This window comes from Cupressus sempervirens, chromosome 2 (assembly GCF_028749045.1).
Source record: "Cupressus sempervirens isolate cs-2001-9-10 chromosome 2, ASM2874904v1, whole genome shotgun sequence".
Lineage (NCBI taxonomy): Eukaryota > Viridiplantae > Streptophyta > Pinopsida > Cupressales > Cupressaceae > Cupressus > Cupressus sempervirens.
In genome coordinates, this window is record NC_143119.1 from 391,478,496 (window position 1) to 391,550,584 (window position 72,089).

The 72,089-nt window shown below is 36.1% G+C and overlaps 1 protein-coding gene across 2 annotated transcripts; it reads right to left on the reverse strand.

Annotated features, from left to right (window-relative positions):
* Positions 1–8,461: 8,461 nt before the first annotated feature.
* LOC149572776 (protein DETOXIFICATION 16-like) lies at positions 8,462–22,714 on the reverse strand. Of its 2 annotated transcripts, none has more exons than XM_089813846.1 (9): positions 21,968–22,480; positions 19,804–20,348; positions 19,463–19,549; positions 19,279–19,335; positions 18,890–19,128; positions 18,648–18,766; positions 18,070–18,156; positions 17,491–17,556; positions 8,462–8,728 (listed from the first exon to the last, which is right to left on the reverse strand). In XM_089813846.1, the coding sequence occupies exons 1-9, from the start codon at positions 22,268–22,270 to the stop codon at positions 8,651–8,653; spliced, it is 1,581 nt and encodes a 526-aa protein (XP_089669972.1). In that variant the 5' UTR covers positions 22,271–22,480; the 3' UTR covers positions 8,462–8,650. The 2 variants fall into 2 exon arrangements, with proteins under 2 accessions (XP_089669972.1, XP_089669973.1); XM_089813847.1 differs by lacking the exon at positions 8,462–8,728 and adding an exon at positions 16,938–17,277 and having other exon boundaries at positions 21,968–22,714.
* Between the last annotated feature and the right edge of the window lie 49,375 nt (positions 22,715–72,089).

Here is a 72,089-nt window from a genome sequence, read left to right on the forward strand (position 1 = left end):
TTTCTTTAGCCTTTAAAGAAAATTGATAAGCTTCCTCCATGCTATACATCTTAATATAGTTGATATCATCTTAATTTGACATTCTCAAGTCATTTAGGTATCTAGCCACCTTTTCAAATTCATCATCCACATGTCCAGATCTGATATCTAGTTTGTAGAATTCATTAGTATATTCTTTCACATTCATATCTTTTTGCCTCAAATTTTACATCTTTCTTAGCAAACTAACTTGGTAGTTTGTAGGGAGAAACTTCTTCATCTTTCCAAGCATTTTCATCCATGTCTTGATCTTTTCCTTCCCTCTCTTATTTCTATCAACTTGCAAATGATCCCACCAAAGAGATGCATGACCTTTCAACTTTGTAACTACTATCTTAGCCTTCTTATTATGAGGAGTACCTTCTTACTAAAAAATACTCTTCTATTTCAGAGATCCAATCCAATACCACATTAGTCTCATGTTTTCCATCATAGCAAGCAACTTCAACAACAAGTCTACCATTTTCTCTTGACAAAACTCTCAGAAGCCTTTCTTTTCTTTTTTCAACTTCATGTTCAAGATTAGGGTTAGGTAATGCCTCTTCCTCATCACTAACATCTTTAGTATGTACTCCTCTTCTCTCAGTTGTCTCCATAGCTTCAAGTCTAGTTGTAATCTACCTCAACATATCCATTATAGCATTATCAACATTTCCTCTACCATGAACCATCTTGACAATGGTTCCTGCAAGATCGCAACCTTATGCAAGTTATAGGTTAGATCTCATATCTTCTACCCTACAACCAATCCAATAGGGTTCCCCATGATCTGATCCATAAGAAAGAAAGAACTTAGATACCACCTAATGGAGGGGCATGGTATATTCAAGCAGAAACACTCAAACTTAAACATACAACAAGCCCTCCTCAGAGTTACACATGGAAGAAATATAAATATCACATGAAACAATGGAAACAAGATCTATGTAAACCTAGGCAATTGGAAGCCACACTAATGTAATAATTAAAAGAAGTTTGTCAACATGCTCCGCTATGAGGCCTTCCAGGTTCCGGCCTATATAATGAATTTATGAAGTTGGAATCAAATTCGCATCCTAGCTTGTTTCTTCATATATCATATCATCCCTTGCCTACCTCTCCAACCTCTAACCAAGCTTCTTATATAGCCAGCTAAACCACAAGTTGGTTAGTCAAGCATTTAATTACATTATAAGTCCAACCTAGGAAGAGTAAACTAAAACTAACTCTAAATGAAACATAAAGTGTTGCACACACAAAAGAGGATTCCCACATGTCCGAGGAGTTAGCTCCTAACTTCACAAGACATCACGTTAACATAAGAAACCATGCTAAAAGAAACAACACACCTCACAAGAAGGAAACACACCAAAAACAAAGACTGCAAAGAATGGTTGACAATTAGAGAAATACAAATGATCAAAGTTTGTGCTCTTAGGAGGAGGATCAAGGATAGGTCCTCATCATTGTGTTAACTGCACATAATATGAAACCAACAATAGCAATGACTACTTCATGAACAACAAACTAGTATAGAAAACAAGAAATATTTTTGGTTGATGCAATATTTCTCTAAGACCCAAGATGCTCCTACATTAATTCTATAGTGAAATGTACTTTATGATTTTTGTTGGTGACTTTACTAGGATGATGTGGGTAGTGTTCCTTAAAGAAAAGTGTTAAGCATTTGAAAAGTTTAAGTTGTTTAATAATAGAGTTGAAAATGAATCTGGAGTGAAGAATAAATGTTTAAGATTAGATAGAGGTGGAGAATTTACCTCGAATGAGTTTAGCACCTTTGTGAAATGAATGGCATTAAGAGACAACTATCAACACCTGAGACTCTAAAGCAAAATGGAATTGTTGAAAGAAGAAATAGACCTATAACAAAACCAATGAGAGTCATGATGTTTGAGAATGATGTATCAATTCTTTTTTGGAGATAAGCAGTCAATAGAGTGTCATACACAATGAACAAAGTGCAAATTAGAAAATGTACAAAAAAGACTCTTTGTATAATTATGGTTTGGACATGCATCCTTAGTGGATTATTTTAGAATTTTTGGAATTAAGTGTTGCATAAAGAGTGATGATGATATTAGCATGTTCCTTGGTTATTCATTGAAAAATGAAGCTTATATATGTTTTAATCAAAGAACTAAGACTATTTTTTAGTGTGAAAATGTAAAAGTGGATGAAAAGTTTGGAGTCAAAGAAAGAATGTTGGCTTATAATTCTAATGAAGAGGAAGCTAATCCTAAGCCTATTATAGAAAATGTTGAAACTTTCTTTGAGACTAACAATGATTTGCATAATGATGTTCAAGTTGTTGCATGGAGAGAAGAGCCAAGCTCTAAACCTAGAGAAGAAGTAAGACATGAGTCAGTAACACCTACACCTAACAAGAATTTGACAAAGAATCACCTTGCTAATCAGATTATTGGAACCAACGAAAAAGAAGTTATGAAAAGAAACAAAGTACATGAAGAATAGTGTTTGATATTATCAAGTTGAATCAAATAGTGCAGATGAGGCATGGGAGGATGATCATTGGATTCAAGCAATGAAGGAAGAACTAAATCAAATTGTAAAGAATGAGACATGAGAATTGGTTCCTAGACCTAAAGACAAGAATGGTATAGGAACTAAATGGGTTTTTAGAAACAAGAAGAATGAACAAGGTGAGGTTGTGAGAAATAAAGAAAGATTGGTATGTAAAAGATACTCATAGGAAGAAGGTATAGACTACGAAGATTTTTTTTTCCCTTGTAGCAAGAATTGAAGCAATAAGAATGTTCTTGGTTTACATAGCAAGTAAGAAGTTCAAAGTGTATCAGATGGATGTAAAGCCAACATTTCTAAATGGAGAACTTGAAGACGAAGTCTACATTGAGCAGCCTAAAAGATTTCCTTTGATAGAAGAAAATGATATGGTATGTAGATTGAAGAAAGCATTGTATGGACTAAAGCAAGCATCTAGAACCTGGTATGCGAGGTTGGAAAAACATTTGGAAAGTTTGAGATTTGCTAAAGGTATAGCAAGTAGTAATTTGCATTTGAAAGAAATTGAGAATGGATTGTTGATCATTGTGATAATTGTGGATGACATAATCTTTGGAGGTAACGATGAAGCAAGTAACAAATTTGTTGATGAAACGAAAAATGAATTTGAGATGAGTATGATTAGTGGGATGAAATATTTCTTAGGTCTACAGATTGTGAAGAATAGTGATGGCATTTCTTATCACAGACTAAGTATTTGAAAGATTTGGCTTAGAAAGTTGTAAGCCTATTGGTACACATATGATAACTTGTCACAAGTTATCTAGCAAAGATGAGACACCTACAGTTGAACAGAAAAAGTACAGATCCACGATTGGAGGTTTGCAATATCCGACCCATGTTAGACTAGATATAAAAAAATGCAATTGGTATAGTAGAAAGATTTCAAGCAAACCCTAAGGAATCACATTATGCAGTAGTAAAGAGAATATTCATATATTTGAAGGGTACACCTTATTTTGGATTGTGGCAGGACAGATCAAGTAACTTTACTTTGTATGCATATATTGATGTAAATTAGATAAGAAATATTGATGACAAAAAGAGTACAAGTGGTGGAGTGTTTTTCCTTGGAGGAAGATTGGTTTCTTGCCTAAGAAAGAAACAAGACTATATCTCATAGAGTATATAGCAATAGCAAACAATTGTAATCAGATCATGTGGATGAAACAAATGTTGAAGGACATTGGGATAGAGTTTTCAAAACTTGTTATCATACATGATAACACGAGTACAGTAAGTATGTCTAAGAATCATGTGTTACATTCTAAGACTAAGCACATGTCAATTAGGTATCATGTTTTGAGAGACAAGGTTGCAGAGAGGGAAATCAGAGTAGAGTATGTGAATACAAAAGAGAAGATTGCAAGCATTTTTACGAAGCCTTTGCCTAAGGATACATTTAAGTATTTGTGAGGTATGCTTGGGGTTATGCCCCTGCCTACTTCTAAGTAGATGATGCAAAGAGTGCATCAGTCCATTGGTACAGAGCACTGTTGTTCATATGGATTGAATGTCAATGTTCCCTATATGGGGGAATACATGTGATGAGCAAAGTCATTAAGGACTCTTGGTAGCTGGTATAGAACAATGTCTTAGGACACTTGAGCTGATTGAAGACTTTGAGAAGATGACTAACATAATAAAGCCTTTTGTCACTGATGTCAATGGTGGAGATGATCACATGAAAACCATCTTATGATATTATGGGGATATTTGTAATAATGGGGGAGAGATGTACTAAAGGAAGATGAGAGGCACATTGAGTTATATCAATAGGGAAGAAGTGTAAACAACTGATTCCCATCCATGTAAGAATGAGAAAGAACAGATGGAGATTTGTTCCTATGAGTTTCATATTTGATTAATGAAGAGGATTTAAAAAGAAGAGAGCAACAATAGTACCAGTGATTAATTTGATATTATTGGAACTTACATGTGTTTCATCTATGTTGCCATCAATGCCAAAGGGGGAGATTGTTAGTATGAATGTTGATGGTATTCCTTTGGTAGATTATCTTAAGCATTGCTAGAACGGACTAGGAGACTGTTAGCATGATTGACATGTGTTTTATGACTATGTTTGTCATTAATGACAACATAGTTTTGTTTCTTTAATGACTAGCAGAGTAGCATACAAAGAACGAGGTCGTACAACTGTGTATTGATGGTGAGGTCAAGCACAATTAAGGGTATGTTCTACATCCTATCCTAATGAAGTGGACAAGTTCCCATGTAGAGAGTCGAAGATATGCGAGAGTTATTCAAGAATTATAGAGGATAGTGTGCAGACAGAGTACCTAAGAAGTATTTTTTGATGATTGTATTGTATCTCTTAACAAGGATAGAATCATGATGAGCAAAGTTAGATAATGACAGTAGACAACCAAATGATGATGTCAGTTAGTGCACAAGGTTCGAGGTCATACATGAGAAGTTATATTTACTATGAGCTAACAATATTACGTAATTGTGATAAGATGTAATGAATTGTAATATCTTAATGAGTTCCCATTATAATTAATTGGGAAAGCCTCAAGATTGACTCAAAGAATTGTTTTGATGATATGGTATAAAGGAAGGTTATTTTCCTTGTGGTAAATGGATATACATGAGCAAGTGATTGTGTGATATGTGAAGTACTTAGTCAATGTAAGTAAGTGATCCACTGGATTATTGGCTGTGAAGTTAGTGATATGGTATTGAGATTAGAAGAGGTTTGGTCAAGTCAAGAGGATAGAGAAGGAGCTCAAGTTATTTCATTTCTATTATTATGTAAGGAATAATATAGAGATCAACTGGATAGTGTGTTCGGTGGTTTTTCCTTAAAGTTGTTTAGACAGTGGGTCCTTCTACCTTCCACAACTCCTAATAGGGTGGGAATCTCCTAACAAGGATTCAAAATCTCTTAAGAGGGACTGATATGTATTGAACGTATTTCACTGGCTCCTAACGAAGTCCTTCCTCTTACAAGAAACTTTTATATTAGAACATCATTTTGTGGGTACCATCGCCACTAAAATTTTCCCTCTGATCAAGGGTTTCTCTACTTAACATATATAGTGCTATTGTGTATGTGTATCTTGTTATGGGTGTTGGTTTTATTGTTCACATGGTTAAGGACTAATAAGGTTGATAAATGTTTTATAAGTTGGATAGCTGATTCACACCCACCCACCCTTCATCTCTTCCCTAAGCTTGAATTGAAAAGACTATGTCCTTTTATCCATTCTCTCTCTCTCTCTCTCTCTCTCTCTCTCTCTCTCTCTCTCTCTCTCTTCAAAAAATTGGTATCAGCAACATCAAACTTATAATAGATTTATAATTATTTTCGTATTGTGATATTGCTATCAAGATGTAACTGTGTAGTTTTTGAGTCAAACTCATTTACCCATGTATCATGAGTAGTGATTCACACGTGAATCCCTCTCTCGTGAGAATAAATGGAACACTCACCACTCATTGGATCTAGGTGATGCTCACAGAGGTGAAGCACTGGGACTTCTCAGAAGGTCACCCATCCCAGTACTACTCCAGCTCGAGCACGCTTAACTATGGATTTTCCTCCATGGTTAAACCCACTCTTCTTGCAACCTCATTTGCAAAACCTTCACCAAGTGTTGTGCCTTATGAACCATTCATTAGAAATCCCCTTAAGCTCATCAAATGATAAGTAGGAGATATTATCCACAATAAGTCAAATTATGATATTGCTATCAAGATTTAACTATGTAGTTTTTTAGTCAAACTCATTGACCCATGTGTCATGAGTAGTGATTCACAAATGAATCCATCTCTCATGAGAATTAATGGAACACTCAACACTCATTGGATCTAGGTGATGCTCACAGAGGTGAAGCATTGGGACTACCTAGGAGGTGACCCATCCCAGTACTACTTCAACTCGAGCATACTTAACTGCAAAGTTTCTTCCATGGTTAAACCCACTCTGCTTGCAACCCCATTATTTTCTGAATAGTTACAAAGAATTTCCTCGAATCAAGTGATACTTAATTCTTTTAATAATCTTTCAAACATAATATGAAATTAGTTAATCTTATTTTCTAAATAGTTACAAAGAATATCCCTAGCTCAAGTGATATTTAATTCTTTTAATGATCTTTCAAACATAATATGAAATCAGCATGCATGATGTTTTAGCAAATGTTAAAGAAGCCAATAGATTGGCATTCATATGTAAGGCAATTTCCTCTCACTCTACCCCGCTCCCACACATTGTTCTTTGACATCTACTTCATCTTCTTCTCTTACATTTTCTTCTAATCATGCTCTTGCTTCTCTCAATCAATGACTTATTTTCATCTTTTTCTTTTTCTTTTGCTCCTACTTATTCTTTTGTCTTTCTTTTCTCCTCCTACTCCTCTCATTTCCTCCTCCTCTTGCTCATGTTCTTGTAAAAGTATTATAAATTATAATATCATTATTTTATTTTACTTTTTCTTCAACTCCTACTTTTTCTTTGTTGCCTTTCCTCCTCCCCACTTCCTTCTTTTTCTCCTCCTTCCCCACCTCCTCCTTCTATATTGTCTTTCCTCCTCCTCCTCAGCATCCTCTTTCTCCTTCACTTCTTTTCTTTCTCTTTCTTCTCATTCTTCTTTCTTCTCCTCCTTTTTCTTCTCCCCCTGCCCTTCCTCCTCAATTCATTCACAATAGATTGGGAGGAGTAAATCAAGATTTTACGGCCATTTCCTATCTTTTATCCATGTTGATCCTATGAATTTATCCCACGACTCATGTATGTTTTGAAAGGTTTGAACGAATGAAATTGTTTGGCATGTATAAAAATTGTTCCATATTCGTTGCTAATTCTGGGTTTCGAGAAGGCTATTAGAGTATACGGATGTTTTTGTTTTGGATATGAATTGTGGAATGAAGAGTTTTGAAATGTATACATCTGCAAGAGTTAATGCATTTTGTCAAATAATATTTTGGATATAAATTGTGGAATGAAGAGTTTTAAAACATATACATCTTCAAGAGTTGATGTATTTTTTCATATAATTGCCATTCCTGTCAAGTTGTATTTATGCTAGGGTATTCCCATCTATGTTGTTTGGTGGATAGTCTACTATCATTTTTGCATTCAATCATGTTGACTATGATTCCACATCGTAGAAGTCTGTGAATGTCTCATGATATATTTTTTCAACAGTGTTTTTGCTATGCAACCTGGAAAAAATCCTACCTCTCTGCAATGCTTGAGATTTCATTGTCAGAATACCTAAGAGACTTCTTGTTCTTTGTTTCATTCCTCTTTTTTACCTGTGCATTGTCCTCAAAATCATGCCCATCAGTTTTACCATTCACAGATTTTACCAGTCAAAAAAATATACTCTGTTGTTTTTGTTGTGAGATCAAACCGTTTTGTAAACTCTTCTTCAGTGCATTAATGTAGGATTGGAGGATTTGCGAAGTTTTCTCCAAAATTCAAGTCTCTTGTGTTTATCACGGGGAAGTTTTGTGCTATTTTTGCTGGATATCTTCCCCATTTTCCAGTGAAGACTTGGCTAGTTTGTGGATCAAAATTCTAAATTACATTAATTTGGGAAAAGATTGTGAGATTTTCTGAGTCAAAATACTGGATTATATTTTATGATGTCTGAAACATCAAAAACATCATCACTGAATATTGTTATACCTGTTCTCAAAACTGCCAAACAGTCTGCCATGATCCAAGCTTTGTAATGAAAAGCATCATGTGCATTCATGGACTGTGAAAGTCTTATAAGTTTAATAAGTACTAATCTATATTCTTTCTTTATTTTCCATGTCTGAAAATTGAATTAGAAATGCTTGGGAAAATAAGATGGGCTTAGAACAATCCTCTTCTCAGCATAGCTGCAAAAAAAGTACACGATAATACTTTCAACAATACCATATGAATGGAGCTATCTATTAAGTTATATGGTTACAACAACCTAAGGCATAGCAAGGCATTGTCTACAGATCCAAATAATTGAAAACTGATGGCCCAATAACGTGCCTCTGCACCGTATGCTAATACCAGTAATTATATTTGGTTCATGGGATTGCATCATACTATACAATATTATCCCCCATTTCCCCCATCTGCTGCTGTCCCCATAGCTGCAGTCGTTGCTTGGCTTTCCTCTACGCTCCAAATGTTCTTATGGAATTCATCCATATTCAGAAAATGGAAATAAGTTAGACAAATTTATAGGTATTTAAAAGCAAAATTAACTCAAAAATCCAGTTCTTGTGGCATCCACAGAGGAAATAAAAAATGAAGACAGAAAATGAAATTGAAATTGAAAAATGGATTGAAATGGTGCGACAGTGAGACTACCTGAGAAATTCAGCTCTGATGGAATTGAAAGTCTATATGGAAATGAAAATAAGCTTGAGAAATTCGTTAAAATGGAAAAACAAGATTGCCTCAGAAATCAAGTCCACATGGCATCCACAAAGAAAATGTTACAAATTGAGGAGGCCACTTGTTGGCCATGGATCAGCAAAAGCAGCAGCTCCATTGCAGGTTAGAGAATAGATGGGTTGCTCCGGGAAAACTCATCGGCATTTTGACTGTGTTGGCAAGCAAAGCTCCTCTATTGGACCATTGACTGTAACGAGATGGTCAGATCGGGCTTCACCCGAGTAATAGCCTATCGGCTAGATTAAGTGCAAGTTCGCCTTTGCACACGTTAAAAATCAACTATATCTCTTAAATATTCCACCTTAAATTCATTCTCTTTAGAGAAGTGTTGGTTAATAGTTTGTCTTCCTTGGATTTGTTTTATACCTTGACTCTTAATATGCCCAGTGTGGTGGGAAACAAAACAGTTAACAACAGAATGGGTCAATGTAGCAATCTATCAAAAACCCCTGAATTCAAAGGTACAGCTCCCTTGTGGTGCAAAGATTTGCAAAGAATTTGTCTTTTAGTAGATCAACTAATTTTGGGGGTATGTTCTTAACCAGAGAGCAGAAGAGGTATAACCAGATTACCCAACACTCAAAGCAATCTAGGCCAATTTCAGAGTATGACTCACAGCCTCCACAGATATGAATGTATATCGAACACCTAAAATAAAATCTATTCTATCTTCTGAATGCAAGATATAACAATGCAAGACTATCTACCAATGCACGTTGCATAAGAGGAGAAAGTATGGCCAACTTGACAATACCCAGATTGCCCAAGTTACTGAAATTTGACAATACCCAAATTAATTCCTACTCAATCCCTTTCATTAACCAAATCTCGAACTTCTTACACGGCAATGAAATGCATATGAACTAACTTACACAGAACAGAGAAAATAAGATAATACTATAAATGAGGGAAGTAAAGCTTACAACCACTGAAAAGAAAGAAACAAAACCCAGTTTATTTGCAATCTCATAGCTTTCATTAACAGCACATTTCATTAAGTGCCATACAAGAATTAAATGAACATAAAGATCAAAATTTGGATGCAAAGTCTGGCACAGTAGTCCCAACTACAGGGGTTTGCCCATATAATAATTTTTTTGATCTTGTTTACTCTTCAAAAAGTTACATTTATAGGCTTTCTTAGTAATGGCCAGCTACATTTGATGATTACATTGCAAAGAATCTTTGATCAGGTGAATGCTAAAAATAGGATTGACTGAGTTATCATCCATTACAAAGTCTAAACCTATGAGGAGAATGCCAAATATGGCTACAATATCAGAAAAGAGAGAAGGGGGGAGTGGGGGGAGAGAACACTTGTCACATTGCAGAGAGGATATTTGTAACGCTTTTGACAAAGCATTAGTTCTTCTTTGGAGTTATGGATTTAGCTATGTAGGCCTTCATTGCTTTGGTTACATTCTTCAGCGCAATGACACTTGAGATAAGGATATTGTTAGCTCTAACCATTCAATAGTCATGTATTTCTGTCAATTCTTCCACTCTGGAAATCTTTGATTGGAGCTTCTCTGTTGCACACTTAAGGACGCAATCTACTGTTGTGAGTTCCTGAAGCTTTGCCACATGGAAGTGTGTTGAATTAGAAGTTTCTTCAATGAATGCAAGAAACTTAGTCTTCATGCACTCAATGTCCACCAGCTGGTGGTTATTGGTGACATAAGATTCAGTATGCAAAACCTTTAAATATTCAAATATTTTATCCATTTCCTTTTTCACTAAATCACAGACATTTCTATTCATTCTCAGACTTCACTGAACTCTCATATTTGAATCCCAAAGATTGCTTCCAATGAAGCAATGGCTCTTGGCAAAATTTAAGTATGCCATGATTCATAGCCACGTTGGTCTTCATGTCAATCACCTCTTGTAACAAAGCCAATTGCTCTATTAAGCTTTATGATTCTTTCTTCATTGAGTCCTACTGCTTTGACATAGCTTCTCTCAATCTATATGTGTCTAACAACAGATTTCCAAAGTTCTCAATGAGGGGAGGACCTTGGGCCTTGAGTTCATCTATCCAGGCACGACCAATTTGACCAAATTGCCTCTCTTGTTATAGCTTAAGCAATAAATTCTTGTTCTCCTCTACACTTGGATCAAATGTACTTGAAGGTGTACTTCCAAGTGCAGCTCTAATGTAATCCATCAATTCTCTATTTGAGGCCTTCAGTACCTCTTTCTTAGACCTTAACTCCTCTAGTTTATCTTATATCTTTGCATTAGTTGATTTCCAGATGTTGACCATAGAGTCATGCACTAGAATTCCCATGTCAATAGTTTTGATCTGAAAATCATTAGGAGTTAATTCTTGAAACTTTCCCTCCTTCTAGGGTCCTGCAATATCCACAAGCAAGTGTTCGGAAATTGAGTCTACTGCCAATGCTGCAATGGCCTTCTGCCTCTTTGCTTTCTTTGACACGGGTTGAGGCTGAGTTGCTTGCATGATGAGGTCTTTAGATGGAGTACTTTCCTCACATCTCCTCTTCTTTCTATCAATGTTCTCTTCCAACCAAGATTTAGTTGAAAGGACATTGAGTGCTAACTATAGGGCTATAGGATCAAAGAGCTTCCTCACCACTGGGTGTCACCTTGCTCTTGCTAGCAAATGGAAAGGTAATTGCTTTAGTAACTAAAAGGGTAGAGTTTTACCTTATTGAGATGTATCTTGCTCTTGTCCATCCAGAGGATTGTTTTCACCATCTAGGTTGATGACTAGTACAGAGAAGTCGTCCTTGACTACTGATTTCTCCTTCTCTTTAACTTTATATTTCTCTGCCTCTTCATCTCTGACCTTTCCGATATCTGGTAGAGATCCTCCTCCACAAGTTGGAGGGACTTGTATATTCCTTTCAGGAGGTTGATCTCCTCCTCCACCAATGGATTTTGCTGGTCTAGTTGTTGTATATTCTTTTCAAGAGGTTGATCTCCTCCTCCACCAATGGATTTTGCTGATCTAGTTGATATTGATGTGGCAATAGTGGTGGAAGTAGCGGTTGGTGATGACTGAGCAATTCTAGATGCTACTCCACTCGTAGAACTCGTTGCTCCAATTATCTTCTTCCTTGCTCTGGTCCATTCTACCCACTTGTTTGTCCTTTTGATGATGCCAACCATGAGAATTTCCATTGTATCAATGACAGGACCATCAAGTAGAATTGACACTATAAGAGTGTCTTTGATTTGTTCATAAGTAGAGGGTCTCATATAAGAACCATCATCTACAATATCACTAACATCAATTTTATCATTATATAACTTGATTTCATCAAGAGTTAGTCTAGACCAGTGCCTCTCTCTAGTCTGGTACTCATTATAACATCCAGCCCAAAAGTCTTCAATAACTGGAACATGCCTATAAGAATATCCTAGCTTTAGATGATCTTTGACAAAGCTAATAGGATCATATTGGGGCCTTATAACTTCATAGTCGATCAATTTAACCTTGTTCTTAAAGGCTTTCACCAAATTTCAGGCATCAAACCTAGAGGCACAAGAATAAGGTCCTACTACAATCGGGAAGGGGATGCTAGCTATCTTCTTTATATTGGAACATAAGGTATTCACATCTAGAATATGTCTGTGTAATTCAACAAGCACTACTTTATCTTCAGGATACCTGGAGAGTCTTTTCAGAAAACCATCGAATGCACCAATCCTCTGGTATAAGAATGATGGAAATTGAATAAAACAACATCTAAACTGGCTCATTACTGATATAGCTTCAAGTGAGAATCTTTGCTCAGGGCACCCTTGCAACTACCGGCATAGCCTCATTGTGAAGGTGTCATTCACCTTTACGTATTCTTCAAAGCTCTTTTCCAATTGTAGATGAGGATAGAATTCATATACCTTAGTGTTCTTTTCATAGTCTTCAATGCTGGGAAGACCAAGGCATAGATGGTGCATGGCTAAACCATATATTAGATATGATGACATGTAAAATTGCTTGAATGCTTTCACCGAATTTAGCCAGGAGGCTAGCTCTTCACATATGATTTGGGCCCAATCAACTTGTAGTTCATCAACACAGATGACCTAAACTACAGAGAAGCTCGATAAAATCCAAGATCTCCTCCCTACCTTTCAATCTTAGCATCAATGCCAAGATGTCCACGATTTCCCTTTTTTAAATTGGTTCCAAAAAGGGTTCTTGGCATTTTACTTTTTTAGGAATGAGGAATCTAGAACCAAGTTCTTTGCATGTCCTCTATTCTTAGAGTCTTCTTTTCATTGAACATTGATGCAAAAGAAGAAAAGCCAATGTCACAGTACTACTCCTTCACTGGAATTTTGAATGCAGACTGCATCAATTCTCTGTTCACCAAAAGCAAAATAGATTGGTCGGAGAATAAGATTTGCTTGGTTTCCGGGTAATACCTTTCAATGCATTCCTTCACTAATTCTGGTGCATGCACAGCCATGGGAAAACCAATGGCTTCAATTAAACCACTTTCTTTCAACTTTTGTGTGATTGGATGGAGATGCTAGGTTTTAATCTTTTGTGCAAATTACCAACGTCAAAAAACTTGAGAGAAGTATCAAAAAAGTTCTTTAGCTCACTCTCTAATCCAATCAAACGATCAAACCCAATAGCTCTAACTGCCATTAGTTTATAATTTCACACAGAGAAAGAAATTGTTTCAACGAAAAAGCCGTTACAGAATGAGGGACCTTGTTCGGCAAAAATCCGATCATATAGATTTAGAAATTGAATCGTTGGTGCCACACGAACGAAGTAACTCATAATTAACAACCATAACGGTCAGATTTGTAATAAATTAGGCAGATCAATGGCTATTTAAAACATATTCCACGCATAGGATAGCTCATAAATCCGACCATCATAAAATTCATTGTAATATCCTGTAGTAGTGAGATTATTTCCTTTCCAGATCCTTTTACTTAAGTTTACTGAGAACTACCCTCTTTACTTGAGAATCTAGAGCAAAGGCTTACGCTTTAATCCATTAACTGCGGGGAAAGAAACATTACTTTGTTTTTCCGTAGACTTACCTTTGCCTTTGATTTCCTTTTATTCAAGGGCACGATGTGTAACTACTCTTTATGTGCCTTGAGTACTTTACCTTTTTTTTTTCCGCACAAGGCTTTTTCTCTTGATTTCTCAACTTAGCTCGGAAAAGCCGTGAAAAGAATTCTCCACCTTGAGCACGTGAACACTTTATTTCCTTTGTATCGGGTTCTTCTTTGCAATTGACTCCATCAAAAGCATCCTTCTGGCATCTCCGCGGAATATCCTTATATTTAGCTTTAGAATTGTTTTAACTTCATTGTCCTCCGAAAAAGAAGCTTTGAATCTTTTCATTACTCTAGAAAAGAAGCTTTGAATGTTTTCATTAGATGGAAAAGCACCATTGAGACCTTCACTTTCCAAAGAGAGAAACACTTAAAAATATTTTCCTTTGCTTTGGCCACTTTTCCTTATATATCCTCGAGATGAATCAGTGACCATGGATTCATCATTTAGTAATGCATATCAAGGGCCCAGATTAACTTCTTTATAACACTGCGCCTAGGTCCAATAGACACGTTAAGTCTTCTAAATGAAGCACGAATTTTCTTGCTTTCTCCTTGTGGCTATTCATTTTTAAATCACAGCTTCTGATCTGAAATAGCATCAATGATCAAGATGTGATCTTAATCTTCAGAAACACGCTAGAAGATGTTCGCTTCGAAAGGATGAGTAACTGAAAACATGAAGTTTTGTTTCTCTGCACAAAAATTAACTCTAACTTCGGATCTTCAATCTGAGAGTTTCTTAGCTTTATATCTTTGCTTCTCTTGGTCTTTTCACCATGAATCGACTAGATATACACCTACGGATGCCATTGTTGCTCATTCTTCGGGATCTCAATTGATGAAGTTCGCTAGAGACAGAAAACAAGTAGAAAGGGTCAAAATCCAAGGAAAACACTTGCTTGAGGAAGGAACTGAACTGTAGAACCAAAGTAGGACTTTCTTCTCATCGTGAAACCGCTCAACCAATCAACCCTCCCAATCCTAGATAACCTAAGAACTTAATGCAGTGAAATGACAAGAATCCCGCATGGAAGCATAAGGGGGAAGTGGGACAGGCAAAACTTGGAAAGAACACAAAAGGGAAACCTTAGGATGTTTGATGATAAGAAAGCCACCTAGGAGCTATCTAGACAAGAAATTGAACATAATTACATTGAAAACTCTTCAAGCTAGAAGCTTAAAAGGGATAGAATAAAAATCTGGCAACAAGAACGATAGCACCCATTTAGATCATTTGTCCGCCTCCACATTGACTTCTCTATACACATGACCAATTTAAAAATCTACTAACATCCCCATATCCTCCTTAATAGAATTTACTAAAGATTGAAGATGCCAAGCATCCATGTCGCCCTTAGAAATAGCTTGCACAACTATCAGTCTCCTTCCAAATAGATTCGATGGAGACCCAACTCCTTCCCAACTCGAACTGCAAAGGGGGTTACTAATAACTCTGTAGAGTTGTTCCATCGATACAGTATTCTATTGGCACCAATAGAAAGTGTTTCCCCTAAATCATTTCTCACAATAACCTCCACTCTTGATAGACCCAAATTTGAATTAGCAACACAATCATATTTTATTTTAACCCAACCATTGTTAGGCTTTTGCCACTTTTTTTCCTCTTTGAGTTTCCTAAAATCTTGAACATCCTTGGGATGATCTACTGATTTAATTCTAAACCCTAGCCATCATGATTGAATTTGTCGATTCCACCTTGCAAAGGGAACTTAAGTTTAAGAACTGAACCTAATTTCACCTTCCCTTATATTTTACTATACAATCACAATCTAAACATTTCTTAGTAACATTTCATTATGCAATAATAATGAATCATATAATCTCTTGTCGAAAATGGAAGCCAGTTTAAAACAGCACACATTCTCCAACGAGAAAGAATGACTGAGCTTTCTATTGGTAATTTAGTATTCAAAAAAATCACAATTTGTTTCTCTACTACATGAGATCTATTACAAGTGGCAACTCTTTTACTTGGGATGGCAGTACACAATAAATTCCTTTACATAGGTAATATAGAGGTATTATTATATCTTTGGATTAAACGTACTTGAGTAAGGTTTGGATTGCCACATCCTTGTGTGTCCTAGAGAGTTGGACTATGAAAAATAAGTACTATGAGAAAGTGGCAGCACACGTACATATGTTTGGGAAATTTGTTCACGTAGAGAACATCCATGAAGGCTTAAGGGGGCAGTAATCATGTTCTAGTTCATAGACAATGGATGATCCGAAATTCTTTGCTGTAGACTTTCTCTTTATTTTAAATGTTTCAAGTCAAAATGTGTTTTATTTTCTTTTTTGTCTGTATTTATTTATCTATATAGTCTCTCTTCACCCAAAAGGTTCATTTGTCAATGAAAATCTGAAGACATAGGGATCCCTTCATTTGCATATGAATATGACATTTTAGTCTATATATATCTCTCAGCTTTTGCTTATGTGGTATGTCAATATATTTTCTTGTTTATCAAGCATGGGGAAGCCAAATCTAGAGTACTCTCCCAAATTCCTAAAGGGATTTGAAACTTCCCACTACATTGCACCCATTTTTATTTTACTTTGAACACACTCATCTTGAATGCATGCATAGTGCAACGGTGATTTATGTTGATTGCATCTTTCAGATTTATGTAGTAAGAGAGATCTATTATGTATGTATTTCTTTATTAAAATAACTTAATAATAGGAATCCAAATCATGGTAGTGACTTGAGTGTGACATCTTTTATGTGAACATTTATGCTGATTGAAGAAATCCAGAGCAATCTGCATGTTTCCAAAGGCATTGGTTTATGATGCAGATATATAACAAGATTGCCAATGTTCAAAGTTTCTCAAGGAAAATGATGATGAATAACAGCATATTAGAAAAGAATCACAGCAAATTATAAATAAAAATCCACATGAACATGGACTTGAATTCGATCAGAATTTGAATAGCAAACTGACAATAGTTTTCTTGTCAGCCAACAAAAGTGCTTGCTAGTCACTTGCAAGTTGCAAATGACCAGTCTCCAAAAATTGCACTGCATTTTCTAGCTCTATCATGAAAATAAAAGAAATTATGGAAAATGTCTCATGTACTAATGGCAAGTCATTAGACCTGGAGTACTTTGATCCATTTTCAAGCTCAAGGCAGCCAAAAAGCCAACCGTGTCTTCGAGAGTTTGATCAAGGTCGATAGTTCTTGTCAATGTTGTCATCCTGTTTGAGGACAAATATTCATGACAATAACTTAATGGTATTCTAGAGCAGTACAGCGACTTATATTCCAAGTATTTGATCAGCTTAGAAACATTAAAAGACTTTTCCTTAGATGTATTTTTCCGTGTCTTTTATCTCACAAATTTCATTCTTAATTTAATAGGAATTTCCCAAAATCAGCCTTATCTTCCAAGTAGAGTAGAAAGCGCATACCTTTATCATATCATCAGTAACTATGGGTAATGATGATGTATATACCCTGTCTCTTGCATTTTTTGCCTAGCCATAAGACAACCACTGCTCGTGTAAGTAAACAATATAGTAGCTTTATTACTACATCCATTGATAATATTCAAACAAGGCATTCATGTTCATGATGAAATCAATCTACTGTAAAGAGAAAGATAGTAGATTTAGCATCCAACAGAAAACTAATCTGTTTGACTTTGTCTAGATGCTATGTGCATGTGGACACAAACTTCCCATTAATGCACATAATGTGCATCAGATCAAAATGGCTAAATCATCTACAAAAATTTCAACCTCAAATGAATATTGAAATTAGTCTCATATAAATAAGATTTATCATAGGTTGCTATGTGCCACTGATATTCTTTCTTCTCTGTCATGCATAATTTTACATTCAAACAATACTAAGTCGATCCTATAAACCATCATTTCTTTGAATAACATTTGGATACAATTCATATCTTTTTTTTCTCATATCAAACAGTAGTGCTGAATTTTTAGGTCAAACTTTTTAAAATGGAGAGACTCATTGGAGCTACTTACTTGTTGTTCCCAGTCTGTACATGAAGTTACCAGGAATAGTAAAACTGTTTGAACAAAAATGCCACAGATAATTCCAAGCCAGAGTCCCTGAAATATCCATCAAAATTTGGCATTATATTGTATTGTTTCTTGTAAACATCGATTCTCTTCCATCTGTATTACTTTGGAAATTGTTATTGTTTTCTTATGTTCAATACAGCCAGGTCAAGCTTATGATAGAAAATAATTTGCATCTACATAACAGTTTGAATTCAGATGAAGCTAGTCTACAACTAAGTAGGGATGAAATCTAGACAATGAAAAATAATACAAGTTTAGTTTTATGCCTACAATCAATTAATTCCTAGAAATATTATTACCACTTCTAGCTTCATAGCGTGCCTTCACAACAAGGGAAATAATTTGTATTCTCACACCTCAGGGTTTTGTTTTCTGTATATGCTGAAATTCTTACTTTAAAAGATAAGCTGAACATAATTGTTTTAACCAAAGTTTTGTCTATGTCTAAAGCATTGGATACATAAATTTTAGTGCTTTGTGAGTAAATCAATGAGGAAAGGGTAACTGGGGTAACTGACCCTGCCACCGATATGCAGTACAAAGGCCAAAAGGATGGCTATAGGAATGCCGACCATGTAGTATGCACCAAGATTAACATAAGCACCCAATTTTTGCCAACCACATCCCCTTGCAACTCCTGAAAAAATATTTTTAAACAACCATTACTTCAATAGAAAGTGTTATTATGCTATCGTGACTTCAAGATGGACATGTTTGCAGCTCCGAATATGACTACAACGCATAAAAGGTAAATCTGAACCTGAAAGAGTGCCTTGGAGTCCATCCAAAATTGATGAGACTGCTAGCAGTGGGATCATGCTTGAAACATAATCAACAACCTCCTTTTCATTGCTGTAAGCATAACCCCAAACATTTCGTATAGAGAATAAAAGACTTGCTATCATGGCTGCCTCTGCGATTGACATAAAGAACACTACATAAACTGCTAAGCGAGCAGCATGTGAGCGTCCAGCTCCTAGTTCATTTGAAACTCGTGTACTACAATTCAAATGTTAGGAAATTTGTGGATAGAAAATAATTTGGATTAGAAGTCTAACAATATAATATCCTAACTTTTTAATACTTGAATGGGTTAAACTAATAACAGAAACAGCAGAATTTTACTAGTTAGCTGTAAAATGTACTAACCTTACAGCAGCACCAAAACCAAAGGGAATCATATATGCTAGAGAAGAAGTGTTAAGGCTGCAAAATATCAAAATCCAGACAAAAATGAAGTAGATGTTATAAAATGCCTCTGTTTAGATTCATTTATAATTGAGTTTCTGATATCAGACTTCATCATTAAAACTCTCACATTAAACATACATACCAGATCGAAAGAACAGATGTCTCAAGTTTTGGATTCGGCAACAGACCTGACAAGAGAATAAGCATTTCAAAGGACCAATACTCCAAGCTGTCAAAAGCCATAGAATTATAAACTGACCAAGTTAAGTTAACAAAAAAGTTCTGATCTAATCTGCCATGCATTATTAACAACATGCAGATAAGTTGAAGAATGACAAAAAAAAATAGAGCTAGTTGATTTGCTGAATTGTTCCTCACATGCTATGAAATTTGAATATCTGAGCATATTAACCACAAAAATGTGATGAAGTAGTACATAGATAGCTAGAACCAATCTTGCTGCTAAGAGATTAAGTAGTATACCAGATCATCAGTGAAGATGGAATAGCAAGCTTGAGAAAATCTTTAATATCATGCAAAGCCTCCCATGTAAAGGATGTCCATGTCCTCTTGCATGCAGGTGAAATTTTAATATACAGAAAAAGAAGTGCCACATTGAGCCAGTTAGAAATGCTACTTGCCAAGGCAGCCCCTTTGCTACCTAGTCCAGTTTTAAATACCAGGACCCAACAGAGGGGAACATGGAAACACAAAGTAATTGCAGAGCATAGCATCATGGGAAAGACAATGCTTTGTGACAGGAGGAATTTTACAAGGGGTTGAAGAGATGCATAAGCAAACAGGCTGGGAATCAACCATCTGGCAAATTTCCCCGCTTCGAAAGATATTGAAGGGTCCTGCCCAAATGCAATTAGAATATTGCCCATGTATGCCCACATCACAGCAATCGGTATGCTCACACCAAAAAGAGCAAAAGTTGCTCTCTGCACATGAATCCCAAGCTGATGGTATTGCTTTGCCCCATATGCCTGTCCACATAGTGTTTCCAATGCACTCCCCATTCCCATCTGTAAAAAATGAAGAGTAAAACAGATGATCTCTTATGCAACAATGCATTGGTAACTTCTAAACAAGCTTAAATTTACACTTTTTCAGAATAGATATGTTATAGTGGACTTAAAAACTCTACAATAGGAAGTAAACATTAATACCTGTAAAAATTATTCCTAGGGCAAATTCACTGCAGCAGATTTGCAGACCAAATCAAGTAACATACTATCAGTTTTCTGCAATTTGTTTTTTGAAAAGCTTATCTAGTAAAGAACAATTTGGGTATCGTTCATTTCACAGGGCACAAGAAAGAAATTTAGTTTATATTCTAGAATAATGAATTTCTCATTACAGCTTTATGTTACATCACGAAAGAATATTACTTGTTAGCATGAATGTTGATGGAATTTCTTTGGGGGAGTATCCTAAACGTTGGAGAGTTTATTAGCACGATTGACATGTTGAATTCATGATTGTGTTGTCATTGATGTCAACATAGTATTGTTTTTGTAAAGACTGGTAGAGTAGCAAATAGAGAACGAGGTCGTACAGATTGTGTATTGATGATGAGGTCAAGCGCAATTAAGGATATGTTCTACATTGCGTCTTGATGAAGTGAGCACGTGCATTTACAAAAAGTTGAAAACATGCAAGAGTTATTCAAGCATTACAGAAGGCAGTGTGCAAATAGAGTACCACTTATTAGTTTCTGATGTTTGGATTGTATCTCTTAACAAGGATAGGGATAGAATCGTGATGAGCGAAGTTAGACAATGGCAATAGACAATTTGATGATGATGTCAACGAGTGCACAAGGTCATAGGTTGCACATGTGAGAAGTCGTAAAGAGTCGATCGTGTTTTGTAATTGCAAAAAGATGTAAAGTATCTTAATGAGGTCCTATTATAATTAATTGGGAAAGCTCAAGGCTCAAGGAATTATTTTGAGGATATGGTATAGACTAAGTTATTTTCCTTGTCATGAAGTGTGAAATCTATTGTATGTGAGCAAGTGATATGTGAAGTTGGTAAATGCATGTAAGCGATCCAAGGGATTATTGGGTGCCGAAAAGGTTTGGTCTGGTCAAGAGGTCAAAGGAGTTTGAGTGATTTCATTTCTATTATTCTACAAGGAATAATACAAAGATCAGTTTGACAGTGAGTTCGGTGGTCTTGCCCCTGAAGTTGTTTGGACAGTGGATCCTTATACCTTCTACAACTTCTAACAGGGTTGGAATCTCCTCACATGGATTCAAAGTCTCCTATCAGGGACTGATATGTACTGAATGTATTTCATTGGTTCCTAACAAAGTTCATCCTCTTACAAGGAATTTTTATATTAGTACATCATTTTGTGGGTACCATCCCCACCAGGGTTTCCCCTCTAATCAAGGATTCCCCTAGTTAACATATCTGGTGTTATTGTGTATGTGTATTTTCTTATGGTTGCTGGTTATATTGTTCACATGATTAAGGATTAATAAGGTTGATAATTGTTTTAATAGTTGGATAACAGCTCCTGTCAAGTCCACTTAACTGGCAAACCCCATTTCAAACCCTTAAGCAAGTTTTGTGCCTGATGAAAATAAACCATAAACTCTTATAGCAAAAGAAAAGATAGGTTTTTCAAATCATACCAACAAACTGAAGCCAGAGACACCTGCAAAGGAAGTGGCAATAGATGCACTGGAGAGAGCAAGCTCCCCCAAATGCCCTACCACCATTACAGATATCACCTGCAAGCTAAATTGTAACAAATTCACTGACACCATGGGCCCTGCTATCCACCATTGTTTCTTCACTTCCTCCCATATTACAGCTCCACTGCACATCACCTCACCCTGGTCATTTTCAACTACTGCTGTTTCACCTTTGGAAAGAAGTGGGTCTAACATATCATTCTCATGATCATGGCTATGAATTGAATCACCGCTCTCCATTGTTGATCAAATGGAAAAATTACAACCAACCAACTTATAAGCTAGATTGTTTCTTCGTACCATAAGAATGTAGAATCGCCTATATTTAGAAGAACGATTTAGGAAAAACTATCTTCCACATTATCCCATCGTTTTTAAGTTGTTCATTGCTTGCAGAAGAAAGGCCCAAGGGTATGAAAACGAACTTGACACCAACCACGGCTACTTTCCAAGATGCCACCTTGTAGACTTGACTTCTTATCAGAGACGACAAAAGCAGAGGTGGCGATAGAGATGAGCAGACGCGTGCACAAAAATACATGAGTTTGAGAAAGAAAAACGGAATCCACTCTCAGAAACCTCACAAAATAAATGAATTAGAAATAGGTGGGTGATAGGAAGGAATCCTGTTTTCTGACATTTACGTTTGATTGCTGTTGGCTGAGAAAGAGTCAATCATATTATGAGGATCTCTCATGCTGCCGAATAGGTTAAAACTCTGAAAGTAACTTCCTTTATGTAGATTTTTTCGGATTATATTAATGTTGTGAATAAAAATAACAAATGCGTATTAGGGGGTTTGCAGGGAAAGACTAAATTCTGGGGAGGAGAGACGTTTGAGAGTTCGAATTCAATTTGTGAAGTTTTGCTGCAGTTCCATAGCTTTCATTTGGAGGTCTCGAGTCTCATGATTGGATTTTCATATCTTAAGAAGGGTTAAGATTTGTTTTCTAGTGCAATTAAACGTTTTTAAATTTACTCAAAAAACTATATATATAATATAAAATTTGATAAATAAATATTGTAATACTATTACAAAATTTAATAGATAGTTTTTTGAGTCAATTTTTTTTTTATGTTTTATGAATATTGTTTAACATCTTTAGTCAACACGAAATCTTGGAGGTCACTCATTGTAACTAGTTTACACTTGAGTCATCTAGGTTGACTCGAGGTTCTTGTTAGCACACCCGACATGAAGCATTTTGCATCCATGGGGGCCGACTGGATCCTTCGTATTTGATTAAGTGTTAAGAAAGTGAGGCTGACTTGTATTGTTATTTGAGTTCGGTTATTTTGGGTCTCAAGATAGGGTTCCCTTTTTCTTGCATCGAAATTTGCATACATGGGCAAGCCGACTTCATGAGTTGTGTAACTTAATTGTTATTTTGGATAATGCTTTGGAGCCAACACCAATGTAACTGTTGGAGCATTTAATTGGTGTAGCATGGAGTGATGTTAATTAAGGAAGGCGGCTAAATAGGTTCTGACATATCTTGCAACGGCTAGTTGGATGCATACCCAAGGCACTTGTATATAAGGAGGCCTAGCTCATTCATTTCGCAATTAAGAAAGCAATGAAGGATTTTGGCGACAAGACTTGGAGTAGAGGAGCATACTGGATTTCTTTGATTTTGAGTCGTTGTATCTATTTGTTGTAAGAGTTGAGGGTTCATTTTGGTATCATTATAACAAGATATGTGTCAAGATATCCTTGGCAAGATCAAACCTTGGAGGTGATCTGTATTTTTTAATACAACATCCTATCTGTGTTATTATAATATTGGATTGCAAGTAATAAAGGAATCTAGGCAATTCATCCCACTCATACATTTGGTCCATGTTATTGCATCTTTACATATTGCACCATTTCATTATGCACCACATTATTTAAATCTTTTGCATACGAGGAGGTAGCTAGATCTGATAATTTTTCATAAGGGCATAGGAGAGGCATATATTGGTATCTTTTATTTGTAAGGTGACCTTGCTTGTGAAATTAGGACAGGTTAGTTGATGTTGCATGGAGTCCTCATAAAGCTCATGATAGTTGGTATTAAAGCAAAGGATTTTCTTAAGGATCATATCTAAGATTGAGCAAAAGCATGGGTGACACAGATAGTTAATATGATGTGGACCAACCCCAACATCAGCCTCATGATGGAGGATGCAAGAAGAGTGGAACTCTGAAACACAAGGACTGGCTGCAAGACCATGAAGTGAGGCTAGAAGTTATGGAGAATGCAAATGATGTAGTAGGATCAATACAAGGTCTTGGTTCACCCTCCAAGACACTCATAGGCTTCTCTTAAGCCTCCTAGGGTTCTTTTCTTTACTCTAATCTAAGGGAAACTCTTTGTCTATTCCCTTCATTTTTTATCCTCACCAATCAATTCGATTCACTTCACTAACCTTGTAACTTCCCAAATGCCTTCATTGTGTCAAATCTCCTATCTAACCATCTAGGGCTCTCCTCCTATCAAGATGTCATGTTAGGACTTCTTTCTTGGTCCATTCCATAGATTTTAAGGTCATTTTGGTGGTTAGGTCCATCGGTTTCATACCGATCTCATCAAACATCCTAATTAGGCCTTGTAGCCCTTAAGCCCCAATTAGGTTTCCTATTAGGGATTTTGAGCAATAATTCCTTAAACTTCTTAACAAAATGCTAGACAAATTTTGGATTCTGACACCCTTTTGGACAACCTCCAAGATTTATCAGGTTTATGATCCTCAACTCATTTGTACAACATCTTTGTTGATACCCGCTATTTTCAAGGGTTTTAAGGGTTGACAATAACCAGTATTGGTTTGCGTATAATGGGTACCCATATGAACTCAATTGATCATCAAACTCTCGCCTAAGGACCTCCACTCATTGTTCTACATATTCTTACTCCTAATTGTCACAAACTAATTCATTCATCCTAGCTTTTAAGCACTACAACATCTTCCAAACACCTAACTAGGTACAACAATCTCGCTTAGAGCTTGATTGGAAAAATAGAAAATTGACTTATAAAGCTTCCAAAATGCATGTGTACAAACTATATTCAATGCTCTTCTTGATTCCAAGTGGCCATAGAAGTTCAACCATTGGAAATCAAGATAGAGCCATAACTATGTTACTTATAACTAGTTACAAACGAATGAACATGATAATGTGAAAGATTTTTTCAAACACCTATCAAACCAGTTTAACTTGCAAGTCAAAGGCACATTAGGAAACTGGATTCAATACCCTATCCAACCATGTAAACACAGTAACCCAATCAATCCATTTAGAAGTGGATGGAGGGCTTGAAAATAAAACTAGACTAAGTTGTTGCAACTTTCTCTTTACTTCAAACTCAATGTTCGTACAATATTAATGTCAACCCTTGTCCTAAGCTTGGAGAGGTGTTATATAGAACTTTTCACATGTGGCAACTAACTATGTTATTCCCCTAACTATTCTTGTTTGGTTTTGCATTTTTGTAGATTGGTCCAAATTCACTATCTAACCTCACATCACACCTTTCCCACCATTTTGGGACTCTTGGTCAATGTTGACCATGTTTGACCAATATGAGCAACTTTGTGCAATTTTCCACTAAATGGACAACTTATTGACTCTAACTTCACACACACCTAACAACCTAGTTACAATGACTCTCTAACACACTTGGGACTTTATTCTAGGGCTAAAACCACCTGCAAGCCAAAATTTACATAAAACTTGTCAAGTTCCTAGGTGTTGCTGCACCATTCTCCCCCTGTAACAAGAAACCTAGGTTACCCCTAAAGGTAATTGGTCCAAACTAATACCAAGCTTCTTGATATCACTCTCAGCTATCCCTATAGCCTCATACTTAGGTTGGTTCTCCCATTTCACTAGATGCTCCATGTAGACTTGGTTGCATAGTTCTTTTCTTCACTCTTGAGTCTACAATCTAACTTGCTTGTGGCTATGTTTGTGTAGGTAGTTGAAGTTGTTGTACTTCCTCTTCTACACTTGTATTAGTCATTCCTTCAGTAATATCAGGTCCTTTGTATTTCACAAGATCTTGCACATTGAAGATTGGAGAAAAGGCAAACTTCCTTGGTAAATCCACCTTATAGGGATTTTGACCATACTTTTCTAGGATCTTACATGGTCCTATCCTTCTCATCAGGAGTTTGTTTGGTATGTTCTTCTGCAATCTAGCCTTTTCCATGTGTACTAAAAACTAGTCACCAACTTCAAATTGTATGTCTTTCCTCCTTGCATCTGCCTTTGCCTTCAACTTTTGGTTAGCCTCCATTAATGCCATTTTGACCTGCTCATGTACTTCTTTCATGGATTGGGAAAAATCATCAACATGACCACTAGTTCCATCTTGGTTTTTCAACTCCCTGAATTCACAAACACCTCTAGGATGCATTCCATACACCACTTCAAATGGACTTTTCCTAGTAGTTCTATTAACACTATCATTATAAGAAAACTCTTCTTGAGGAATAACCTGATCGCAAACCTATCCATACTCCTTTGTTAAGCATCTTAAAAGGTTGCCAAGCACTCTATTAATGACCTATGACCTATGTTTGGCCATCAGTTTGAGGATGGTATGTTGTACTATGTGCCAAGTTTGTGTCTGACGTTCTCCATAGTGTTTTCCAAAAGTGTCCCATAATTTTGACATCCCTATCTAATACAATACTGATTGGTAGGCCATGAATCCTTACTACTTTGAAAAAAAAGTAAGCAATATGACTAGCATCATGAGTTATTTTACAAGGAATGAAATGACTCATTTTGTTAAAGTTATCCACAATCACAAACATACTATCCAAACATGTTTTGGTCCTTAGTATGCCCACTATGAAGTCCATGATGATGCATTCCCTTGGCCTATGAGGATTAGGTAAGGGTTGGTATAATTCGACATTTGATGAGGTTCCCTTGGCTTTTTAACAAACAATACATAGTTCAACATACTTTCTTATATCCTTGTGAATTCTTGGCCAATAGTAGAACCTTGTCACCAACTCCAAAGTCTTATTCAATCCAAAGTGTCCACTTAAACTACCATTCTATTTTTCTTGGATGAAGTTTTTCCTCATAGAACCTCTTGGCACATATAATTGGTTATCCTTAAATAATAAGACATTTTGCAAGGTATAATTAGCATAATCACCATGAAAATTATTCTTAAATTTTGAGCATACCATGTAAGCTTGTGCAAAGTCTTCATCTCCTTCATAGAGGTCCTTGAATCCCTCTACCCAATGCTCTTTAACTAAATTTCTTGGACCATGAGAAGCCTTCTACAAAGTGCATCTAACACCTTATTAGCTTGCCCCTTTTATGCTTAATAGTGAATGTGTATGATTGTAGGAACTCCATCCATTTGATGTGCCTAACACTCAACTTCTCTTCATTGTTAATCTAACTCGAGGCTTGATTATATGTATGGACAACAAATTTCTCGGGCAAGAGATAGTGCCTCCACTTCCTAAGTGCTTGGACTAAGGCATAAAGCTCTAAGTCATAGGAATAATATCTAGACTTGGCTTCATTCAATCTCTCACTGAAAAATGCTACTAGCTTTCCCTCTTGACTTAGCTCCTACATCAATGTTGCTTGCATCACATTCCACAATGAACACTTTCTCAAAACTTGGAAAACTAGGATTGGTTTTGTGGCTACCTCCCTTTTCAACTTTTCAAAACTTTCCTTGGCTTCTTTGGTCCATTGAAACTTGGTTTTAAGTCCCCCTTTTATAGTGTCCAATACTGGTGCACAAATCTCACTAAATCCTCTTATGAACTTCCTATAGAATTGGGCTAAACCATGAAACTTTCTAACTCTTTTCCCTAATTTAGGAGTGGGCCAACTTAAGATGACATCTACCTTACTTGGGTCCATTTTTAGATCTCATTGGGAAAGTACAAAGCCAAGATATACTAGCTTTTGTTTCAAAAATTCACTCTCCTCCAAGTTGATGGTTATCTTCTCCTCTTGTAGTTTCTTCAACACAATCTCTAAGTGTTACATGTTCTCCTCTTCAATCTTACAAAAAATAAGTATATCATCCAAGCAAACTACTACAAACCTTCCTATGAAGTCCTTCAACACCTCATTCATTAGCCTCATAAAGGTACTAGGAGCATTAGTAAGGCCAAAAGCCATAATTAGCCATTCATATAACCCCTCTATGGTCTTGAAGGTTATCTTCCACTCATCCCCTTCCTTTACTCTAATTTGGTGGTATCCACTTTTTAAGTCAGTTTTGGAGAAGTATCTAGCACCCTTTAAATAATCCATTAGGTCCTCTATCCTAAGAATAGGAAATCTATATCTAATAGTAACCCTATTTATTGCCCTAGAATCAATGCACATTCTCCACTTACCTCCCTGCTTAGGTGCCAAAAAAATAGGGACTACACATGGACTAATGCTTTTCCTAATGAGGCCTTGATCCAATAGCTCTTGCACTTGTCTAGTTATCTTCTTGTTCTGGTCAGAGGTCATCTTGTAGGCAACTTTGTTAAGCAATGAAGCTCTTGGTATGAAGTCAATTTGATGATTGATTTCCCTTTGAGGAGGCAAGATAGCTAGCGTTCATCACATATAATGTCCTTGAATCTTTCAAAAAAGTTGCTCCACTTCATCTAGTATGATGGATTATTTCACGGCTTCTTCTTCCTTGGGTTTCACCATTACAATTCCTTCGTCATGTTTCATGTCCCTCAAGAACTCCCTCCCACTCATCAACAAGGTGTTAGATGTTGGTTCTTTATTATAGTCTTCATCAACTATGGATTATATTTTATATGTGACTCCACCCTTCTTGAAGGTGTGTGCATTTTTCTTACCTTGATGCACTACATCTCTATCATATTGCCATGGTTTGCCCAACAATATATGTCACACATCCATAGGCACAAGATCACAAAGAACCTTTTCATGGTACTCTCTTATAGTGAACTCCACTCAAACTTTCTCATTTACAAGTACATTTTGCCCTTTGTTCAACCAGGTCACTTCATATGGATGAGTGTGAGGTAGTTTGTTGAGTTTCAACTTATATACTGCTTCTTCTGAGATTATATTATTAGTCAACCCTAAGTCTATAATCACCTTGCATACCTTACCAAGGATCTTCCATTTGATCCTAAATAATGCCCTCTTTTGCTTATGTTCTTCCTATTTGGCTCCCTAATCAACACCTTCCTAAACATCATATTTTCTCCACTCTCTAAATCCAAGTTCACCTCTAGAGTCTTGGTGTTGCTAACCTCCTCTTGAACATATGAAATTTTCTTCTCACTTTGAGATGATGAAGCCTTTTCAGGACATCTATAAGTTGGGTGTCCTAAATTTCAATAGTTGTAACACTTCATGGTTGCAAAATGTGAACTCCTTCCAAAGTTTCCTATTCTACCTATTCCTCCACCTTTAGAACCTCATCCCCTACTTTATCCACCTCTATGATTGGTTTCACTACTTTATTCCACTAGTTTGGAGTCACCTTGTGCTTTGAATTCATTGTTTCTACATTATATCCTCCTCTATGTCCTCTAGAGTCTCTTCCTCTTCCTCTACCTCTAGAGTTAGAGTCTTGTTTCTTCCTATTTTTTGTTCTACCTTGAGTGCCAACTGCAAGCACTTATGAACAATAGTAAGAGTCCAAAGGTTAATCTCCTCTTGAATACTCCATCACTAGATACCTTGCCACTTTGATGATTTCCTCTTGTTGGACTTTAGAACTTAAACAAAGGTTTTGAAATTCTTTTGCGTATGAAGCCACATCCATATCATTTTTGCTTTAGGCTTTGTCTTGTCTTATGCAGTTGAATTTCATAGTCTTCAAGTAGGTAGTTATCTCTGATTTTGGACACCATAGCTTTCCAATTAGCTACAAGTTTCTTGCCTTTTCTTTCCCTTTCTCCTCGAAGGAATTCCTAAGAAGTTAGGGTTGGTCCCCTTAACCTTGGTTTTGTAGCCTTTACTTTTTGTGCCTCTATGATGCCTTCACATTGAAAATGATTCTCCATCCCTTCAATTCACTCAATGATCAAATTTGAATCCATCTTACCAATAAACAAGGGTATCCCTTCCAGAGTTTTTTCACCCAATGCCTTTAGGGCTCTAAGGAATGGTTCCTCTTGTAATGTAGGATCAAGTTCAGGTACCTAATCCTATTCATCAACTTCCTTTCCCTTGTCTTCACCAATTTCTATCTTTTCGTTCATTTTGTCAACTACCTCGGCAACTTCTTGAAGCTTATCCTTCATAGCCTCTAAAGCTTCTTCAAGGAGTCTATTGTTCTCTTTTTGCTATGTCACTTCCTTTGCCAACTCAACATTTTTCACCATGGTGTTTTCTCTCACTAATTCACCTTCGAAATTAGACATACATAATCCCTTGTCCCAAACCTTTTAGGTTTTGATACCAATTTGATGTGGTAGGATCAATACAAGGTCCTAGTCCAACCTCCAAGACACTCCTAGGCTTCTATTAAGCCTCCTAGGGTCCTTTTCTTTACCCTAATCTAAGCGAAACTCTTCTCTATTCTCTTCACCTTTGATCCTCACCAATCAATTTGATTCACTTCACTAACCTTGTAATCTCCCAAATGCCTTCATTGTGTCAAATATCCTATCTGACCATCCATGGCTATCCTCCTATCAAGATGTCATGTCAGGACTTCTTTCTTTGTCCATTCCATAGATTTTAAGGCCATTTTGGTGGTTAGGTCCATAGGTTTCTTACCGATCTCATCAAACATCCTAATTAGGCCTTGTAGCCCATGAGCCCTAATTAGGTCTCCTCTTAGGGATTTTAAGCAATAAATCCTTAAAATTCTTAACAAGATGCCAATCCAATAATTTATTTTGACACCCTTTGGACAAACTCCAAGATTTATCAGGTTTATGATCCTCAACGTATCCGTACAATACCTTTGCTAATACCCCCTTATTTTCAAGGGTTTTAAGGGTTGACAACAACCAGTATTGGTTTGTGTACAATGGCCAACCATATGAACTCAACTGGTCATCAAAATATGACCTAAGGACCTCCACTCATTGTTTTAGACATTCATACTCATGATTGGCACAAACTAATCCATTCATCCTATCTTTTAAGCACTACAACATCTTCCAAACACCTAGTTGGGTACAACAATCTCACCTAGGGCTTGATTGGAAAAATAGAAAATTGGCTTGTAAAGCTTCTAAAATGCATATGTACAAATTTTATATAATGCTCTTCTTGATTCCAAGTGGCCATAGAAGTTCAACCGTTGGAAATCAATAAAGAGCCAAAACTATGTTGCTAACTAATTACAAACTAGGGAACAGGGCAATGTGAAAGAATTTTTCAAACACCTACCAAACTAGTTTAACTTGAAAACTCAAAGGCACATTAGGAAACTAGATTCAATACCCTACCAACCATGTAAACATAGTAACACGATCAATCAATTAAGATGTGGATGAAGGGCTTGAAAACAAAACCGGACTAAGTTGTTGCAACTTTATCTTTACTTCAAACTCAATGTCCATACAATATAAATGCCAACCCTTGTCTTAGGATTGGAGAGGTGTTATATAGGAAAAATTTGTGTGTGGCAACTAACTATGCCACTCACCTAACTATTCTTGTTTGGTTTTGCATTTTGTTGTCAAGTTGTCATGAAAACTTTGCAAAAATTTTGTATTTCCTTGTTCCATGATCTTAGCCTGATCAAAAAGAGTGTACATTGGTCCAAATTCACTATTTAACCTCATTTCATGCATTTCCCACCATTTTGGGACTCTTGGTCAATGTTGAGCATTTTTGACCAATATGAGCAACTTTGTGCAATTTGCTACTAAATGGACAACTTATTGACTCCAACTTCTCACACAACTAACAACCTAGATACAATGACTCTCTAACACACTTGGGTCTTTATTCTAGTCCTTATTTCCTAGTGGTTGGCTAAACCCACCTACAAGCCAAAATTTTCACAAAACTTGTCAAATTCTTGGGTGCTCCTACACCAACAAATTCAAAGGGACAATTGGAAGAGTGATGACTCAATGAGTTGACTAAACTGTGTGATTTGGTGGATTCTTTGAAGGAAGAAGTATGTTTCCTCAAAGAAGGTTAACAAGATTCCAAGACAACATAGATTGATTATTGTGCTGATGAATGCAATGACAAAGAATTGTATAACTTCTTATGGGATGTTGAAGAGTATCTTTCATGTGCACTAAAACTAAGTGATGAGGCTCAAGTAAAAAGGATTATCACTTGCTTGACTGGAAGTGCAAAGATTTTTTGTGAATTCATTAGAAAGATGAGCATGCAAGTAAGCTTGCGAGATCAATTAAGTCAATGGGAAAAATTGAAGGAAACACTGTGTCATTAGTTCATGCTAGGGAATTCATATCAGATCACCTGATCCCACTTTGATGAATTGAACAACATTGGTACCATCCATGAATATGTGAAGCCATTACAAGTGCTTGACCTAAAATTTACTAAGCTTAACAACTTTGAAAAACTATTCCTTTTCACAAGGGATTTACAACCCTGGGCCAAAGATGAATTAGGGTGTCAAAAGGTGTAGACCTATTCAAAGCTATCACAATTGTAGATGGGTTGCTTGACTATAAGGGCAATATTGGAAGGGCTTTGGTGGTGCTCAAGCAGTTATGTTGTAATAACAAAAAGGGTAACACCTCCTCAAATCAAGGTGGTGACTAAAAGGGAAAGAAGACTAATAAGTCCAATGGTGAAAACAACTCAAAGGAAAAGGATTAAACCCCTAACGAGAAGAATAATTATCATGATCCTAGTTGTTTCATCTATGGAAAGAAAGATCACTAGAGAAGGAAGTGTCCATACCATGTTTCAAGTTTGGCAATGGTAGAATTGAAGTTGCATTTGATAGAGCTCATTGAGGCTAGGTAATTGAGTCCATTATGATCTCTCTATGTTGCCCTAGTGTTGCTTCAGTGCAAGAAGAAAGGGACATTTAGGTTATGTGTCAAATACAAGGCATTGAACAAGTTAGCAATCAAGAACCAATATCCACTACCCCTCATTACGGATAACTTTACCACTTAGTGGATGCATGGGTGTTCAATAAGCTGAAGTTGGGACAAGGATATTACTAAATCAAAATTGCACCAAGTGATGAAGAAAAGATGACCATAACAACTAGGTATGAGAGTTATGAATTTTTGGTTATGCCCTTTGGTCTTACTAACTCCCCTACAATATCCAGTACTTTGTTGAATGATGTGTTTAGATCCTTGCTAGATAAGTGTGTAGGTGTGTATCTAGATGATATACTTGTGTACAATAGAGATTTGAATGAACATAAGGAGCACCTTAGGGAAGCATTCAAGCTACTCAAAATGCATGAACTATATGTCAAAAAGGAGAAGTTTATTTTTGCACAAGAGGAAGTGCCATTTTTGGTCCACATTGTTCGATGTGGTTAGGTCCACCAAGATCCAAAGAAGCTAGTGACAATTCATGATTGGGAACTAATTCATAATCCTCATGAGGTCAGGCAATTCCTCAGCCTAGCCAACTACTATAGGAAGTTTGTAGGGGGCTACTCCAAGATAGTGGGTCCCCTCATCAATTTTTTGAAGAAGGAAAAAAGTTGAAAAGGGGTGAGAGGCAACAACATGCATTTGATACTTTGAAAGAGAAGCTAACTAAGGAACCAATCTTAGCATTGTTGAAATATGGTGAATCATTTGAAGTTGAAGCTGATGCATCTGATTATGCCATGGAAGGAATTCTTATGCAACAAGGACATTTGATTTCCCTTGAGCCAAGGAAACTCAATGATAGAGAGAGGACTAATTTAGCACATGAAAAATAGATAACTACTATAGTGCACTGCTTGAGAAATTGGAGACATTACTTGTTGGGCATCCCATTGTGGTGAAGATAGATAACATGATCAATTTGACATATTTCAAGGCATAGTCTAAGCTTACCTCAAAGCATGCGAGGTGGTAATAATTCCTAGTGGAGTTTGATTTTGAATTGGTTTATAATCCAAACTGAGATACTGTGGTTGTTGATGCACTTAGCAAGAAGGCATAGCTTAGTTCTTTATAGGCATTGGACCAAAGCCAAGTCATGTTGACTGGAGAGATGATTGAAAAGATCAAGGAATGTTTAGAATATGATCCCCAAGTATGGAAAACTATTTTGCAAGTCTGTGTAGGTCAGACAAGCCATTTTATGATTAGAGATGAGATCCTATACTTTGCTAGTAACCAGATTTACCTTCCAAAGTGGAGAGATGTTCACAGAGAAGTATTATAGGAGTGTCATGATTCCATTTGGTCAAGCTATATAGGACAAAAGTGAATAGTGGCATTATTGGAAAGAGGTTTATATTAGTCAAACATGTGGGATGATGTTACAAAGTATGTGAGGATATGCCTCACTCGCCAGTAGGATAAGGAAACAAAGATGTAGCCCGCAGGACTTCTACATCCTCTTCTAGTTCCCATTCGACTATGGGGCAATGTGAGTATGGGTTTCATAACATAGTTTCCTAATGTAGATGGTTTTTCTAGACTAATGATTGTTGTAGGTAAGTTTGGCAAATATGTCATTTTCGTTGCATGTAAGAAACCCTACAGAATTAAGGATGCAACTAAAATGGTTTTGAAGAATGTGGTCAAGTCTTGGGGCATACCTTTGAACATAGTGAATAATCGAGACCCAAGATTCACTTTAAACTTTTGGCAAGTATTATTCAAACTTGTAGGGACTCTCTTATTGGCGAGTTCTAGCTTCCATCCTAGATTGATGAATAGACTAAGTGGATCAACGGTATTCTAGAAGGTTTCTTAAGACATTTTGTTACATCAGATCAGAGAATTTGGTTGAGCTTTCTTGATGTGACAATTCTCTTACAATTTGCTAAAGAGTGAATCTTCCAAGTATAGTTTATTTGAACTAGCTATGAGACAACAACCTCTTACACCGCACACTAAGTTGATCAGATATCAAAGTGTATATATCAATGCTATCAAACTCTTAAATTCTTGGAATGAAAGAGTTGATTTAGCATGATAACATTTGACACAAGCTTCAGACAAGATAGATAAATTTGTTGACAAACATAGGTGGAAGCTTGAATTCATCATTGGTCACAACATTTTGATATGGATCGATTTGAGCCACTTCATAGTGTCTAATGGTTTGAGCACTTCATTGGTTAGATAGTGTGGTAGTCCTTTTGAAGTGGTTTAGAAGATCAACATGATAGCATATAAGATAAATTTGCCTTTGCACTTGGGGACCCATCTTGTTTTTCATGTGTCTCAACTAAGGTCTCATCATCCTGAGAGGAGGACTTGGTGAGAAATATTCCATGTAGGGGGGCATCCAACGTGATTGATAATATGAATTAGTAACACAAGTCCTTGCAATGAAAACCCAAGGTCATGGAAATGGGTCTTTCACGAGTCCTTGGTCATGTTTGATGGGAAAGGGCACGAGACAACTATTAGAATATATAGTCCACCAATATAACTGGGGTGGGGGGTGAATCAATTATCCAACTATTATCACAATTATCAACTTTAACAAAACTTAACCATATGAGTAATATAATTAGAAACCACAACAAGATGCTCATACACAATAACACCATATATGTTAACTAGGGGAACTCTTGATCAGAGAGAAAACCCCGGTAGGGATGGTACCCTCAATATGATGTACTAATATAAATATTCCTTGTTAGAGGATGGACCCCATTAGGAGTCTATAACAACATTTAGTACATATCAGTCCATGATAGGAGACTTTGAATACTTGTTAGGAGATTCCAACCCTGTCAGGAGTTGTGGAAGACAACTGGACCCACCGCCCAAACAACTTCAAGGTTAAGACCAACGAACCCACTATCCAAATGATCTATGTATTATTCCTTACAGAATATTAGAAATGAATACTAGTACTTCCTTCCTTTGTCTTCTCAACCAAACCTCTTCTCCTTCTGATCTTGTAACAAGATCAAAAAACTCACATCCAATAATCCCTTGGATTGCTTACTCGCATTTAGTAAACACTCTACTCCTTTTCACACTTCGCACTTCATACAATGGTCATAACACACATACTCACATTACAAACAAGTAAAACGTCTTTCCTTTATACCAAATCTTAAAAATAATTCCTTGAGTGAGCCTTTAGGCTTTCCTAATTAATTATAATAAGATAATTAATTAATTACAATTACAATAGCACTATTGGCTCACAATCTATGAAAAACTTCACACATGTGATACTAGGGCTGATGCATCTACTAACATCATTATCCAACTATCATTTGTCACTGTCTGACTACGCATCTCTTCATTCCATCTCAAATGTAAGAGAGCAAACAAACATTAGGAGTCACTTTCCTAATGCTCTATTTCTATATTGCTCTTTGTAAATCAGATACAACTTCTGTACATCTTTGACTTATGTTTTGTGCATTGAACCACATCATTAGGACATAGTGTTGAACATGTCCATGTCCATGCATCACTAGACAAACAACACCTTGTCCATACAACTACAATCTCTCTATGTTACTATGCCAGTCTTCACAAACTTACTGCTATGTTGACATCAATGAAAAACATAGTCATGAATGCAATATGCCAATACTCTCCAATGCTTAGAATACTTCCCCAAAGTAGTATCATCAACATTCATGCTAACAATCTCCCTCTTTAGCGTTGATGGCAACATAGATGAAAAGCATCTATGTTTTAAGAATATCAAAACAATACTTTGATGTTGTTGTTGTCATTTTCTCAAATCCTCTTTATTAATCAAGTCCAAAATCCTTTGGAACATTGCATTGTTCTTCTTCTTTAGGATTGGCAACAGTTGTTCACAATAAACAACTCACAATATATATCTCCCTCATAGAGAGATTCCTCCTTCTTCTTTACATGAATCTTTCTAAATCTCCCTAATAAAGTAGAGATTTCTCTCCCATTCATACTTTTCTTATGCATTCTCTCCCTCATACAACTAGAGAGTGTTTTTCATGCATATTCTCTCCCCCATTGACATCAATGACAAAGTCCTCATTATGTCAATTTAATGTTGCAAGTCTTCAACCAACTCGAGTGTCCAAAGACATTGTTCAAGACCAAATACTAGGAGTCCTCAATGAGTCAACTGATTGCAGATACTCCCCCATATAGGAAGCATCAACATTCAATCCAGTCTAACAATAGTGCTCTAGACCACTAAACTGATGCACTTAGTGCATCTTCTACTCAAAATAAGGCAAGGGAATAACCCTAATCATACCTCTCAAGTACTCAAATGTATCTTTAGGTAACAACTTCACAAATATGTCTACAATCTGATCTTTAGTACTTACATACTCTAATTTGATATCTTTTTATGTTGCTTTCTCTCTCAACACATGATACTTAATAAATATATGCTTAGTCTTCGAATGCAATATAGGATTCTTAGACATATTCACTATACTTCTATTATCACAGTAAATGATAACAAGTTCTGCAAACTCAATTCTAATATCCTTCAACATCTATTCCATCCACATTACTTGGTTAAGTTGTTTGTTGCTACAACATACTTTGCCTCAGCTACACTCTGAAAAATATAATCTTGTTTCTTGATCAGCCAAGAAACCAATATTCCTCCAAGGAAAAAATGCTCCACCACTAGTGCTCTTTCTGTCATCCATACGTTTTGCCCAATCTGCATCAGTATATGCACATAGAGTAAAATCACTCTATCTATGATACCAAATTCCATAGTTAGATGTTCCTTTCAAATATTTGAATATCCTCTTTATTGCTAGATAATGATATTGTTTTAGATCAGCTTGAAATCTAGCTATAATCCTAACTATATTTTCTATATCTAGTCTAGTGTGAGTCAGATATTGCAAACCTCCAATCATGGATCTATACTTCTTATGCTCAACTATAGGTGTCTCTTCCTTACTAGATAACTTATGACTAGTTATCATAGGTGTACCAGTAGGTTTACAACTTTCTAATCCAAATCTCTTCAAAAAATCCTTCAAGTACCTAGCTTGCAAAATGAAAATTCTATCACTATTTTTTGCAATTTGCAATCCTAGGAAAAACTTCATTTCTCCTATCATCCTCATTTCAAACTCATTCTTCATTTCTTCAGTAAACTTATTACTTGCTTCATCATTACCTCCAAATATGATGTCATCAACAAATATTACTGTTATCAGCAAACCGTTCTCTATTTCTTTCAAATACAAGTTACTATCTATCGTACCTTTACCAAATCCAAGCTTTGCCAAATAGTTGTCCAATCTTGCATACCAGGTTCTAGGTGCTTGCTTCAAACCATATAGAGCTTTCTTTAGTCTATATACCATGTCTTTGCATTCTATCAAAGGAAAAACTTCAGGCTACTCAATATATACCTCTTCTTCAATTTCTCCATTCACGAAGGTTGATTTAACGTCCATCTGATATACCTCTTACTTCATTGTTTGAATCCAATAATAATTTTTATATGCTTTATTTGCACTCTTACGTTAAACTCGAGAAAAAAAAACATAATTCACATACTTCTTCATTTACTCTATTTCTTGTCATCACACCTTTGTCTTTGCTTCCAATTATCTGCTCTGGAGGGTGATTCTTTGTTAGATTCCTATTAGGGGTAGGAGTTGATATCTTAACTCTTATCTCATCTCTAAGTTCAAATCTTTTCTTTTCAATCTAATTCTAATTTTGTAATTCATTGTTAGTCTCAATGATGATTTCCACATTTTCATGGTTAGCCTTAGGATCAACAATAGTTACCAAAGCTATCTCTTCTACTACTTCCTCTTCATTAACCAATTTAGGCTCATTATCTTTAATATCATTGTCATTCAAGAACCTTTCAATACTTGCTTTAAATTCTTCATCTTCATGAAAAAGTGAACTCTTTCTGGATTTTCTTACTCTCTTAGGACATCTAGAAGATAAATGAAAAAACTCTTTAAATGTCTAACAAATAAAAATTTACATACCTTCTAGCTCTCTTTTCACAAGTAGATCAATACCTTTGGATTTGAATCTATCTTTACTTGTGCCTCTATTCTTTTGTATGAAAAAAATTCTAGATCTAGTAACTCAATGCTTAGATCTTTACACATTTATGATATCTCACCATGAAGCTCTATCTCCTGTGAGACAAAATTTTCTCAATATGACTTAGGACTAACCTTTCTTGCTATAATCTCCCAAAGTTGTTAAGATTTTCCTTCAAGGACATGATGCTCTAATACCAATTGTTAGAATATATAGTCCACAAATATAACTGAGAGGGAGGGTGAATTAGTTATCTAACTGTTATCACAAATTATCAACTTTAAACAAACTTAACCATATGAGTAATATAATCCAAAACCACATCAAGATACTCGTACACAATAACACCATATATGTTAACTCGGGAAACCCTCGATCAGAGGGAAAACCCTAGTCGAGATGGTATCCACAAGATGATGTACAAATATAAATATTTCTTGTTAGAGGATGGACCTATTAGGAGTCTATAACAACATTTAGTACATATCAATCCCTGTTAGGAGAATTTGAATCCCTATTAGGAGATTCCAACCCTGTTAGGAGTTGTGGAAGATAGTTGGACCCACTTCCCAAACAACTTCAAGGTTAAGACCAATGAATCCACTGTCCAAATGATCTTTGTATTATTCCTTGCAGAATAATAGAAATTAATAGTACTTCCTTTGTCCTGTCAACTGAACCTCTACTCATTTTGATCTTGTAACTAGATCACAAAACTCGCATCTAATAGTCCCTTGGATCACTTACTTGCATTCAGTAAACACTCTACTCCTTTTCACACTTCGCACTTCATACAATGATCATAACACACATACACTACAAACAAGGAAAACATCTTTCCTTTATACCATATCTTCAAAATAATTTCTTCAGTCAGCCTTGAGGATTCCCAATTAATTATAATAAGATAATTAATAAATCATAATTGCAATAACATTTTTGGCTCACAGTCTATAGAAAAATTCATGTGTTATACTAGGGCTTGCACATTTGTTGACATCATCATTTGACTGTCTTCTATCACTATCTGATTGTGCATATCTTCATTTCATCTTAGATGTAAGATAGCAAACAAACACCAGGAATTGCTTTCCTAATGCTCTACTTCTGTACTGCTCTCTGTAAATCAGGTACAACTTCTGTATGTCTTTGACTTATGTGTTGCACATTGAACCACATCATTAGGACACATTTCTAAACATGTCCATGACTACACATCATTAGACAAGCAACACTTTTTCCACACAACTACTATCTCTCTCTATTACTTTTTAAGTCTTCACAAACCTACTACTATATTGACATCAATGACAAACACAGTCATGGATACAACATGTCAATACTCTCCAATGCTTACGATACTCCCCCAAAGTAGTATCATTATTATTCATGCTAACAACAACCACTTGGGAGGGAGGTGAAACCTTGTGGAGAGATGAGGAGATCATCATGGAGCTCCTTGAGGAAAGGAACCTTTCCATGCCTTAGTAATCATTTCATGATTACCTCCTGATATAATGCATGCTTACACAAGCGTCAAGGACAGTACCACTAGTTTAGTGGAGGAGGATGTAATAAGTAGTTGAGTCATCCATGTTGACTTGAGTTTCTTGTTGGAACAACTAACAGGAGACATTTTGCATCTATGTAAGCTAAGTGGGTCCTTCATATATGACTAAGTGTCAAGAATATGAGGTTGACCTGCATTGTTACTTGAGCATGTATATTTTGGGTCCCATGATGGGGTTCCCTTTTCCTTGCATTAGAATTTTCATACAGAGGAAATATGACTTCATGAGCCATGTAACTTAATTGTTATTTTGGAGAATTCTTTGGAGCTGACATTGATGTAACTATTGGAGCATTTAATTAATGTAGCATGGAGCCACATTAATTAAGGAAGGAAGGTAAAATATGTCCCAACCTATCTTGCAATGACTAGTTGGATGCATGTAGCTAAGGCACCTCTATATAAGGAGGCTTGGATCATTCATTTCACAACCAAGGAAGTAACAAAGGATTTTGGTGATGGGACTTAGAGAAGAGAATCACATAAAGTTTCTTTTCTAGACAGATCTTTGTAGCCATTTGTTGTAAGAGCTAGGGGCTCATTTTGGTTTCATTGTAAAAAGATCTATGTCAAGACAACCTTGGCAAGATCAAACCTTGGGGGTGATCTATATTTTTTAATACAACATCATATCCTTATTATTATAATATTGGATTTCAATTAATAAAGGAATCCAGCCAATTCATCCCACCCATGCATTCTGTTTTTGTTATTGCATCTTTACGTTTTGCACTATTTCATCATGCACCACATTATTTAAGCTTTTTGCATACTGGGAGGTAGCTAGATTTGATAAATTCACATTATGTATAGGTGCATAAGAGAGATGTATACTCTAGTATCTTGTATTTGTGAGGTAACCTTGCTTGCCAAATCAGGAGAGGATAGCCAATGTCGCATGGGTTCCTCCCAAAGCCAGTGTTGCTCATGCCAATATTAGTCTAGGTGGAACATCATTAATTAGAGAGTTTCTTCCATGATTAAATTCATGTTGCTTGCAACTCACTTCCTACTTATGAAATAATTTTTTTTAAATTTTTTTTTTAATAATGTATTATTATTGTTTCATTGTATTTCAATATTGTATTGTTCTTCAGATATTTTAATAGTATAAATCACAACAATCAAAAAAATTGTGACAAAAATGATATTTTTATAACATGTAGTTAGAATTATTTCTAGTCCTTTATTTTTCACAAATTTTTAAAATTTCTAAATAATTATTATTCTATTTAAATAGGGAAAATTTTCAATTATCTTTTTAAAAATCCTAAATTGTTGGTGTAAATAAGTATTTTACTATTTACATTTACTTAAGTTTACTTAGATTAATGCATTAGTTTATTATTTTGCATTATTTTATTATTTTTATTTGTGAGACACTTAGGAGTTTGCGCACCTTTGTGAGTTGTCATGTAGACAAAATAGGTAATACAACTCTATTTAAGCACATGTTGTCTACAACACTGTTTTGCGTGTTACACCTTTGTAGGCTTATCCTCACATCATCGCACATACTTTCATACTCAATGGAGGATAAGCCATATCTAGTGGACATGTGCTTGGTTGTATGACACATCATGATGCTAACTTCTATGCATTCTAGAAGCTCTCCTAAGGCCTTTATATTCAGGCACTCCTAGTGTACTCTCAAGGACTAGTTATTGAATACACTGTTATTCTGATCATACTCTCTCTCTTTGGTCTACTGTGTGCTTGTGTTTGAGTTCTTAGTTCCTGGGTGAATTTTTCCCTTAGGCAAATTCTTACATGGTATCAAAGCAACTTGGAGATTTTCTCATCACAAGCCATTCGAGACCTCTTGCTTGCTTCATCACCTCAGCTCGAATCTGGAGTGCTGCAAAAATTGGGAGCGTCCAACACTAGATCTGACCTCTCCATTGCATCCAGAATGCTAAATCAATGAAAATGGACTATAAACTCGGCTACCTTGGCCCAAAGTCTACTATGAGGCAAAAAATTTTTGCAAATTGGAACCCGGAGGCCCGATTTGCAGTACACGTATGATCTTATTTTCAAATCTTTGATTTAATTTTTGGATCTATAGTTTTTTCTTTCTCTGCATTGCATTTTCAATTGCAAAATTTTGAAAAAAAATTTAGCCATTCGGGCTGGTAGCAGAGAAAATATTTTGTGCAGAACCGGGTTGTTAGCTCCTGACATGCACAGGGTATGTTTTATTTTATTCACAGGTTAGTTCTAAATTTTGTGGATACAAATCGTACATTAACACAGAATTAACTGGCAGGGATAACTCTATAAACGACGACATCAAACCCTACTGTCAAAGGAACGACCAATAATTTTGGCCACATTACTGGCGCAGCAAGAGCCTCTAAAAATTCCCAGTAGGCCTTCCTCCGAAAACTTCACTTCACACATCAATGTGAGCACTGTTGTTTTTAAACACATTAATACCCACACTTTCGGTGAACAGATTTGTTAATTCGGTAATCGCTGCACTTTTTCGAGTTTCTGGTAGAGAACATTCCGAAAAGCTCCAGATTCTAACTATCGCGATTCCAATTCTATTATCGGGTTGCAAAATTTTGGCACAAGGAAGGGTTTTCGGTAGCAAATGTTCCCACCTGCAGACTTCATTTCCCCAAACCTGCAGAGTTTAAAAACTCCAGCCATTTCTGGTTTTTGGGCACTCATTTTATACTTTTGGCGAGCCTACACCTTTTTTGGCAGCCCAGTCACGACTGGTGACTCAGCCCGCTTCCAGCCTGCAACAGCCACGTGGACGTTCGCGCCAACAGGTGCCACGAAGACTGAACCTTTGCCACGTGTACTGCATAGACACGTAAGTAGTCAAAATTGCCACGTTCACCACGTGGATAGCCTGCCAACTCCTTACCATGTTAGCGTATGGGTCTGCACGTGCCAGTCTGTACAATACAGATGACACGTCATCTTGCCACGTCAGCATAGGGCGCACATTTTTTGCTGACGTCACCATTTGCCTAGGTTAAATTTGACAATTGTTTGACCGTCATTCCTAGGCATTTTACAACTACATTAACAACCGTTTGACCATCAAATTTAGACTCACAATTTTTCTTCCAGACCCCTCTCCAGATTGCTTTTCAGTTTGGTAGCCTAACTTTGTGAGCTCATATCTCAGACATTCGAACTCCGATTCAGGTGCAATTTTTTTTGAAATCAGGTAGAATTTCTTGAATTTTCAAGGTGTGGTGTTGTTTTCTAGTTTTGGTGTACAGATTTTGCAGAAATTGCATTTTTTGGTGACTATACTTGCATAATCCTACGTTTTGCAACTTCAGAAGCTTCGTACGGGCACATCTGTCACTTTTTCAGGTTCCATTTTTTTTGAAACTGTGTATTTTTTTGGCTACTTTCCAAATCTGAAGTCATATTCTAGGGTTGTGTGGATGAATTTTTCACTTTCAGAATTAGGCCTTCTTTGGCATTGTAAAGCTTTAATTCTTTTTCATTGTTGTAAATCTAAGCTACAGTTCTTAAGTGACAGAATTCAGCCTTATAAGGCAGTTGTAAAAGCAAAATTAGAAAGTCCACTTTGTTCATTTTGACAAGTGGCCCATTGTAAACGCACTACTTATAAAGTGCCAAAAGCATCTCTTTTGGGGGGGTCTTTTGATTGAGTGAAAAGGGGGGGGTGTGTACTGTGTTTTTTGTGTCTCTCTTGTGCTCTTTTCATTTTTACATCATGGGTTTTAAATGTCCTCCTCTAACTTCACACAACTATTCTACATGGAAAGATATTGCATGGAGTAGATTAATGGAAAAAGGATATAGTCTTTATGTTGATGGTACAATTACCAAACCTACTAATGCTAAAGAACTCATTGATTGGACAAATCTAGACCAACAAGCTTTAGGTGTAATTAGGAGTTGTGTACACGAGGATCTTCTCTTTCACATTAAAAATTGTTCAGAATCTAAAGAAGCTTGGGATAAACTTGAATAGTTGTATGGTAAAGTGGATGAAGAAAAGGGATTTCAGATTGAAGATGATCTACTTCTCTTGGATCCTCAGAATTATGACACAATTCAAGATTATATCATTAAAGTCAATGAGTATAGGGCACTTCTAAAAGATTGTGGAAATCCCATTAAGGATGACAGGTTGATTCATCACATCCTGAAGAAGCTACCTTCTGAGTACGCCAACTTTGTTTCGAGTTTTAATACTCATAGGTTAACCATGGGATCTGCTTACCAGAAGCCTTCCTTTGATGGATTTGCAGACATGTTGATTGTTGAACAATCTCACTTGGTGGATTTTGGCCTTCTCAAGTCATCTAAGACCAAAGCCTTGGTGGCTTGTGATGATCACAAATCTAGTCAAGGGGGAAAAAGCAACAAGAAGAAGAAGTAGTGGAAGCAGAAACCGCAATCTGAGACACAACATGACTCCTCTCAACAAGGCAATTTTTCTTCAAACAAGAAGGGAAGTAATGAAAAGAAGGACAAACTTTTTTGTGCATACTGCAAAAAGCCAAATCATGATGAGCATCATTGCAAGACAAAAAGAATCGATGAGTTAGAAAATCTACTCAAGAAGAACAGAATTCAAGTGCCAGGTACTTCCAAGGATTCTACTCCTACCTCTTCAAAAGGTAAAGCTCAAGCACTTATGGAAAACTCAATTTCTTTGTCGAAATGGATACTTGACTCAGGTGCCTCTTACCACATGGGTTCTTCAAAGGGCAATTTTTCTTCATTGAAGCAGTCAAAGGTACCACACATCTTTGTGGGAGATGATGCTAAAATGGAAGTTGAAGGGAAAGGACATGTGGAAATGGAAGATGGGGAATTCAAAGATGCTCTCTACGTTCCAAATCTAAGCTCCAATCTCCTATTCGTTTACCAAATCACTCACCTTGGAGATGGTCATAAGGTTGAGTTCCTTCTCAATTCAGTGATGGTGCGAAGTCTCAAAGATGATTCATTGGTAGCAGTGGGGAAAGTCAATGATGAAAAGAGGTTCTATTCCTTCTCCCACTTTGTTCCTAAGAGTCCTTCCCAAGCCTTGTTAACTCACTCTACTTCACAAATCAACTTATGGCATGAGCGGTTTGGTCACCTTGACTTCTGCTCTCTTCAGGAACTTTGCTCAAAACACATGGTCAAAGGTCTACCTAATATCAACTTTTCTAAGGGAGAGTGTTCATCTTGTTTAGTGGATATGAATCTTAAGGAGAAGTATGATAAAGGGAAGTCTTCTCGAGCTCCAGTTGTTCTTCAGCTAGTTCACATGGTATTAGTAAGCCCTTTTGCCATGACTTCAGTCAGCCAAGGCCGCTACATACTTACATTTGTTGATGACTTTTCAAGTTTCACTTGGGTCTTCTTCCTTCATCATAAGAATGAAGTGGTTAATAAGCTTCGAGACTTTAAGGCTCATGTTGAACACAAGTCAAGGAAAGCCATCAAAGTATTAAGGGTGGACAATGAGAACATATATGTTGACAGAAGACTTAAGAACTTTTGCAAAATTGAGGGGATTGATCTTCAGAACTCACTAACATTCAGTCCACACAAGACAAATGTTGCAGCCATGAGGATTAGGACTCTAAAGACCATGGCAAGTTGCATGATTAAGGCCAAGTCTCTTGATCCTACACTTGAAGTTGAAGCCATTAGCAGTGCTACTCACATACTTAACAAGTCTCCTCATCCATCCTTAGATGGCAAGACTCCTTTTGAGGCATGGTGTGGCAAAAAACCAGTTGTGAGTCACCTTAGAGTCTTCGATTGTCTAGCATGGGCAAACCTTTCTTCTAGGAGTTGCAAGCCACTGACACCTAGGCCTTGTACCTTTATCGGTTATAAAGACAATGTGACGGCTTACAGACTTATGGATCCAGAGACTCATGAGATTTTTGTGGAGAAGGATGTTCACTTTGAGGAAAGTTCATCGAGCTTGTCCTCTACTCCTCTCCGCACATCATACATAGTGGAAACTGATAATGACACCAGCGATAGTGCTTCAACAGGTTCAGACACGTGGGGTTCTATCGACACTTGCAGTGAGAGGTCACATCAGTCTAGTCCACATGCTTATATTGCCACAATGAAAGGTCCATCACAGCATGGTACATCTCGTCTTCCAGCTCCAGCTTCACTTGACTTGGGAGACAGACTTGAGGACTTACATCTTCTCATTGATGATGATTCTTCTACAGTTGTTGCGAGGGCTCACTTTGACCCTCATGTCCATTCTCTACATGATCAATCTTCGCAGGTTGGCATGATTGTGGATCCTTATGAATAATAATTAGTGGAGCTCTCTTTGTCAGTTGAGGAGATAGATGGTTCAGTTGAGCAAGTTTCAAGACCACCATACATCTTCAGGATTGTACATTTTCCATTGTTTCTTCGTAAGGGGAGGAACACCGTTCTACATTCATGGACCGACTTCTTCATTGAAGTAGCTTTCACTTGTTGGCATTCTTCTTTTGGGGGGGAGCCTATTCTGTCTCTCTTCCTTCTCTTATTCTCTTATGTATATACTGGATGTATGTCGTAATTAGGGGGTCTTGATTACTCCATCCATCGATGCATCCTTACTTATCTCTCTTTTTTGGTGAGGGTTTTTCCCATGAGATTTTCCCTCTTTCCTCGCTTTATGGGAGATTGCATTTTCATTATGTACATGGGTACCTAATATGGCCTAGTAGCTGGGACCCATTATGCATCTTCATCCTAGTTTGTAAGCTTAAGGGCATTCCCCTAAGTTGCACTTAAGGGGAGGGGGTGTTGGTGTAAATAAGTATTTTACTATTTACACTTAAGTTTACTTAGGTTAATGCATTAGTTTATTATTTTGCATTATTTTATTATTTTTATTTGTGAGACACTTAGGAGTTTGCGCACCTTTGTGAGTTGTCATGTAGACAACACAGGAGTACGCAACTCTATTTAAGCACATGGTGTCTACAACACTATTTTGCATGTCACACCCTTGTAGGCTTATCCTCACATCATCGCACATACTTTCGTGCTTAATGGAGGATAACCCATATCTGGTGGACATGTGCTTGGTTGTATGACACATCATGATGCTAACTTCTATGCATTCTAGAAGCTCTCTCGAGGCCTTTATATTCAGGCACTCCTAGTGTACTCTCAAGAACCAGTTATTAAATACATTGTTATTCTGATCATACTCTCTCTCTTTGGTCTACTGTGTGCTTGTGTTTGAGTTCTTAGTTCCTGAGTGAATTTTTCCCTTAGGAAAATTCTTACATAAATAATAGTTGCTCCATTTAAATAGAGGATTATTTTAAATTAACTATTTATATAATAAAGAAATTGTATTGAATACTCCAAGTTGTGTTGCTCAAATTTAAGGATAACCAATACATAGGTACATACATAATCAGAGTTTCTACATAATAATTTTATATATGTTCAAATGTATTTCAGTCAACCTAGAAATTCTTTCACCAATTTGGACTTTTTAATATATTTTTATGATTGTTACTCATTGAAATTTATAAAGTTTCCATTAATTTTTTAGTTTATTTACTCATTTAAATTGAATGTGCGATTATTAAAATTCACAAAACCACTAAACTTAAACTACACTACAAAATTCATGGAACTCCCCCTTTTGAATATGACTAAAATATCCTTAGCAACATCCACTAATGTTAAAGAAGTCACTCCTCATGAAACCCAACCCATTGGATCCCCAATTTGTCTCTATTAGAAACACCATTTTATTTTAGTATAGATTTTATGATTTTAATGATATATAAAAAGTAAGGATTATAACTAGTATACCTATCTTTAGATAAATATATGTAAAGCACACCCACCAATTTTTCTAATGGAAACTCAATCTTAATTCAAATGTAAATTTCATTAAAAACTCAACCTAGCATTGTGTGAATTAATTAAATTAAATATCATTTAGTTAAAAACATAGATTCAGTAAAGGCTTGAGGTTCAATTAGGGTTGGAGTTACAATTGAATTAGAGTAGCTTTCTCTTAATACTAGACTTATGATTAGAGGTAGAATCAGTGTTTGTTTTTTAAGTTTGGGTTGAGGATGAGGGTTGCGACTTTCAATTAATGTTGATGTTGGATTTTTAAATAAGAATGGTGTTAGGTTTATGATTAGTGGTATGGTTAGAGTTTAGAAAAGTTATAGTCAAGTTTAGAGTTCAGTTGGGATAGGATTAGCATGAAGACTAAATGATCAAGATAGGGTTAAGACTAATATTAGGGATCAACTAAGGATAGATTAATATTAATTAGATTTATGGATCAACTATTATGACTATTGAAACTATTTAATTATATTTATCATTAAAAAATCTTACAAATAGACATATATAGACAAGGATATATATATATATATATTTATAATTATATTATAGTCTATAGTTAAAACTTTTGAGGCCATAAAAAATGTGTATTGTTTTCAATCTCCATCTCCTAGGATAAATTCTCTTTTTAAAATTATTAAATATATGTTCATTTTATTTTTTGATGAATAGTCTTTTTCTATTAATATAAACATAAAGTTACACATTCACAAAAAAGAGGTTAGGAGACACAAGATCACCCTGCAAGAGTTCAAATGGCTAGAGGTTGGACACTTAACTATTCATAAAAGAAAGAGCATAGAAAGAAACCCTTAGGTTGCAAGAGCGATGCCATCTAAGGGGGGAGGATCACATAAATCATTGCCCCATACATCAAGGGTGTTGGTGGGTGGTTCAGGAGAAGCTCACCCATTAGTAGCATCATCATTCTTCTCTTTATCTTTATCTCCCTACATCCTAGGAGGCAAGATCACCAAGTCTAGATGGGGGGAAGACCACTTAGGATCTGAATTGGAAGAAGGAATGCATGAGCAAGAGCAATGCAGGGAGCCACCAGGGACCAACCAGAACCATGTATCAAGGGAGGATAAATTGAGCACTAGTGACCTCCAAAACCACCACTAGGTGAAAGGCGAGCAAACTATGACCTGGGGATGTGGGAGTAGTGGGCTAAAGAGTTGCGACCTCAATGAAAACCACAAGAAGGCATATGATCTCCAAAAATGACATCAAGCGATACCCTATCCACCGTACATAGAGCATTCCCTCAATGAACTAAGAGCTCACTACTGCATTTGGGCCCGAATTATGATGGTAAACCGTTGCAATTGTGATAGCTACACGTCATCCAATCGAAAAAAAGAGGAATTGGCTCCCATTAGATGGGATTTAGAATTTTGTCGTCACAATTTGTAATGGCAAGGGAGATCGTCATAATTGCGATGGACACAACTGTCATAAATTGGGCCAAGTCACTGGCAAAGAGTTCTTTTCACCGTCCCAATTACGACGAAAAGTTGTTGAAGACACCATCACAATGGTGATGTGTGTGTGACATAAATACCATGGGACCCATGGCAAGCCATCAGAAACATCTGGTGGGATAGTGATGGGCATGTGGTAGGTGTTAGGATAAACCACAGACAAAAATAAAAACTACATGCAAATATAACCAATAAAAGAAAATAATAGATCACACAGAAATGAACACAAGGCACCAAGATCTAACGTGGTTCACCCAATCCCTGGGCTACGTCCACCAAACAGCAAGTCTGATCTTATTACAATCCAGTGATTACAACCTGATTACAAACTGTAATCCCTTACAGCTCAATACCGCCGCAAGAACCAATTTTACATCACAACATAATTAAAAAATACCCAACCCTAAACCCTTTTATACAAGTATTAAACCACTTTAGGTTATAACATGTTGGCCATAATTAGCCATAAATTTAGTGGCAAATCTACGAATGGCGAATAGTACCAAATTTATTTTTTTCGGGGCAATGCCTCGAACCCCACTAATTATGCAGTATGTACAGTACTTTCCTGATCAGTCACCACAATCTAACAATCTCCCACTTGGAGACTGATCCTGTAGGAATACCACTACCACATGAGGCTCCCACTAGATCAAACCAACCTAGACTCTGCTATTCTTTTATTCATGTTCAGTCTAAAAGACCAATCAAAGTTGAAGAGGAGTTCAACTTCTCCCTTGTTACAACTTTTGTCAACATATCTACTGGATTGTCATTGGTATGTATCTTCTCCAGCTTTAACTGTCCATCCTCCAAAACTGACTGAATGAAATGGTACCACAACTGTATGTGTTTGGTCTTAGAATGCAGAGCTGAATTCTTTGCAAGATGAATGGCACTCTGACTATCTGTGAACAAATAATTATCCTTCTGAGGATGTCCCAATTCTTCCAAGAAGAGTTGAAGCCATATCATCTCCTTGGTTGCCTCTATAGCAGCAACATACTCTGCCTCTATAGTGGATAGACCCAGCTCACAGCTGCCCCACCAATAGTAAAGACATAACCTATAGTACTCACCTAGTATCAATATCCCCTGCCAAATCTGAGTCAACATAGCCCTGTAAATCAGTAGTAGAGCCCCCAAAGTGTAAACACTTATTGGATGTTCCTCTCAAATATCTGAGAATCCACTTGACAGCATTCCAATGCTCAAATCCTGGATGACTCATATACCTACTAATGACTCTCATTGCATGTGCAATATCTGGCCTAATGCATGCCATAGCATACATCAAGCTTCCTACAACTAAAGCATAGGGTACCTTAGACATCTTATCCTCCTCTTCTTGTGTCTTAGGACACATCTCCTTAGTCAACTTCAAATGATCAAGCAAAGGTGTGCCAACAACTTTAGCATTCTCCATAGAGAAACGTTGCAACACCTTCTCAACATAATCAGCCTGAGATAGCGTTAATGTTTTGTTCTTCCTATCTCTACAAATCTTCATACCAAAGATTTGTTTTTCTGCCCCCAAATCCTTCATAGCAATTACATGTGCTAACTAGCATTTCAACCCCTTAATATGATCCATGTTAGACCTAGCTACAAGCATATCATCAACATATAAACATAAAATAATGTAGCTATCATCATCCAACCTCTTAAAATAAACACAATAATCTGAATGACACCTGTTATAGCCATGCTCATGCATAAACTTGTCAAATTTTAGATACCATTGCCGAGGTGCTTGCTTCAAGCCATATAAACTTTTCTTCAATTTGCACACTAAGTTCTCCTTACCTTTGACCTCAAATCCCTGTGGCTGAGCCATATAGATTTCTTCATCCAAATCACCATGAAGGAAGACTGTTTTAACATCTGACTGCTCTAAATAAAAATCTTCAGTAGCCACAAGACTTAAAACAGTACGGATAGAAGTCATTTTAACAACAGGAGAAAATATCTCATCAAAGTCAATTCCCTTTTTCTATGCAAATCCTTTTACAACTAACCTAGCCTTAGATCTTTTCTGACCTCCTTTCTCTTCTTTCAACCTGTAAACCCACTTATTCTGTGAAGCCTTTTTAACTGCAGTCAACTTGCACAAATCCCATGTCTTATTCTTCAGCAAAGAGTCCATTTCATCTTTCATTGCAGACTCCCATTGAATCTTAGTATCCACCTGCACAACTTCATCATAACTTTCAGGTTCACTAGCATCAGTAAGTAAAATAGAATACAAAGAGGGAGAAAATCTTTGTGGAGGTCTAATTTGCCTCGTTGACCGTCTAACATTCATTGGTGTGAGTGGTATTTGTTGTTGCAGTTGTTGCACATCATGAGAAATGGCTGGAACATCAGCTTTTGGAGTATTATCCAGCACTACATAATCATCTTCTTTCTTCTCGTGTTGCTACAACAGATCTTTGTACAACACTTTCTCATTGAATATGACATCCCGGCTTCTTACAATTTTATGATTTTTAAATTCCCAAAAAATATAACCAAATTCATTAATGCCATATCCAAAAAAGACACATTTCTTTGATTTAGCTTCTAGCTTGGTTCTATTTTCAGAGTCTATATGAGCAAAAGCTTCACAACCAAAGGTCTTGAGAAAAGAATAACTCACCTTCTTACCAGTCCATGCGTCCTCTAGAATACCACAGCCCAAAGGAGTAGAAGGACCTCTATTAATCAAATATACTATAGTATTGACAACCTCTACCCACATGTGTAAGGGCAACCTAGCATGCAACCTCATGCTCCTTGCATGCTCCATTATAGTCCTGTTCATGCATTCAACCACTCCATTTTTCTGTGGAGTCCTTGGAATAGTTCTTTGTCTATGAATACCATTAGAGGAGCAATAATCTTCAAATTCATGACTGCAATACTCACCACCATTATTAGATCTGAGATATTTTAATTTCTTACCAGTCTCATTTTCAACTAAGCATTTCCATTTCTTAAAAGTTTGAAATACATCAAATATTTGTCTAAGGAAATAAATCCATACTTTTCTAGTTGCATCATCAATAAATGTAACATAATAATGAGAGCCACCAAGGGAAGATACCTGAGCTGGTCCCCATACATCTGTATGCACAAGCTCTAATTTCTCCTTTTTGTTTTCCTTCCCAGTCTTTACAAAACTCACTCTCTTTTGTTTTCCATACACACAACTTTCACATAAATCCATATTAACACATTTCAGACCTAGTAAAACTTTTTTTGAATGAAGTACTTTCATACCTTTCTCACTCATGTGCCTTTCTCACTCATGTGCCCAAGTTTGTTGTGCCACAGTGTTGTATTAGAATCTACAACAGCTACTTGTTCTCCCTGCTCAACTGCAACAATTGTTCATGAACATTCATTCTTCTTTGAAACAATCAAAGTAGAAGAAACAATATGACTTGTACAAAGATATAAGGTGCCTACTTTCACACCTTTTGCTACTACAAGGGAACCTTTTGAAACCTTCCAATTTTTATCATTAAAAGTAACTACACAACCCTCATCACCGAGTTGCCCTGCTAAAATTAAATTCCTACTCAGCTTTGGAACATGTCTTACCTCATGTAGTAGCCAATGATTCCCATTCTGCAACTTAATCTTAATTTTTCTCTTTCCAACAATTTGACAAGGTTCATTATCCCCCAAATAAACAAGCCCAAAATCCCCTTGGACATAATCAATGAAATAACCTCTATCAGGTGTAACATGAAATGAAGCACCAGAATCTAAAACCCATGAATCATCTACACTTTCTAAAGATAGAAGCAAAGCATCCTCTTCAAATTTGTTACTTACCACATTTGCCTCCTTGTCTCCATCTAATTTATCTCCTTCATTTTTCTTTCGATTCCAGCAATCTTTCTTTTTGTGCCCTAGTTTCCCACAGTCCCAGCAATCGTTTGGTACTCTTGATTGAGACCTCCTCCCCTTTGACTTTCCTATTGATTTCTCACAATTTCTAGAGTTACTTCCTCTCTCAGTCATTCTACCCCTGCTTTGTGCATTCAAAGCACTTCCTGATGTAGATCCACCTAAGCATTTTCTACGAGTTTTCTCACTCAAAACAACACCAATCATATCATCATATTTTAGGGTATTAGATCCAGGAATAGAATTACTCATCGCCATTACCAAGCCATTCCAGCTTTCAAGCAAAGAACACAAAATCAAGAGAGCCCTAATTTCTTCATCAAAATTGATACCCACAGAAGATAACTGACTAGTAATAGTATTAAACTCATTTAAATGATCTGCAACAGATCCACCTTCTACCATTTTCATATTAAATAAACACTTCATGAGAAATACCTTGTTTGAAGCGGAGGGCTTTTCATACAGTGTCGCTAGGGTTTTCATGAAATATTCTATCATCTTTGCTTTTGTAATATTAAATGCCATCGATGGTGCCAAGCATAACCAAATGCTTTCAAGTGCCTTTCTGTCCAAAAGATCCCATTCAGCTTCTGACATAGTTCCTTGATTCTTGGCTTTGCCTTCCAATGGCTTCCATAAATACTTCTGATATAGATAGTCTTCCATTTGCATCTTCCATAATTGGAAGTTCTGCCCATTAAACCTGTCAACCCTCAACTTACCCTCATTTGCCATCGCTCCCACTCAACCGTGAGACTTTCCTGCAAAGGATAACTGAAAGACAACCTCGCTCTGATAAAACTTGTTAGGATAAACCACAGACAAAAATAAAAACTACATGCAAATATAACCAATAACAGAAAATAATAGATCACACAGAAATGAACACAAGGCACCAAGATTTAACATGGTTCACCCAATCCTTGGGCTACGTCCACCAAACAAAAAGTCTGATCTTATTACAATCCAGTGACTACAACCTGATTACAAACCGTAATCCCTTACATCTTAATACTGCTACAAGAACCAATTTCGCATCACAACATAATTAAAAAATACCCAACCCTAAACCCTTTTATACAAGTATTAAACCACTTTAGGGTTATAACATGTCGGCCATAATTAGCCATAACTTTAGTGGCAAATCTACGAATGGCAAATAGTACCAAATTTTTTTTTTTTTGTCAAACCCCACTAATTATGAAGTATGTACTGTACTTTCCTGATCAGTCACCACAATCTAACAGTAGGAATGTTTCACAACCAATGGATAACTGTCGAAAGTGGTCATCCCAATTGCGATGGCATGCTGTATTAATTTTAAAAAATTGGTGGAAAATGTTGAATAGCTATGATGCTCTCATAGCTCATCGTAGATTCACAATTAGTTGTCAAGCAATCATAGGTTAACATTGAGCTTTACTTGGTTTCAAGAATAGTTTAATAGTCTCTACTAATTAGGGCCAACCACGTGAAGAGTGAAGCTCATTTGCCCCCCCCCCCCCCCCCCCCCCCTCTCCCAAACATCTAAATTCCCCCTTAACATCTAAAATATTTAAGAAAGGATTAATCTTTAAAGTACAAAAAAGGTTCCAGACCTACAAAAGTGAAATCATTTTCCCATCTTCTAGTGCATGTCATTTTTCCATCGCATCCATAATAAGATTTTTCCACTTTGAATCGAGAATGCACCTCCAACTACATTTTTAATGCATGGACAATATAAGGGGTTGACAAAACCTAACACATTTACATTTATTTAATAGGTCTATGCAAACCTTTAACAAAAAAGAAAACTTGTTGGGTTTTTTTAGCTCCACCTAATGTCTTATGCATTTGAATTGAGATTGCATATTGAACTATGACATCCTTCTACATTGCCTAAAATCATTCCCCATTAACATCTAAAATATCAAAAAATAAGATCAATCTTTAAAGTACAAAAGAAAGTTTTAGACCTACAAAATTGACATCATTTTCGCATCGTTTGGTGCATGTCATTTTTCTATCGTATCCAAAATAAGATTTTGTCACTCCAAATTGAGAATGCACGTACAACTACATTTAAATGCATGGATAGTAGGCAAAGCTAACAAAACACAACACAATTAGATTTATTTAATAGGTCTATTAAGTTTTCAAAATTATAGATCATCATGAACAATGTTCATGATGGTCTATAACTTAAAATACCTAATTAAAGACCTCTACCAAAAATGCAAACCTATTGTGTTTTTTAGCTCCATTTGATGTCATATGCATATGAATTGACATTGTATATTGGATACGACATCCTTCTGCATTGCCTAAAATCAAGAGATTCACACAATTTGTTGTCATACAATCATAGGTTAATGTTGAGCTTCACTTGGTTTCAAGAATAGTTTAATATTCTCTACTAATCAGGGCCAACTGCATGAAGGTAGAAGCTCATTTTACCCCACCCCTCCACCCCCCCAACATCTAAATCCCCCATTAGCATCTAAAATCTTTAAGAAAGGATCAATCTTTAAAGTACCTAGAATATCCTCATCATCTTGTGCTACTCTCAGGGGAAGTCCATCTTCATTGCTCATGAGAAATTCATCACACAGATACATCCATAAATGTCCTCATTGCTTCCTACATAAAATGAATTTAATATTACAAAATGTCCCCTAAGAAATAATAGTTCAAGTGAAATAACACATGAAAAATGAGAGAGAAAAAGAGGAATCTACTTACCACTAGGCATTGCCATCGCATCTATGGCCATGCTACTTGTTGAGTGAGTTTTATTGTTTTCATGTTGTGCCAAGATCTCTTTGTTTATATACATAAAAATGGGGAATGATTAATGTTGTGTTTTCTTTTAATTTTTATTTATAATCCATAATCCACAATCCACAATATCTCTATAGTGATGTCGAAATTAACTTCAATACCTAGTTAATCAACAAGTAGACCAATTTAACTTGAATAGCCAGCTAATCAGTTTTTCAGTATCTATCTAGATCCTGTAAATCAACAAGTGATTGCATAATTTGGAGATAGACAAGTGATTTCATCATTGTAGTAGCTAGTTGAGATGCACTCTAATTGAACTAAAGAAAATCATTGATAAACCAAACATATAATAAAGAAGAAACTTTAAAACCTAAATGCTAAAATGTTAAAATGAAAGCTATTGAGGATCAAACACCCTTGCCAGAGTTACAACACAATGTGAAGTTGATTTTAGATATATAAAAAAAAAGACAACATGACATAAATCATTCCCAATTTTATGTTCACAACTCAAATGCTTTCCCATGGCTTGAGCTAAAACCCTAATTACTGAATCCAATATTAAGGAATAAAATATGATTATGTCCCCAATGGAGAATTGAAATGTATTTTTTTTGGATTCCACTTAGCACGGTGTTGATAAATTCAAGAAATTCCACTACCATGCAAATTAACTTACATTGATTCTAAAGCTTAGGCCCTAACAACAGTCGAAAGGTAAATAATGTCAAAGGATGTGCTAAAAATAACAAAGAGTACATATTTAAAATGAACATAGATATTGGCAACAATGAAGAAACATATAATCCTCTTATACATAATCAAAAGTATGTTAGAAATGAACTCAAGAAATTGACCAATGTAGGAGGTGCTCAACCATATATTCTAGCCATATTGGGTAATTTGGTGAGAGGCTTTAGTAAGGGAATGAGCATCGTGAGTTAACATACAATGTCTTCAAATAGTTAAGTGCTACCTAACTATGTCCAAGGTGTCTACACACTGGAGGCATACTCCGCCTACCAGGCTTCCTATATACTCATATCCATAGGATCAAGACCCTTAAACTACTCACTCTAACGAATATGTAGTTTTGGTTTCTAATTATTTTGATGTAGATGCATTCCTATAACCACTTGTGAGCTTTACTCAACTAATACAACTCTTTACCACCATACACCCACTTGGGTGAATTAGACGGTTTTTTATAATTACAATATTGTAATACCCTAGTGCAACCTTTGTGTTGTAATTTACAGTTAATATAAGGTTAACCTATATGTGTCCTAACTCACTCCTTATATAGTTCAAGTGAAATAAACGCATAAAAAATGAGAGAGAAAAAGAGGAATCTACTTACCAATAGGTGTTGCCATTGTATTTTTGTGGCCATGCTACCTGTTGAGTGAGTTTTATTAATTTTCTGTTGTGCCAAAATCTCTCTATTTATATACATACATACATACATACATACATATATGCATATATATATATATATTCACACACATATATGTGTGTGTATACATACATACATATATATAGAGATCACAAGGACATGACAACGAGATATAGAGATCACACGGGCATGACAACAAAATATAATGATCACAAGGGCACATATGTACATACACACATATAAATACATACATACACATATACATACATACATACATACATACATACATACATACATACATGTATGTGTGTATATATACAAAGAGATCTTTTTTAAGGTGCTAAGTGACTTACCTCAAGATCCTCCACAAAAATAATGCATACCAGAAAAAATGAGTAGAGTTCACAAGAAATTTTATAAAAACATATCATAGCATATATTTTTACAAAGAAACAAGACATAACCAAGTTAAATAGGTCTAATTGCTAATTAGCTAGGTTGATATATATTTACATTTAATTGGGTTATGACTTTTGCAAGGGAATGAGCCTCAAGATTATGGCATTTACATAGAAGTAGAACTTGCTTTTTCAACTCCTTACACTCAACTCTTCACCGAAGTAATTCTTACACTCAACTCTTCACCGAAGTAATTCTTCTAGCAATGAGAATAGTTGCTACAAATTCTTGAGAGCTAAGGGACCCTAAACCTATGCTATGTTTTTTGGAGACATGGAAGAAGTTACTACCAGCTTCAATACTCCATAACATTCTAGATCATATAGTGATGCCCAAATTAGTAGTAGCAGTAGGTACTTGGGATCCTCACAGGAAGAGCGTGTCAATACATGCATGATTACATCTTTGGCTTCCATTGTTGGGCTAGCGTATGAAGCCTTTATATCCAACCATTCATTATAAATTAGGGAATGTGCTTCATGCGTGGCATTCAAGTGATGGATCTGCATATGCAATTTTATCACCTTGGAGAATTATATTTGATCCTACTAGCTAGGAACAACTGATTATTCATTTTATTGTACCTAATCTGATGACAGTTCTACAAGAATTTGTAATCAACCCAGCTAATAAGCAAGTAGACCAATTTAACTAGGTTATGGCTTGGGCATTTGTTATGTTAGTCTCAGATTGGTTTTGACAATTGAGACATGCTTGACCATTTCTCAAGATGATGTCCAGTTTAATACAAAAGCTGAGCTATAGTGTGTGTCGAGCCAAAGAATTCAATAGGTGTTGAGTGAAATTTAGGCGCCAAGAGAAGTTCAAGTGCCGAGAAAAGTATAGATGTTGAGTCACTATAGATGCCGAGTGAAAAAAAAAAATTGCTATAGGAGCCAAGTGAGCTAGTTTTCCTATTGTGTCGAGCATCAGGAACTAGTAAGTGTCAAATAATAGAGAATCAACATATGAGTTTGTGCCTTCACAAACTCAAATGTAAACCATTTTTGAAGTCGACATAGGATGAATCTTGAAGGATCTTGAAGATAAGATCGAATCTTTTGCATTGCCTATGTAACCAACATGCAGCCAATGAGAAAAATGAAGAAGGCATGTGACCAATAAGAAGTACAAGAAATGAGCGGGAAATGAAGATTTAATATTGATCGTAGATTCATACCTAACCCCAAGTCTTTGAAATCTTTAAAATGAGGATGAAACCCCATTGTGTATGCACGAGAGAGAAATGTATGGGTGAATTATAGCAAAGAGTAGAAGGGTGAAAAGACTTAGAGAAGAGCAGAGCAACATTGCAAAATCCAATTGATCAAGAATAGAGTATCAAAGTTATGAAGAGTGACATATCAGATCAAGCAAGGATCAAAGGAGTCAAAGCAGAACAAGGATTTGGAATCAGCAATTGAGGATTGCAAGTCATCGGGTCAAGACTTTCTAATACTCTCTAGCAATTGTATTCAGAATGCATTGCAAAATCCAATTGATCAAGAATAGAGTATCAAAGTTATGAAGAGTGACATATCAGATCAAGCAAGGATCAAAGGAGTCAAAGCAGAACAAGGATTTGGAATCAGCAATTGAGGATTGCAAGTCATCGGGTCAAGACTTTCTAATACTCTCTAGCAATTGTATTCAGAATGCAAATCCTATGGACTTAGGTTGGCTTAGCAGCCATTTGTAAATCCTTTAACAAGGTGGTATTCCAAATAAATGTACTAAAGTCCTTTAACCAGGCCTACTTTTAGTAGGGTAGTTAAATCGTTTAACCAGGTCACTTTTAACAAGGTGTAAAGTTTTTAACAGGATAGGCCTTTCACAATGAAAACCATTGGAAGTGGTCAAAACTTTGTAACCTTAAATAGTTACATATTGTTTTAGTGATACTTTGTGGGTGTCATCCCCACCCCAATTTTACCTTCTCATTTGGAGGGTTTCTGGGTTACCAAATCTTGTGTTCATGCATGTCTTTACTTTTATGTTCATTAGATGAATTAGATACATATGAATGTTTTTAGTTAAAAAGTTTTAAAGAGGTAAAGTTGGTTACTTTTGATTCACCGCCCCCCCAGAAGTAAATCTTCCCACTTTTAAATTCCAACAATTGGTATCAAAGCCTTGTTCTCACAAGAAGGAGCCTTACAGCTTAGAGAAAAGATCTGGAAATGGAACTCTACAAACTTGGGAAGATCATAGAGAATCAGACAATTGATATACAACTTGCTCTACATGCTTTAGAAGAAGCTAGAGAAGAGCTGAGAAAATCCTCAAAGAGGAGAAGAGAGATTGCCATAGCTAAGAATGATACAAAGTACAAGGAGATTGACACATCAAATCTATTTTCAAATTGAGATTCCAAAGAGTTTGATGCAACAATAGCAGACCTGATGGAGAAGAATAGAACTCAAGCAGAAGAAATCAAAACACTCAAGCTTGAACAAGAATCACAAGCCATGATGCTTTGTAAAGTGATTGAATAGAAGAAAAGAGCCATTGAAGACAAAGCTATGATAGAAGAAGACAAGAGAAATCTAGCCAACAAACTAGAAGAAAAGTCAATTGAGCTAGCAAGAATTTCAAACATGTAGCTAGACACCTTAAGTCAAATGATGAATGCACACCATGAACTGAATATTAAGGACATTGAGATCTCTACACTGAAGATACAAAATAAACAACTACAAAATGACCTAAAAAGAGCAAAGAAGATTGCAAAAATCTTTAACAAACCTAATGAGGCCATCAAGTACTTTGAGCAACTATTGAAATCACCAAGGGCTAGCAATGATACTTCAGGACTAGGATACATCAGCACTAAACAAGGAGAGTCATCCAAGACTATAGAAGAAAGGAGTAACAAAGGTAAGAACACTAAACCTACTTGTCATTTTTGTGGTAAAAAAGGACATACCTCTAATATATGCAGGTGCAAAAATGCCCATCAGCATAACAAACCTAAGAATGCAAGTCATTGTCATAAGTGCAAAAAGAATGGACATCAAGCACATAATTGCAGGACTAAGACTATCAGAATACCAAAAATTGAAGGTCAATGCTACAATTGCAAGAAGTATGGACATAGAGCTTTTGAGTGCAGATCAAAGCCTATGTGGATAGCAAGGGAAGGCAGCCATGGACATCACTACAATTGGGACTACAACACCCGGTATAGCTTTCATTACTGTCAGGAATATGGATACATTCCTAAAAATTGCATAAGAACACATTTTAGAGGGAACTACAGTAGATAGTTGAGCCAAACCACATGTTTTAGATGCTTGAAGGCTGGTCATATCAGCAGGAATTTCCCAACAAGGTCAAAAGCATCCAACTCAAAGAATGATGTAAAGAGAAGGTAGATGTTGAACACATCAAAGGAGAAATGAATGAGACATGGAAGAAGAAAGATGGGTGTAGCACATCAAATGAAGGGATCACTTCACCTAACAGGTCAAGTTGTCACACTTCATCAAACTAAGAAAAGAAAAGGCATGAAAGACTGATTTACAAAGCTTTATCACACATCGGTTCCTAAACAAGTAAGTACTGGAAATAAGAGATTAGCATGAATAGAGATGCAAAGTTAAATTTTTTAACATTTTGCAAGTATTGCTGAGTTTCCCTTAGAAGTCGAGTAAAATTCTAGTACATGTCGAATGATTAGTAGGAGCCGAGTTGGTAGAGAAAGCCAAGTAAAGCGGAAAATTCAGTTGAAGCCGAGTGGGTAATATCTTGTAGAAGCCAAGTGTTGAAAAGGCAATAGAAGTCGAGTAGTGTAGAATCCTTCAGAAACTGAGTGGATAGCTGTAAACGCACTAAGCATTAAATGCAATGAAAATAGGGTATATTATTGCATTTTGAATCATTTTTTCTTCATTGCAAACGAAGAGCAAAGATGAGAAAGAGCACAGAGCGAGTTCAAAGTATAGAATCTAGTGATTAAACAGATTTAAACAACATTTCAACATGATTTCATCGATCTTGAGGTATTTACTATAATGTCTCCATTTTGGAGGTAATTTGATTTAATTAATTTAATTAATTAAGTTGTCCAAAATAATGAATATATTATGAGGATGACTAATTAATTATTTTAATTAAATAAATAAGTGGTATTAAGTTAATTATTTATAAAGTTATCAAATAAATACATATTAAAAGGTAACTTTATATTTAATTAATTTAATAAAGTGACTTGAATTATAATTTTTTTTATAAAGTCACTTAATAAATAAAATAAAATAATGTTCCAAAATTTTCTAGAGAAAGTGGAGGAAAAAAGAATAAATAGGCATCCTGGGGTTCATTCTCACCATCCAGATTTGTTGTTGTTGATGTTGATAGTCGTGGAGCCTAGGGTTTCTACAATTGTCTTTGGCCATTGAGAACGAAAACTCTCAATTGGTGAGCAATTTTGTGGGTGTGAAATATCACTTGAATTATTGCAACTGGGAGAAAGTTACTTCAGACTTTCTATTTGAGCTTCATTTTAAAAACTTTGTGGCCATTGGCCAAGTTTTTGTATGACTCAATTTGATGAATTGTTGGAGATATTTTGGTGATCAAAGTCTTCATCTTTTGGCCATATTAGGCTTTGATTTGCAACATTCTTCATTTTTAGATTTCTGATATATTTGTTTCAATTATCTTTAAGTTTGCATAAAGCCACGATTTCGTTTATTGAAGCTGCAATATTTATCAATTATGATCTTGAGTTAGAGTGCTAGAATTCCAAAGAGTTGGAGACTATTGTTGGAGCTTCATGAGATCTTTAAAGGCTGATCAATAATTAATTTTTTGAGGTTTGCAATACATGAGTGATTTGGGCATCAGAGCGCAAATAAATTCATAGAAATTCATTCAAACATCTTTGGCGCATGGGTATTTGGGCGAATCCCTTCTTCAAGCTTGGCAATGAAGATTGATGATAGTAATTGAAGGTTGCAACTGTGATATATTTATTTTGAAGGTCTAAAAGTTACAATAGCGGCAGCTCAACTTTGGGTCATTAGTCATCACATACAAGGTGTTCATTTATTGATATATGCTGGCTACTTCATCTCCCAAACAAGAAAACTCAACCAGGTTCTTTATGTTGTCTTGTATTCTATTTTGTGCATATATGAACATGTGCAAGAGACTACAATTTGTACTCAGAAATTGTTAAGTTGCATAAGTATGATACCAAGAGTCTTGGCCAATTTGTAATAAGATTTGTATTGAATAAACATTCTCAATCAAGGAGTGATAAGTAGTTTCCCAAATTCATGTTGCAATTGTGTAATCAAATATCATCAGCTTATGCAAGCCAATTATTTGACATAATGTTAGTGGCTGTAGATGTTCTTATCAACATATAGGTTACATACCAACTATTTGTTAAAATTACCAGTTGGTTGTAGGTGACCATTTTTCATGATTAGAACTCATATATGCAAAGTCAGTTGCACATTCACGTTAGGTCATTGTTTAGTCAATTTTGAGTCTTCTTGCAAGCATTCTTATTGATGTTAAGTGAAGGAAAGAGCCATTAAAGCAAACTAAAATGTTATATCAATCATATGACCCTTGTATGCAAAGTGTTTGATAAAATTCTATAAGCCTTCAATTAGCCTTTTGAGGTTAGATTTGAGCAGGGTCATTATATTTACGTCTGTGTCGATTTACATAGTTTCATATTTTCTTTGCATACAAATCCTAGATTGAAAAAATGGCTTCTAGCTCTAGGAAAACTTAGAAGAAGGAACCATTTGAAGTCTAGCTAGTGTCCAATGAGGTGAAATAACTCGATTTCTGCCAAATACTAGAGGTAGCATATAGAAACGACCCAGCTGGAGCCCTATCTATCATACCCCCCAAAGTAGTTATGGTTCAGGATGTAAGAAGATGTTACAATTGTAAGATTGGAGTCATAGGTGACATGGAAATGAGGGAATCCTATGAGAGACTATGTAAAAATGGAGTATTGAAGGAAGAATACCAGATTGTTGAGAAGAAGGGTTTGACGCGAGCCCTAGAATTTCCCACAGTATTCAAGATTGAATGGATCATACTAGTACTTAGCGAAATACATGATGGAAACTTATGGTTGGAGGATGGTCTTGTGAAAATCATGAAGAGAATTGTACATAGAGTGACAAGGTATCCAACCCTAGATCAGCCAAAGACCCTTAGGAGTTATTCCAAGGAGGCAATTGAGAAGAATACTGGTGCTAAGTGGAATAAGAGAGGGATGACAATCGATACCATTCAAGACCCTCTTGTTGATTTTTTTGTTAGAGTCATTGCACATAAATTCTACCAATCTAGTAGACTCAATAGTGTGCCTTACATTGTAGTGGATGTTGGTTATAAACTGGTAAAGAAGGATCATACCTATGATCTTGTAGAATTGCAATTGCAACAGATTAATGAAAATCTAGTAGCTATCAAAAGAACTAAGGGAGCCCAATGCAAATTTGGTGCTATTTTGATTTGTATATTCTTTTATGTTCAAAATAAATTTCCTTCTTTTGGAAAAGTTGCATGGAAAAAAAATAGGTCAATAATAACTCAAGTAAATGAATACATAGAGTAGGTGGGAGCTAATTTTGAGACCTTAATGACTAGCTATTTTGAAAACTTCAAGAAGTCAATGAAGCAAAGGCTAAGAATTCTAGTTTCTTTAGTAGAGAAACATGTAAATGATATATGTTTTCTTGTGGATATTGATTATACATACATTCAGACTGCCATACCAAGAGTGAGATGGTTAAGACCTCTTGGTTATATAATAAACATAGATGAAGCATCAACAACAATAACTGCATTATTAGTAGAGGAAATAGATAAGGATGCACCACATTTTGAAACTTATGATGTGGTGAGATCAAAAGTGGATATGGAGTTGAAGACTGCCTCCACATTGAAAAAGAAGGATAAACTTGTCAAGAAATTAAAAGCCAAATTTGGGGAAGGCACTGCAGAAGCAGTAGAAGAAGAAGGTGAAGAATCTAAGGATGATGAAGAGGAGCAAGGTCAGGGACCACTTGCTATAACCCAAGGTATGGGGGAGGATGCAAAGAGGAGGAAGGTGCTGAGCAGGAAGCACCAAAGGCTGAGCCAAAGAAAAGGAAAGCTTAAAGACAGCCAACTGCACAACCCAAGGGGAAGAAGAAAGCTACAAAGCCAAGCCCAGCCAAGCCAACTACAAGGGTAGATACTAGGGCTACAACTCAGGTGGCTAAGGAATAAGAGAAGCATAAGGCAATAGAACAAGAAGGACCTGTAGAGCATAAGAAGAGAAGAAAGTATGTTGCACCTCTTGAATTAGACGAAGAAAGGATAGAGTCTGATGAAGATCAATTGAGATTGGTGAGATGTTCTACCTAATCTAAATTGGAAAGCATTTGTAATAATATTAGAGACAATGCTAATTTAACTGACTTGAAGACCATTGATTTCAATTAGTTGTCAAAGAAACAATAGAACATAGTGGAAGAGCCCATCTACACTATGATGGCTAAGTTCAAGACCACCCCACTTGAACTAGACAACTCAATGCCTAAGGAGCTAAGCTCATTAATTGAAAATAAATGGCATTATTGTCTCAAAATGGAGAAAGAAATAAGGGAGTCTATATTGGCTCATGTAATGCCTGACCTAACAAAAGGTCAAATAACTAAGGCGAGAAAAAAGCATGGGAGCAAATTTCCACCCAAATATAAAGCCTCTAGAATTTTGCAGAACCAAATAGAAGATGTTGTGCAAAAGTCCACACAAATGTGAAAACTAATTTATGGATTGACAACTATGAAGGAAGGGTAGGAAGACCTATTTGAGGGGGGAAATGATGAAGAAGAAGAAGAAAATGGGAAAGATGAGGAAGGAGAGAAAGAAAAAGAAGAAGAAATAGTGGAGAAGACATAGGGTGAAGAGGCAACAATTGAAGAGCAACAGCTAGAACAGAGTGTCCAAGACACCCAACTGCCACCACCAAGTCCTCCACATATAACACCTACAAAAATAGTAATTGTAAAAGATGTTTCTGACACTTTAGCTCAGAACATCAACCCATTGACTGCAGAGGATCTCAAAGAGATCCTTCACCAAACTACAATGCAATCACAACTATGTATAAATCCAGTTTTGGTGAGTGTGGAAGAATTGTAGAAGGCTATAGCAGAAATCACTAGGGAGAAGGTGAATACACAAGAACCACCTTCACAACCTCCTGCAGCTACAATAGATCAACTTAAAGAGCAAGAATCACAAGATAAAATTGCTAAGGTTGATAATACAATTACAGTCACAACAACTGTCAAGGAGCCAAAAAAGGAACAAACATGATAGGATGTTCCTACTACACAAAGCCAAGGTGCACCTCCTCAAATCATCATTATTGATCAAGGCAATAGAGAAGAGGAGAAAGAAGAGGAGAGAGCCCCTAAAGAAAAGGAGTAGGAGGCAATACAAACATTGGTAAACTTTCCTACCTTAGGGACTCTTACTTAGAAGCCGAGCACTAATGTAGTACCATTGCAAATTTCAACACTAGGCTCGAGCTCCACCAAGGTTGCAAGGGTACTTCACTATGGAGACCCTACACTTGATGAAGAAATAGTCATACTCAATTATGACTCAAGAACTAGAACCTAGAATAGATAAATGAAGTGCAAGAGGCACTGGAGAGAAGGAAGAAACAAGAGATACTTAGAAATGAGTATAGACAGAAGCAAGTACTTGTGAAAATCAAAGACATATTTCTTGATGCATTCAACTTGCAAGTACCTGATGAAACCCAACCCATCATGAAGCAAGTGTCCAACATAGTGGACCAGGTATAGAATGAAGACCTTGACACTAATGTTAAATTATTAGAATGGTCAGAAAAGAAGTTTTAGATGAAAGTCAATGAAAAGATATCTAGTGAAATAACACTTTCACAAGTGGAATTGGCTAAGAAGGTTGAAAAAGTGAAAACAGTACTTGAGAATGTATTCACATTGTACTCCAAGTTGTGTGATTCATCATATTTCACACAAGAAACTAGCTAAAGGATACTGAGCTTGGAATGAAATCTCAAGATTTCTAGCTCATAGCTACCCAAAGATCTAGCTCAAAGTGAGAAGTATTTTGCAACTACATTTCACACACAGAAAGAATTAGCTAAATTGATAGTAGAAGAGGCCAATATTAAGGCCAAATTGATAGAGATTCAATCCTCCATTACCCCACATTTGGAAGTACTCCATGAGGAATAGGCCTATGCAAAAAGTGTTCTAAAGAAAGGTCCTAATCTTTCTACTTTAGAGGGCCTAGTACATATTGTAGCAAAAACAACGATCCAACACAAATAAATGGAAATTGCTTTAGATAATTGGGATGCTTCTCTGAAGATGATTATGGAGGTAAATAAAACATTTTTGGCCAGGTATTTTATTCATTCTTAGGACCCTTTGACATAAGTGTCAAAAATGGGGAGATATAATGTGTAAATAAAAAGGGGGAGATATAATGTTTTGGGGAAATGTGAATAAGAATGAGAGATATTATATTCTTTACTAGAAGTAATAAAGAATATTCAAAGTTGGGGGAGATACTCAAATTTTGAGGAAGTAATAAGGGAATAAAGCCAAAAGCATGCAAAACTACAAGAAGATGTGAAAGGGGAACAAATACAGAGTACAAGCAAAAATAGGGTACACAAAAATAGAGGCAAAAGAATGATAAGGCAGACAAGGCAAAGAGTATCAGATACATCAACATGAGACAAATTTAGCACAAGAGTTTTGGTTACAAAAATGGCACATCAACTCAGGGGGAGTTACAAGATTTTGAGGTATACAAAATTTTGAACAAGTTTTTAAAGTCTTGTACATATGCCAAATAGAATATGTAGTATAGTCACAGAGATTAGATTCACAATGTTTAAGTTAAGTGTTTTTGCCACTCATGTCAAAGGGGGAGATTGTTACTCTCAGATTGGTTTTGACAATTAAGTGTCAACACACTTAACCATTTCTTAAGATGATGCTGAGTTTAATACAAAAGTCGAGCTACAGTGTGTGTCGAGTCAAAGAATTCAATAGGTGTCGAGTAATCTTTAAGTGTCGAGTGAAGTTCAAGTGCCAACCAAAGTATAGATGCCAAGTCATTGTAGATGCCGAGTGAAACAAAATTTCTATAGGAGCCAAGTGAGCCAGTTTTTCCATATGTGTTGAGCATCAACAACTAGTAAGTGTCGAGTAACATAGAATCAACATATGATTTTGTGCCTTCACAAACTCAAATGTAAACTATTTTTGAAGCCAACATAGGATGAATCGTGAAGGATCTTGAAGATAAGATCAAATCTTTTGCATTACCTATGTAATTAGCATGCAACCAATGAGAAAAATGGAGAAGGCATGCAACCAATAAAAAAAGTGCAAGAAATGAGTGTGAAATGAAGATTTAATGTTGATTGTAGATTCATACCTAACCCTACATCTTCGAAATCTTTAAAATGGGGACGAAACCCCATTGTGTATGCACGAGAGAGAAGTGTATGGTTGAATTATAGCAAGGAGAAGAAGGGTGAAAAGACATAGAGAAGAGCAGAGTAGCATTGCAGAATCCAGTTGATCAAGAACAAAGTATCAGAGTTATAAAGAGTGACATATTAGATCAAGCAAGGATCAGAGCAACCATAGTAGAAAAAGGATCTGGAATCAGTAATTGAGGATTACAAGTCATCAGGTCAAGACTTTCTAATACTCTCTAGCAATTGTATTAAGAATGAAAATCCTATGGACTTAGGTTGGCTTAGTAGACATTTGTAAATCCTTTAATAGGGTGGCATTCCAAGTGAATGTACTAAAGTCCTTTAACCAGGCCTACTTTTAGCAGGGTAGTTAAATCTTTTAACCAAGTCACTTTTAACAGGGTGTAAATTGTATAACAGGATAGGCCTTTCATAGGGTAGACCATTGGAAATGGTCAAAACTTTGTAACCTTGAACAATTACATATTGTTGCAGTGATACTTTGTGGGTGTCATCCCCACCCTAGTTTTACCTTCTCATTTTGGAGAGTTTCTGGGTTACCAAATCTTGTGTTTATGCATGTTTTTACTTTTATGCTCATTAGATGAATTAGATACATATGAATGTTTTCAATTAAAAGGTTTTAAAGAAGTAAAGTTGGTTACTTTTGATTCAACCCCACCCCACCTCAGAAGTAAATCTTCCCACTTGTAAATTTCAACATGTTATTCCCATTTATCAAATGGTTTCAATGTTGGAGGCAAATTTTTTTCCAAAGTGGCAGCAAATTTTGTAAAACAACAAGTGCTTGCATAATCTAGAGATAGATGGGTGATTGCATCATTGGAGTAGCTAGTTGAGATGCGGTGTACTCAAACTAGAGGAAATGAATGATAATCCAAACATATAATGAAGAGAAAACTTGAATGTTGAAATATGAAATAAAAGCTTGAAATAACAAAGTTTAATCATCTGCTATTAGTGGACAAATATAATACTCTCACTGAATACTCTTTGTTCATAGAGTGCATGAAAAAAATCCTCTCATCAGTTTTAGTGCATTTCTATCCACTTGCTAGTTAGTTGAAGAAGAGAGAATCTTATGGCATAACACAAGCAATATTCCCTTGTAGGATGCAAACTGTGGGTGGTGACTAGTAATAATCAAGGTTATTACTAGAGGCAGTCTACAAAAATAATAGGAAAATATCTATATTTAAGTCTATAGATGATTTCCATCAGCAATCTAACATATATGAAATTCAAACCCATAATGAGACCACAAAAACAAAATCTACAAGATAATTTACAACATACACATCAAATCATAAAACAAAATCTCTATCTACTTCATTGTACCAAAAGATTAATAATTTACATATGAACCATTTCAACTTGTATGAAACTCATTTCCATTGTTAGATCATCAAGAACCTCTAATCCTTTCATAACCCGTACACATATGTACCAATTAAAGTTGCAATTAAGAAACTCATCTCCATTAACATATCATAAACATGAAATCCCTTAACAACCCACACTACCAAAAGCTCTATTGAATCTACAAATGAAATACAATGTACCCACCAATTCAAAATCAATTCCACAATTAAACAATAAAGAGATTTCCATTTATAACCCACAACACCAAATGAATATTCTCTCATTTTCTAAACACATAACTATACCGATAGGTTTTATCACCTAATACAAAATGCGATGGATTCTTATAATAAAATTAATAAAGAAATGAATGATAACAAGAAAAATGTATATCAAGATTTAATAATGGAAGTCACCTTGAGGAACTTGTGTATGCTCTTGGCAAACATGTCATCGAACATGTTCATGACCTTTTTCTCTTCTACATGTTTCTGCATGGAGCCTTTACACACCTAGTGCTCACAAATGTCTACTTAAGAATGTTTTATTATTTGGATTCTGGAATTTGTATGTAGCTGGATCAATTTTTCTATTGCACCAAGATCTCTCTATGTATATACACATATAATTTTGGTTTCACCTACTGATTCTTCTTCAGTCTAAAACATCTATCCATAAGCCAAATCTTTTGTTAGCTCTAATACCACTATGATAGGGAGGTTGGATGAGTCATTCACTAAATCATGCTCTTAGTCTTCTTACAAGACTCCTAGGGCAATTCTTCCTCACCACTTGCCACCTATAGGACCTTAATTTTGCTAAGGATCCACTGGTCTCACAAGCCAATCCAACTATCAAGAAAGATCACTCTATCAAGTCAAAACTTGAGGCATTTACACTCCTTCACCCTAGCCTTTAAAGAAAACAATAGGGCTCACAACCCCCAACTCTTGAACTAAGTCTTACAGAGGTATGGAGGTATTGAAAAAACTTCTATTAAACCAATTAGCTATGCCTAACATCCCACCAAGTTCATTTTCCCATCTGATCTCTTACTTTCTTCCCAAATAGGCCTAATAGGCTAAAAGCCCCAATTAGTTCTTCTATGGTGAGAAAATAAGGGGTTTCTTCCTATGCCTTCCAAAGTAACCTTGCAATTTTTTTAGGTCTCTTGGTCCATTTGGATACCCTTATATATTTTTTTGGATCTTGGGGTTGTACTCTCCTATTCATTACCCTAACCCAAATTAGGTGAAAATAGGGCTTTTAGGCTTAATTGACTTGTCCAACAAGCAAGTTTTTTTTTGGGATTGTTATGGGATTGGTCTGTTAGATTGTGGTGACTGATCAGGAAAGTACTGTACATACTTCATAAATAGTGGGGTTTGGGGCATCGCCCTGAAATATTTTTTTTTGGGCAGTAGCCGACATGGTAGCCGACATATTATGGCCGACATATGGCCGACATGTTATAACCCTAAAGTAGTTTAATACTTGTATAAAAGGGCTTAGGGTTGGGTATTTTTTATAATGTTGTGATACGAAATTGGTTCTTGCGGCGGTATTGAGCTGTAAGGGATTACGGATTGTAATCAGGTTGTAATCATTGGATTGTAATAAGATCGGACTTGCTG

What these genes read in the sequence shown, in the direction of transcription:
- LOC149572776 (XM_089813846.1), bottom strand. Translation starts at nt 22,270, where the DNA reads ATGGAGAGCGGTGATTCAATTCATAGCCATGATCATGAGAATGATATG. An exon ending in CCATCTTCACTGATGATCTG is followed by an intron (nt 19,550 to 19,803) that starts GTATACTACTTA and finishes GGCTTTTGACAG; the next exon opens with CTTGGAGTATTGGTCCTTTG. An exon ending in ACATCTGTTCTTTCGATCTG is followed by an intron (nt 19,336 to 19,462) that starts GTATGTATGTTT and finishes GATATTTTGCAG; the next exon opens with CCTTAACACTTCTTCTCTAG.